Below are 72,089 nucleotides of genomic sequence, written 5' to 3' on the forward strand. Positions count from 1 at the left end.
AATAAATTTGCAAACATTTCTGCACCTGTTTTTGCTTCATCATTATGGGCTATTGTGATGTCATTATGGGGTATTGTGATGTCATTATGGGGTATTGTGTGTAGATTGCTGAGGATCTGTTTTATTTAATCCATTTTAGAATAAGGCTGAAACGTAACAAAATGTGGAAAAAGTCAAGGGGTCTGAATACTTTCTGAAGGCAGTGTATGTGTATTCATATTAATGTCATTTTCATTGATTTCCTCACAGAAGGGACATCATCACCATTTTTTGTTCTTCGAATTCCCTGATAAAGGAGTCCATTTTAGAATCCGCTGTAAAAGCCATTGCAGCGTGTTACAGGCTCTTGAAAGAAGTTCCAAATTCTATAAACTAAAGGAAAAGACTTGGAAACAGAAGATGAAGACAAGACAACAAGAGAAGACAATGCAAAGACAAGACCTTGTTATACAAACAACGAAAGGAAAGAAACCAATAGCAACACACTTCCCTTGTCATCTGATTGAGAATGGTCAAATACTCACCATATCAACCATTTCCAATGATAGTGGAGAGGCCACAGCTGAACCCACACAGATTTATACAGGAAATAAGCAATATGTCATTTTTTACATTGAATCTAAAGGTGGTAAGAAAACCAAAACCAAGCAACTGCTCAAAAACAAAAGCCTTGAACCTTTTAGCCCTCTTTGCATCTACGGCATCTGTGGAGAGACAGTGGAGACAGCACTAACAAGAGATGGACGCTTCCATGACAATGTGTTCACTAAAACTTGCATTCTCGTTGAATCAGACTCAGATCCACCGAGTTGTGTTGAGATGAATGTACTAGTTCACTGTCTGGATAAACAAACCTTCAAAATGATCCTGGAAGAGGAAAACACAACACAGGCTGCAACTGCCCCTGCACAAGCTGGTTCTAACCTTCAGAAAGAAGATGAGAGTAACTCCATACAACTCCCCATGTCTAACACAAGCACTGAAACATCAGCTGCAGGGGAACCCCACAAAAATAAGAAACATCTAGTCACAGTGCCAGATTCTGCTGAGATTTTGAAGATTCTTCGCCACCAGTTTGCTGATTTGGTGAAACAGATGAAGAAGAGGTACGAAAAGAATAAATATTCTGAGGTGCTAAGTCATTTAAGCGGGGAATTTGGAAAGAGCACCCAGGGGTTCTCTGAAGTCTACACAGTAAAGAAGTTGATGGAACTGAGTGACTCAGTCTGTATGATCATTGTTGAGGGAGTTAAGCAAGGCACTGGCTTCCTGCTGTTTGATCATTACATTCTGACAAATGCACATTTGTTTATTAAAGATGGCATCTTGTATGTTGATGGAAATTACTAGAATATCTTAGCCAAAGTAACTGCCACATTCAACAAAGAAAATCCCAATGGGTCAGATCTGAAGGTGATTGAGGTGAAATCAGAGATCATTGACTTTCAATGGGGATCTGACCCCTACAATCGACATGTGGACTTTGCTGTACTAGAGCTTCAGGACATTGATACCTCAATCGGTCTTCTCCGTAGATATAGCCCAGATCCAAAGAAAGGTGGAGTCTGTCTCATTGGACACCCAGGTGGAGGAGTGAAAAGAACAGACCCCACCACCATTATTGAGAGAGAAAGAAGAGGTGAGGCTTTCCAAAGAGAGTTTGGGAAAAATGACAGAATGGATATGCTGATCAATACATCCATAGAAGAGAATAAAGTGAAGTATGACATGCTCATGAATCCAGACAACACTGAAGTGACCTATGACACCTGCCTCTTCCATGGAGCTTCTGGCTCCCCAGTCTTTGATGAATCCTGCCAGGTGATAGCCATGCACACTGGAGGGTTTCCCTACGAAGATGAAGGAGTGAAGAGTGTGATTGAGTATGCCATCCCTCTCCTCACCATACTGGAGAACTTTCTGATCAAGATGAAGGACAGAAACAATGTTGAAATACTGACCAAGTTCACCAGAGAAGCCTTGACATGCCCCCATTTGCATGATTTAATTTACAATTTTATCAGACACCTGGTAAATGAATGGAAGCCCTCATTCAGTGCAGCCTTGACAGCAGTCTGGGAAGCAGTTGAGGAAAATGAGAACCATCTAAGATTTAAAGAACATCTTAGAACACGGATCATTTCAGAAAAGGAGGCAGTACTGGAAAAAATTCAGAAAGCAGAAAATGAAGCTTTGAAAGAGTTCATGTTGAAAAATGATCTTGTCAAGTTACCCCAGTGACTTAACTCTACCCACAGTGGCAGTCAGATGTCGGTGCCTGGTTGCAGGGTGGACACACAACACACACAACACACACAACACGTAACACACACAACACACACAACACACGCAACACACGCAACACACGCAACACACGCAACACACGTAACACACGCAACACACACAACACACGTAACACACGTAACACACGCAACACACGCAACACACGTAACACACATAACACACACAACACACGTAACACACGTAACACACGCAACACACGCAACACACGTAACACACGTAACACACGCAACACACGTAACACACGCAACACACGTAACACACGTAACACACACAACACACACGACACACACGACACACACGACACACGCAACACACGCAACACACGCAACACACGCAACACACGCAACACACACAACACACGACACACACAACACACAACACACACAACACACACAACACACACAACACACACAACACACGTCACACACACGACACACGTAACACACAACACACGTAACACACACAACACACACAACACACACAACACACACAACACACGTCACACACACAACACACACAACACACGTAACACACATAACACACACAACACACACAACACACACAACACACACAACACACAACACACAACACACATGACACACACGACACACGTAACACACAACACACGTAACACACACAACACACATAACACACACAACACACACAACACACGTCACACACAACACACGTAACACACGTAACACACACAACACACACAACACACGTAACACACGTAACACACACAACACACACAACACACGTCACACACACAACACACACAACACACGTAACACACAACACACACAACACACGTCACACACACAACACACACAACACACAACACACGTCACACACACAACACACACAACACACACAACACACGTCACACACACAACACACACAACACACGTAACACACGTAACACACGCAACACACGCAACACACGTAACACACGTAACACACACAACACACGCAACACACGTAACACACGCAACACACGTAACACACGTAACACACACAACACACACGACACACACGACACACACGACACACGCAACACACGCAACACACGCAACACACGCAACACACACAACACACGACACACACAACACACAACACACACAACACACACAACACACACAACACACACAACACACGTCACACACACGACACACGTAACACACAACACACGTAACACACACAACACACACAACACACGTAAAACACACAACACACACAACACACGTCACACACACAACACACACAACACACGTAACACACATAACACACACAACACACACAACACACACAACACACACAACACACAACACACAACACACATGACACACACGACACACGTAACACACAACACACGTAACACACACAACACACATAACACACGCAACACACACAACACACGTCACACACAACACACGTAACACACGTAACACACACAACACACACAACACACGTAACACACGTAACACACACAACACACACAACACACGTCACACACACAACACACACAACACACGTAACACACAACACACACAACACACGTCACACACACAACACACACAACACACAACACACGTCACACACACAACACACACAACACACGTCACACACACAACACACACAACACACGTAACACACACAACACACACAACACACGTCACACGTAACACACGTAACACACACAACACACACAACACACACAACACACACAACACACGTCACACACACAACACACACAACACACGTAACACACGTAACACACATAACAACCACAACACACACAACACACACAACACACACAACACACGTCACACACGTCACACACACAAAACACACATAACACACACAACACACACAACACACACAACACACACAACACACACAACACACAACACACAACACACATAACACACAACACACACAACACACACGACACACACAACACACGTAACACACACAACACACACAACACACACAACACACGTAACACACACAACACACACAATACACACAACACACGTCACACACACAACACACACAACACACGTAACACACACAACACACACAACACACGTCACACACACAACACACACAACACACACAACACACACAACACACGTCACACACACAACACACACAACACACGTCACACACACAACACACACAACACACGTAACACACACAACACACACAACACACACAACACACGTAACACACACAACACACACAACACACACAACACACGTCACACACACAACACACACAACACACGTAACACACACAACACACACAACACACGTCACACACACAACACACACAACACACACAACACACGTCACACACACAACACACACAACACACGTCACACACACAACACACGTCACACACTTAACACACACAACACACACAACACACACAACACACGTCACACACACAACACACACAACACACGTCACACACACAACACACACAACACACACAACACACACAACACACGTCACACACAACACACGTAACACACATAACACACACAACACACACAACACACACAACACACACAACACACGTAACACACACAACACACATAACACACACAACACACACAACACACGTCACACACACAACACACGCAACACACGTAACACACGTAACACACATAACACACACAACACACACAACACACACGACACACACGACACCCACGACACACGCAACACACGTAACACACACAACACACACAACACACGCAACACACGTAACACACACAACACACACAACACACACACGTCACACACACAACACACGCAACACACGCAACACACGCAACACACGCAACACACGTAACACACGCAACACACGTAACACACACGTCACACACAACACACGCAACACACGCAACACACGCAACACACGCAACACACGTAACACACACATAACACACACAACACACGTAACACATACAGCTGTTTGCTGTAAATGTCTGGTTCCTTATGATGTCCTTTGTATTTTCTGCATTTTTCTGAGACTTTGGGAAAAGGTTCAATAAATAGATAGAGGGAACTTTGTAGATGCAACTGTCAAAATATAATTCAAAAAATGTATTATTGTGTTCTACATTTTTGTTACTTTGAGTTTTGGTCACTTGTCTTTGGTTTCACTTGTCACACTTTTTTTAAAGATAATAGCTCAATACTTTTTCATTTTGACGATACTTTTGTACTCTTCTGAGAATGTCTTCATAATTTCTTTGTAGAAGGTGGTAATTGTCTTTATATTGGAATTCTGTATGATGTTGAAATTGTTATAACTCATGAAATGAAAACAACCATGCATAAAACTAGTGACAGACTAATCAATAAATGTGACAATTACAGCTTGCTTATTGCTTCTTATTGCAAGTGGACCAAACAATGGTGTGTCTGATCACATGACTGTGACCACACAATGGTGTGTCTGATCACATGACTGTGACCACACAATAGTGTGTCTGATCACATGACTGTGACCACACAATGGTGTGTCTGATCACATGACTGTGACCACACAATGGTGTGTCTGATCACATGACTGTGACCACACAATGGTGTGTCTGATCACATGACTGTGACCACACAATGGTGTGTTTGATCACATGACTGTGACCACACAATGGTGTGTCTGATCACATGACTGTGACCACACAATGGTGTGTCTGATCACATGACTGTGACCACACAATGGTGTCTGATCATTAAACGGGCAGAGACCATGGAACTTGAGGAGAAATAACATGAATCCATTTAGAGTCGACAGTAATATTGTCATCCTGCATTTGGTCTAATGTCCTGGCTGTAGAGCTTGTGATTTATATAGAAATATCTCCATGGTGATTTAGCCCTCAACTACAGCAGAAGAGGCAACCCTTTCTTTGGCACTAAACAGTGTAGGGTGAGACAGTGGTACATGTCTATTACATAATCAATACTTTCAGTGAAGTGATAAATAAGCAGAAAAGTACAATAAATAATGATACATACAGATATTATGTAACGTTTTAGACTAGAACAGAACAGGAAATGATTGGTAGGCAGTTCAACAACCATCAAGTCCTAATTCTTTCAATTTTTTAAAATGAATAACTAGGTTAAATTCAGTGAAATCTCTTTGATTTTAAGAACACCACCAAAAGAGGTGCTGCATGAATCTCCTCAATGACATCTGGATTTATCATTTTGACTTATGTCATACATTTTTGCTAACCATAAGGGCTGCACAGCCCTAAATTACTGGCTTCCATCTGAAATTGCACCCTATCCCCTTTATAGTGCACTTTTGACCAGGACCCAAGGTAGTGCACTATATAGGGTATAGGGGTGTCATTTGGTACGTAGCCACATGCAGTTCTCATGGCTGCTGGTTCCAGTCCCACGGTTGTCTGTGTAACAGGTGTCTGAACGCTGAAGAATATGATGTGTTTTGTCCTACTGCCTAGGTTTCTACTGTCTGTGTTTCTACTGTCTGTGTTTCTACTGTCTTCTGTCTGTGTTTCTACTGTCTGTGTTTCTACTGTCTGTGTTTCTACTGCCTGTGTTTCTACTGACTGGGTTTCTACTGTCTGTGTTTCTACTGTCTGTGTTTCTACTGTCTGTGTTTCTACTGTCTTCTGTCTGTGTTTCTACTGCCTGTGTTTCTACTGTCTGTGTTTCTACTGCCTGTGTTTCTACTGTCTGTGTTTCTACTGTCTGTGTTTCTACTGTCTGTGTTTCTACTGCCTGTGTTTCTACTGCCTGTGTTTCTACTGCCTGGGTTTCTACTGCCTGGGTTTCTACTGCCTGTGTTTCTACTGCCTGGGTTTCTACTGTCTGTGTTTCTACTGTCTGTGTTTCTACTGCCTGAGTTTCTACTGCCTGGGTTTCTACTGTCTGTGTTTCTACTGTCTGGGTTTCTACTGTCTGGGTTTCTACTGTCTGGGTTTCTACTGTCTGTGTTTCTATTGACAATACTTTCCTGACATTCTTAAGCCAAAACTGGATAATGTGAACGAGCAGTCCCATGAGCAGAAACTGGATTAATGCAGCTACATACCAGCTTGGACTGAGGACCTAGTGAGCAAACACTACTGTACCAGAGGTAGCAGGCTTCGGGGCTTTAGCAATATCTATACTGATAGATATAATCACGTTTGCCTTCAAGACCCTGACCCCTCAAGAGAGCATGGAAGACGTTCTGAACCGTGTGTTTGCAGATGAGGCGTCCTCTGTGAGCGATGTCATGGAGGAAGGCCTGAAGACGATGTCATAGAGGAAGGCCTGAAGACGATGTCATAGAGGAAGGCCTGAAGATGATGTCATGGAGGAAGGACTGAAGACGATGTCATGGAGGAAGGCCTGAAGACGATGTCATGGAGGAAGGCCTGAAGACGATGTCATAGAGGAAGGCCTGAACACGATGTCATGGAGGAAGGCCTGAAGACGATGTCATAGAGGAAGGCCTGAAGACGATGTCGTGGAGGAAGGCCTGAAGACGATGTCGTGGATGAAGGCCTGAAGACGATGTCATGGAGGAAGGCCTGAAGACGATGTCATGGAGGAAGGCCTGAAGACGATGTCGTGGAGGAAGGACTGAAGACGATGTCGTGGAGGAAGGCCTGAAGACGATGTCATGGAGGAAGGCCTGAAGACGATGTCATGGAGGAAGGCCTGAAGACAATGTCATAGAGGAAGGCCTGAAGACGATGTCATGGAGGAAGGCCTGAACACGATGTCATGGAGGAAGGCCTGAAGACGATGTCATGGAGGAAGGCCTGAACACGATGTCATGGAGGAAGGCCTGAAGACGATGTCATGGAGGAAGGCCTGAAGACGATGTCATGGAGGAAGGCCTGAAGACAATGTCATAGAGGAAGGCCTGAAGACGATGTCATGGAGGAAGGCCTGAAGACAATGTCATGGAGGAAGGCCTGAACACGATGTCATGGAGGAAGGCCTGAAGACAATGTCATAGAGGAAGGCCTGAAGACGATGTCGTGGAGGAAGGCCTGAACACGATGTCATGGAGGAAGGCCTGAACACGATGTCATGGAGGAAGGCCTGAAGACAATGTCATAGAGGAAGGCCTGAAGACGATGTCGTGGAGGAAGGCCTGAACACGATGTCATGGAGGAAGGCCTGAAGACGATGTCATAGAGGAAGGCCTGAAGATGATGTCATGTAGCTGTAGCTCAGTTGGTAGAGCATGGTGTTTGCAACACCAGGGTTGTGGGTTTGATTCCCACGGGGGGCCAGCACAGAAAAAAAATGTATGAAATTGTATGAAATGTATGCATTCACTACTGTAAGTCGCTCTGGATAAGAGCGTCTGCTAAGTGACTAAAATGTAAATGTAAATGTCATGGAGGAATGCCTGAAGACGATGTCATAGAGGAAGGCCTGAACACGATGTCATGGAGGAAGGCCTGAAGACGATGTCATAGAGGAAGGCCTGAAGATGATGTCATGGAGGAAGGCCTGAAGACGATGTCGTGGAGGAAGGCCTGAAGACGATGTCATGGAGGAAGGCCTGAAGACGATGTCATAGAGGAAGGCCTGAAGATGATGTCATAGAGGAAGGACTGAAGACGATGTCATAGAGGAAGGCCTGAAGATGATGTCATAGAGGAAGGACTGAAGAGGAAGGCCTGAAGACGATGTCATGGAGGAAGGCCTGAACACGATGTCATAGAGGAAGGCCTGAAGACGATGTCATGGAGGAAGGACTGAAGATGATGTCATGGAGGAATGCCTGAACACGATGTCATGGAGGAAGGCCTGAACACGATGTCATGGAGGAAGGCCTGAAGACGATGTCATAGAGGAAGGCCTGAAGATGATGTCATGGAGGAAGGCCTGAAGAGACGGAAGATGAACATGATGTGGAAAAGATGAAGAGATGCAAACGTTGTGTTTCCATTGACGCAACTGAAGAACTCCATGCTGGAAGATGGCCACATGAAGACTCGTCCTCTCAAGATCTGGATCAACCAGATCATGGACATGATCCCTTCCATGTCCAGATGCTGATCCAGCTGGCTCGACTGGAGGAGGGGGCTGATGGCTGCTCAGCGCATGCAGCCATCTCAACCTACCAGAACAACCTGAAAGAACTTCTCCTTAAAAGCTGACCGCAACCTGAAATCGGGCACTAGGATTACTTCAAAAAAAGATGTATATGTTTACATTACTTATTTTATAAAATCCCTGCAGTTTTTTAAGTCAAAAGACTGAAATCGACCTTTCTAGGACCATGTAAAGGTCCTTTGTCGGATAAACATGTATCTACCTCCCTCTGGTGGTCGGCTGCATCATTACATCAATGTGTATCACTTCACTCCGACGTCACATCAAATTGGGGCAGTCCTTAGAAAAACATTTATCCAACTCGACTGCTTCACAGCACAGACATGGCAAAGCAATTGCTGAATTTGTCTCGAGTAGTTGAATCTAAATATATAACTTTCATAGCTCTACAATAAAGAATGCGACCTACACACTTCCTTAAACCTAAAATAAATAAAGAAGTAATTATGTGTGGAAGTAAAGAAATGTTTTATGTTGGAGGCAGACACATTGCATATGCTACAGAACAACAAAATGGAGCCCTTTACCTAGTCCTTCTCCCCTTGTCTATAGGAGTAACACACACTGTCTAAATGGCCCAAATGTTGATTTAGACCCTTTACCTAGTCCTTCTCCCCTTGTCTATAGCAGGGACACACACTGTCTAAATGGCCCAAATGTTGATTTAGACCCTTTACATAGTCCTTCTCCCCTTGTCTATAGCAGGGACACACGCTGTCTAAATGGCCCAAATGTTGATTTAGACCCTTTACATAGTCCTTCTCCCCTTGTCTATAGCAGGGACACACGCTGTCTAAATGGCCCAAATGTTGATTTAGACCCTTTACATAGCCCTTCTCCCCTTGTCTATAGCAGGGACACACGCTGTCTAAACGGCCCAAATGTTGATTTAGACCCTTTACATAGTCCTTCTCCCCTTGTCTATAGCAGGGACACACGCTGTCTAAATGGACCAAATGTTGATTTAGACCCTTTACATAGCCCTTCTCCCCTTGTCTATAGCAGGGACACAATCTGTCTAAATGGCCCAAATGTTGATTTAGACCCTTTACATAGTCCTTCTCCCCTTGTCTATAGCAGGGACACACGCTGTCTAAATACCCCAAATGTTGATTTAGACCCTTTACATAGCCCTTCTCCCCTTGTCTATAGCAGGGACACACGCTGTCTAAATGGCCCAAATGTTGATTTAGACCTTTTACCTAGCCCTTCTCCCCTTGTCTATAGCAGGGACACACGCTGTCTAAATACCCCAAATGTTGATTTAGACCCTTTACCTAGTCCTTCTCCCCTTGTCTATAGCAGGGACACAATCTGTCTAAATGGCCCAAATGTTGATTTAGACCCTTTACCTAGTCCTTCTCCCCTTGTCTATAGCAGGGACACACGCTGTCTAAATGGCCCAAATGTTGATTTAGACCCTTTACCTAGTCCTTCTCCCCTTGTCTATAGCAGGGACACACGCTGTCTAAACGGCCCAAATGTTGATTTAGACCCTTTACATAGTCCTTCTCCCCTTGTCTATAGGAGTAACACAGGCTGTTTAAATGGCCCAAATGTTGATTTAGACCCTTTACCTAGTCCTTCTCCCCTTGTCTATAGCAGGGACACACGCTGTCTAAATGGCCCAAATGTTGATTTAGACCCTTTACCTAGTCCTTCTCCCCTTGTCTATAGCAGGGACACACGCTGTCTAAATGGCCCAAATGTTGATTTAGACCCTAGTCCTTCTCCCCTTGTCTATAGCAGGGACACATATTTGTATATGTTTTATTATACTTTTATTGTGTACTAGATCATATGGGTTGAAGTGTTTATTGTGTACTAGATCATATGGGTTGAAGTGTTTATTGTGGACTAGATCATATGGGTTGAAGTGTTTATTGTGGACTAGATCATATGGGTTGAAGTGTTTATTGTGTACTAGATCATATGGGTTGAAGTGTTTATTGTGTACTAGATCGTATGGGTTGAAGTGTTTATTGTGTACTAGATCATATGGGTTGAAGTGTTTATTGTGGACTAGATCATATGGGTTGAAGTGTTTATTGTGTACTAGATCATATGGGTTGAAGTGTTTATTGTGGACTAGATCATATGGGTTGAAGTGTTTATTGTGTACTAGATCATATGGGTTGAAGTGTTTATTGTGTACTAGATCATATGGGTTGAAGGGTTTATTGTGTACTAGATCATATGGGTTGAAGTGTTTATTGTGTACTAGATCATATGGGTTGAAGTGTTTGTGTACTAGATAATATGGGTTGAAGTGTTTATTGTGTACTAGATCATATGGGTTGAAGTGTTTATTGTGGACTAGATCATATGGGTTGAAGTGTTTATTGTGGACTAGATCATATGGGTTGAAGTGTTTATTGTGGACTAGATCGTATGGGTTGAAGTGTTTATTGTGTACTAGATCATATGGGTTGAAGTGTTTATTGTGTACTAGATTATATGGGTTGAAGTGTTTATTGTGGACTAGATCATATGGGTTGAAGTGTTTATTGTGGACTACATCATATGGGTTGAAGTGTTTATTGTGTACTAGATCATATGGGTTGAAGTGTTTATTGTGAAATAGATCATATGGGTTGAAGTGTTTATTGTGTACTAGATCATATGGGTTGAAGTGTTTATTGTGGACTAGATCATATGGGTTGAAGTGTTTATTGTGTACTAGATCATATGGGTTGAAGTGTTTATTGTGTACTAGATCATATGGGATGAAACATGTTTTTTTTCTCAGACATACAGTGTACGTGGAAAGTATTCAGACCCCTTGACTTTTTACACATTTTGTTATATTACAGCCCTATTCTAAAACAGATTAAATTGTTTTTTCCCTCATCAATCTACACACAATACCCCATAATGACAACGCAAAAACAGGTTTTTAGCAGTTAGATGTGTACACCTGGGGTGAGTTTCTAGTATAGTTAGTAGTTAGATTAGTACACCTGGGGTGAGTTACTAGTATAGTTAGTAGTTAGGAGTACACCTGGGGTGAGTTACTAGTATAGTTAGTAGGTAGTTAGAGGAGTAAACCTGTGGTGAGTTACTAGTATAGTTAGTAGTTAGATTAGTACACCTGGGGTGAGTTACTAGTATAGTTAGTAGTTAGGAGTACACCTGGGGTGAGTTACTAGTATAGTTAGTAGGTAGTTAGAGGAGTACACCTGGGGTGAGTTACTAGTATAGTTAGTAGTTAAAGGAGTACACCTAGGGTGAGTTACTAGTGTAGTTAGTAGTTAGAGGAGTACACCTGGGGTGAGTTACTAGTATAGTTAGTAGTTAGAGGAGTACACCTGGGGTGAGTTACTAGTATAGTTAGTTGTTAAAGGAGTACACCTAGGGTGAGTTACTAGTATAGTTAGTAGTTAGAGGAGTACACCTGGGGTGGGTCACTAGTATAGTTAGTAGTTAGAGGAGTACACCTGGGGTGAGTTACTAGTGTAGTTAGTAGTTAGAGGAGTACGCCTGGGGTGAGTTACTAGTATAGTTAGTAGTTAGAGGAGTACACCTGGGGTGAGTTATTAGTATAGTTAGTAGTTAGAAATGACCTGTGAAATGATTCAAATCCAATGTATTGGTCACATACACGTGTTTAGCAGATGTTATTGCGGGTGTAGTGAAATGCTTGTGCTTCTAACTCCGACAGTGCAGTAATATCTAACAAGTAATATCTAACAGTTTCACAACATTTACCCCAAAATACACGTAAATCTAGGTAAGGAATGGATTAAGAATATATACATATGTCAGAGCAGCATTGGACTAAGATACAGTGGCACAGTATAGAATACAGTATATACATATGAGATGGGTGATGCAATATTTACACAGAATTAAAGTGACTAAGATACCGTAGAATAGTATAGATTACAGTTTATACATATGAGATGAGTAATGCAAGATACTGAAACATTAAAGTGCCTATTGTTTCATTTCCTTAAAGTGGCCAGTGATTTCTAATCTATGTCTATAGGCAGCAGCCTCTGATGTGCTGGAGATGCTGTTTAACAGTCAGTGGTGTAGTATAGAATACAATACAGTATATACATAAGAAATGGGTGATGCAATATTTAAACACAATTAAAAGTGACTAAGATACCGTAGAATAGTGTAGAGTGCAGTTTATACATATGAGATGAGTAATGCTAGATACAGAAACATTATTAAAGTGGCTAATGATCCATTTCTAAAAGTGGCCAGTGATTTCTATGTCTGTCTATAGGCAGCCGCCTCTGATGTGCTAATGATGGGCTGTTTAGCAGTCTGATGGCCTTGAGATAGAAGCTGTTTTTCAGTCTCTCGGTCACAGCTTTGATGCACCTGTACTGACTTCGCCTTCTGGATGAATGCGGGGTGAACAGGCAGTGGCTCGGATGGTTGATGTCCTTGATGATCTTTTTGGCCTTCCTATGGCATCGGGTGCTGTAGGTGTCCTGGAGGGCGGGAAGTTTGTCCCCGGTAATGCGTTGGGCAGACCGCACCACCTTCTGGAGAGCTTTGCGGTTGTGGGCGGTGCAGTTGTTGTACCAGGCGGTGATACAGCCCGACAGGATGCTCTTAATTGTGTAGCTGTAAAATTTTGTGAGGGTTTTAGGTGCCGAGCCAAATGTCTTTAGCCTCCTGAGGTTGAAGAGGCGCTGTTGTGGCTTTTTCACCACACTGACTGTGTGGGTGGACCATTTCAGTTTGTCAGTGATGTGTACGCCGAGGAACTTGAATCTTTCAACCTTCACTGCGGTCCCATTTATGTGGATGGGGGGTGCACCCTCTGCTGTTTCCACGATCATCTCCTTAGTTTTGTTGACGTTGAGTGAGAAGTTATTTTCCTGACACCACACTCCGAGGGCCCTCACCTCCTCCTTGTAGGCTGTCTCATCGTTGTTGGTAATCAAGCCTACCACTGTAGTGTCGTCTGCAAACTTGATGATTGAGTTGGAGGCGTGCTTGGCCACACAGTCATGGGTGAACAGGGAGTACAGGAGGGGGCTGAGCACGCACCCTTGTGGGGCCCCAGTGTTGAGGATCAGCAAAGACGAGGTGTTGTTTCCTACCTTCACCACCTGGGGGCGACCTGTCAGGAAGTCCAGGACCCAGTTTCACAGGGCGGGATTCAGACCCAGGACATAGAGCTTGATGATGAGCTTGGAGAGTACTATGGTGTTGAATGCTGAGCTATAGTCAATGAACAGCATTCTTACATAGGTATTCCTCTTGTCCAGATGGGATACGGCAGTGTGCAGTGTGGCGGCGATTGCATCATCTGTGGATCTATTGGGGCAGTAAGCAAATTGAAGTGGGTCTAGGGTGACAGGTAAGGTGGAGGTGATATGATCCTTGACTAGTCTCTCAAAGCACTTCACGATGACAGAGGTGAGTGCTACGGGGCGATAGTAGTTTAGTTCAATTACCTTTGCTTTCTTAGGTACAGGGACAATGGTGGCCATTTTGAAGCATGTGGGGACAACAGACTGGGATAGGGAGAGATTGAATATATCTGTAAACACACCAGCCAGCTGGTCTGCGCATGCTCTGAGGATGTGGCTAGGGATACCATCTGGGCAGGCAGCCTTGCGAGGGTTAACACTCTTAAGTGTCTTACTCACTTCGGCCATGGAGAAGGAGAGCCCACAGTCCTTGATAGCGGACTGCGTCAGTGACACTGTATTATCCTCAAAGCAAACGCAGAAGGTGTTCAGCCTGTCCGGGAAGCAAGACGTCGGTGTCCTGGTCGCTAGTTTTCCCTTTATAATCCGTGATTGTCTGTAGACCCTGTGATGGGGTTCACCTTGGGGTCATGATAGGGGCTGCACCAAATGATTGATGATTTATAATAATTGATTATGCTTATTTTGTATTAATAGAAGGGGAAGGGCTATAAGACCCCTCCCCCACTTAATTTACAGGGTCCTGGACCACAGATTAGCAATATATATATTCATTATAAGGTTTAATACTGTTCCACAGTTCATTTCTAGTCTCTGCCTTTTATAGAAACGGTCTGAGAGATGTGTGAGTTATTGAAGTCAAAACAGGGTGTCTGTGAGAAAGCGCCTCAAGACCAAAAGAGATACATAGACACAGAACCCTGCAGGGGAGTAAAGAGATAAGAGACAAGTCAGACATACCACTGTAAAATTACTGCTGAGCCCTTAGAAAACACTGGAACTATTGTTCTCTCCTGCAATTTTGTATAACTGTATATGCATGGGCTTGGTCTCATGAGTAGAAGGTGTTGACGTAGGCAGTTACATCACTAGGGGTTCGACTGCAAGCGTATTAAAGCAACTTTGACCTTTTTTTATTTTGCAGAACTTACTCTGAAACATGCCTGCTGTGTTTCCGTTGTCAACTTCTGTCTGCAATTGCATTAATAAAGGTTTAATTGATTTACTTAAAGAAGATATTGTCCGATTGCTGATTTCACCAATAAGCCAATGATTGATAAGGAACAAGGAACCTACCCCAACACCTGCTACATACGTCTCGTGTCTGAGCCTTTCAACTGAGTCTCAACTTTGTCCCTATACCAACGTTTAGCGTGCTTGATTGCTCTGCGGAGGGAATAACTACACTGTTTGTAGTCTTCCATATTCCCAGTCTTATTGCCCTGGTTAAATGCGGTGGTTCGCGCTTTCAGTTTTGCGCAAATGCTCCCATCTATCCATGGTTTCTGCTTGGGGTAGGTTTTAATAGTCACATTGGGTACAACATCTCCTATGCACTTCCTGATAAACTCATTCACCATATCATTATTATGAAGTCCATTGGTTGATAAGAGGGTCATTCCATCAATAGTGCCTTTTGGGTAATTTGGTTTAAAACAACTATTTATGTCACCTAATTGTAACATTGTCATAAAGAGCACATTCAACTTCATAAAGAAACATGTTTTCCCATCTCAAGAGGTTAAAGGTAGACTCAGTGAAATGACGTAGCAACGAGCAGCTGACTAGGTATCCCCTTTCCCCTTCCCCAGCTCACCTGTTTTTACGCTATAACTATTAGATGTTTCATGTTTCTTTTGAAACATTTTTTATAAAGGAATAGTTTCACCATATTGAAATAAGAATTCAGTTCAATAGACACCCCACCGGTGGTTCACAAGAACAAGCCAGATCCAATGGTACTCAATGACCAGCTAAGCTTTGGTTAAATGAATCTAGAAAAATCAGTTGTGATAGTGTAGTAGCCTACTGCTATGGCAACCACATCTAAATCAGAGACTGTTGGTGATCACTGCATACAGTATATAGGGTACTGTATATTGCATATATAGCGTACTGAGCGTAACATACCCCACCCTCAACTTCTGGAAAGGTCCTGTCTAAACCAGAGACTGTTGGTGATCGCTGCATACAGTATATAGGGTACTGTATATTGCATATATAGCGTACTGAGCGTAACATACCCCACCCTCAACTTCTGGAAAGGCCCTGTCTACACTAAATGATTGTAAATTAATAAAGCAACTGTCTTTTTGGTCGGGCTATAGAAGGTAATGGAGAGAGATATAATTATAATAACAATTAGAAAATCACCCCTACACACACACACACTGTTCGCCCCCTAAACACACACACTGTTCGACCCCTACACACACACACACACACACACACACACACACACACACACACACACACACACACACACACACACACACACACACACACACACACACACACACACACACACACACACACACACACACACTTCGTCCCCTACACACTCACTCTTCGCCCCTTCTCACACTGATCTTCCTCATTAACAAAAACTGGTAATGAAATGGGAGAACACATTGGGAGGGATCTAAGACCATTCCTCCATAGAGAACATTTCTAGATTCTTGATATCCTTTGTCTGCACTTATGGACTGCCCCCTTTAATTCAAACCAACAGGATTTCAATGGGGTTCAAGTCCAGACACTGAAATGGCCATTGCAAAATGTTGACTTTGATGTGTGCTTGGCGTAATTTCCTTGCTGGAAGATCCACTTGCGGTCAAGGCAACCAGGTTTTTGGCAAAATGTACTGGTACCGGGTAAAGTTCATGATGCTGTTGACCTTGACAAGGGCCCCAGAGGAAGCAAAATAGACGCATAACATCAAAGATCCACCACCATATTTCACAGTAGGTATGGGGTTCTTTTCTTCATATGTATCTTTCTTTCTACACAAAGCCCACCACTGGTGTGGACAAAAAGCTATTTTCAAATCATCCAGCAAGTCTAAACCCCTGGAGATAAACTGAATTGGCACTTAGATTGGAACCTGTCTGTCCTGCTCTGTTTGAATGTGGCTCGATGGGGGAAAAAAACATAGTTCTTGGCATGTGATTGGTTCTGCTCTTGGGGGCGGCTACAATCGACCCGTTCGCCACGTTCCTGCACCCAACCCACAAAAAGTGTCAGAGCACAAGGGTAACAAAGGGTTGAAGGACGACCAAAACGTAGACCAATGTTCTCCAGAAGTCCCACTATGGGAAGAACTTAAGCGAGAACAATTTGAGAAAAGGGTAAAAGATAAGTCACAAGGACTAGACGGGGAATTACCGGACACCAGGTCCGCAGGAATTAACACCCATAGCATGGACGTTAAAGTTCAAATTTCTCCCGCTCTCATTCAAGACCCTATCCAGGGCCCGCTTGATCAAGAAACAAGCCCCCGGGCTCTGTCTATAGACTCTGATACAAAAGTTGCGAAGGAAAAGGTCAAACGCTTCGTTAAAGCCAAGCCCACTCAAAATCAGAAAAGTCAATCTGCTTCCATCTTGAACAGACATGGCACATCACGTCATTGCGAACGACCACTCCACTTTGTGGGGAATATGTCCACTAACCACGAATCTAAACGGCCATACCTGGAAACAGTCCTGGAGGACTGCTTAGCTTGTAATGCGCTAATTGATTCGGGTGCGACAATATCACTCATCTCTCAAACATTGTTTGATGATCTCAAAAGGGCTTTGAAACCAACTAAACGTTGGTTAAAAGTGGAACGATGCGACACTAAACTTCGAGGGGTCACTCAGACTACCTCGCCTCTCACATTGAGAGTCATGCTGAAACTACACTTCCAGGACGTATCGCTCGTTCACCCTGTGTATGTTACCAGCCTCGAAACTGTAACCCTGCTACTTGGAGCAGACTTGATGGATTGGTTACTCCCATTGATGGATTGGAAAACCAACCAGGTATGGTCACAGGCCACACCGTCTCCCCCTAACGCTAGCTGCAACGCAGTCCTTCACGAGGGGTATCTGTCGAAAGCACCCCTTGAGAAAAAGACGTTTAGAAACCTCTTGGTACAAAATCCGATCCACGGAGATAGTACGATATCTCGACACATTCCATCAGCCAACCTGATTGACCATTCTTTTCATGATTTCGAGCCAGCTGTCTCTGTGAATAAGCATCTTCCCTCCTCCTTGCAGTCATGTAATACGGTAGTTGAGATGAACTTTTCTTTCCCTTTGGACACTTCCGCAAGCACTGCGGCCGTCCCAGCAAGAAAAACATTGATGCGCAGAGTATACTCTGCTTCCGATGATACACCTTCCGCTTTGTTGGGGACTGTCACCCCTTACAATGACACTAATGGCGTCAGTCCAGCAACTGACCCGATGACTCCCACTTGTGAAACACTTTGCGATATCACAGACCGATATCCTCGTCTCAGTTCACAGGTAATGAAGAGGTTGCCACACGCGGACGCGGTGGTGACTGACATGCCTCGACAGCCACTGAGCGTTTTCAAGCACAAACACCAGGAGATTTGGTTGAAAGGTTACAGCCACTCTCATAAAAACGCGGCCGCTGACAACTCGTACATAGGGTCCGACCTTTTCATTTGCGCATCGGACACCAACACCACCCGCTGGTGGGGGGGTCCCGAGGCACAAAGGGGGGGAATAGTAGCCCAGACCCATGATGAGCCTCATCGAGGCCGGTGGGGGGGTCGAGACTACGGACAACACCGTACGAGGCCGCCAGAGCATAAATCAAATCTAGTTGTAAACTCTCCTATGAGAACAGTGAGGAGCAGACAGGCCCCTAGACGGGGATTATCTTAGAACACGTCTAAGATAGTACTGAGGTGTACCACACTGGTCGTAAAGGAAGTCCAGTGGACTTGTCCACCTCCAAAACAAATGGCAACAATAATCATTCTTTGCCATGCGTAGGTCCAACTACAATACAACTGGTAAAATGCTCCAATCATGTGTTCCGGTAGATAATATTTCAGAATAAATCGGTAGGATAACTGGTCCCCTTGAATACCAGTACCAATACCAGCTACACTCAGTAAGAGGATTAGTAACCTCACAAGTTAAATTGCTATTGACAACAGCGACATAGGAGTCACTCAGAGTGCAACACATGGAGGGGAATCTCCAGTGCACTCTTCCAATGGTTAACACACATGTCACTAATAAATAGGACCCTCCATTCAGGAGTAAAATTATTAGAAGTCATGAACCATGATTACACCACGTATGACTGGTCCAACACTTAAAGAGTACTTCCGTCGTGAGGTTAGCTCCTCCGTGGATAACATAGCTATGAAATAGACTTCATACCTATCGCCACTACAATAGTGGAAGACAGTGACTTGTAGAAAACTACTACAGACTCCCTTGACACCAATTCTGACTGACCTCCAGGCATTGACCTGAAAATTACCTGACTACGTCAGACTCATTCTGAACAAGTTGTAATCTGCCCGGATACTTGGTTTTCTTCCCTTGACATGCGCGCTTGTGTAAGCATAAACGCACATGCACAACGGAACATCCAATTAGGATTTATGCTAGGACCACTTAAGGGCCCAAGCAATATACCAGCCTTAGTAAAGTTGAACATTTACTTCTAGGCCTTTGACTCTACAGCACTCACCAGTTTTCTTCCCAGAAGTCCGTAGGTCATACCTGTAGACTGCCCAAAACTAGTGCATTACAGCTGTAGACGTATCATATAGTTATCAACTTAGGATAGCGCCTAAGCAACACACCAAGTAGGAAAACCCTAGATATGGCATTAGAGACAATGCCATGATAATCATTTTGCCAGAACATTGGACGTATATAGAATATAGTCCAATTAGATTATTTTTTTTGTGTGAACTATATTTTGTATATTTTTGTTTTGTTTATGCTTTCATTCCTTTTCGGTTCAGTTCCTTTGACACTTAGGAAGTGATAGAGCCATAAACAAAGTCCCCATACAACCATCACTTAGTGCCACAATGCCGCTCATTGGGGAATGAATGTAATTATATATATTTCATGAGTGTGTGTGCGTTGTTAACATCTGCCTAAGTTACTGCCCAGATCTTCCAGTCTGGACGACGGGTCCGGAACGGCGACCCCAAATCCGGACACCCACAGCCTATCCCTGTGGCGGCATGCCCGCTGTCAGAGAGCCTACCAAGGTAAACCACCAGAGGGGGGGACCGCAACGGCGATCACCAACCAGGACATCCCCTGGCCCTTCCTGGGGTACTTTACAGCTTCCAGGGAACCTACCAAGGTACACCACTAGAGGAGACCGCAACGGCGATCACCAACCGGACATCAACTGCCCATCCTTGTGGTGGACGGCTCCGCTTCCAGACAGCCTATAACAGTTCAACCACCAGAGAGGACTGCAACGATGATCTACCAATGGGACATCACGTGGTCATGATTTTATGTTGATTTGTAACTTGCAGGATAAACAAGATCCAAACCACCAGGGGGGGTATGTCATGACGTTGGCCTCTTTGGGTACAGGAAGGACAGTTGACCCCCTCCCCTTTGTACCATCACCCAACACCCATACAGGACCAGGCGTCATTTGACAAGCTGTTCTATGGGCACTATAAAACACTCCCTGATTTACATTTCTCCAGACCAGGCCTACACTCCGTGGGCACATAGGTTCTACCTTCCAATTCCTCTACTGAAAGTGAACCATACCACGTGGTTAACTTTTAGACTATTGATACCGACAGAATAAGAACAAGTCTTTGATATTAATTATTAGTCTGCAGCTAAGTAAATTATATCATCGAATGCGAAGACCAACGAAACCACCATTCTACGACGACATTAATGAATGTCGCTCTGAAAGATCCATTCTAACCGAGAGAGAGAGAGAGAACGCGGACAAAACTCCCCAACAGAACTACTCTCCAACAAGAATCAGAACGACACACTGAACATATATATATATATTGATTGCAATTGTTCCCGAATGAGTGAGCCTTCAATTGTCAATTGTTAATGAACTCTGTGTAAACTTCTCAGCTGACCATTTATGACCCATTGTTCAACAGGCCGACCAGACTGTTTAGCCCACAAGGGCACATTCCGATACCAATCCTTTGTTGACGATAATTACTGTTTGTATGTTTTTCTGTTAATTACTTAGTGTAGTAAATAAATGATTTTAAGACAATTGATGTATGGATGATTTTAGTAAAGACTGGGTTTGTGCAGATACAACAATTTACGACGTTTTGGAATGAGACTGGACGAGAGGAAAATACACCATTTAAACTTAGACGATAATCGACCTATACTATAATAGAATATAATATTATAGTACAGGAAAGTTATATTAGGAAAATTATAGCTTTGTAATCTGAATATTCTCCTTGGTGCCCCGACCTCCTAGTTAATTACAATTAAACGATTAATCAGTTTAATCGCGTGATAATAATTACAGGGAGCTAATTGATAAACATATCTTCAGTTTAATGGTACCCCCAAAGACACGACAATATATTACAATGAGAAGGGAAGGGTACAGGTCAGTCTTGTTAGTGTTTATGTCTTTATATATATATATATATTACAATGAGAAGGGAAGGGTACAGGTCAGTCTTGTTAGTGTTTATGTCTTTATATATATATATATATATTACAATGAGAAGGGAAGGATACAGGTCAGTCTTGTTAGTGTTTATGTCTTTATATATATATATATATATTACAATGAGAAGGGAAGGGTACAGGTCAGTCTTGTTAGTGTTTATATCTTTATATATATATATATATTACAATGAGAAGGGAAGGATACAGGTCAGTCTTGTTAGTGTTTATATCTTTATATATATATATTACAATGAGAAGGGAAGGATACAGGTCAGTCTTGTTAGTGTTTATGTCTATATATATATATATATATATATATATATATATATATATATATATATATATTACAATGAGAAGGGAAGGGTACAGGTCAGTCTTGTTAGTGTTTATGTCTTTATATATATATATATATTACAATGAGAAGGGAAGGATACAGGTCAGTCTTGTTAGTGTTCATGATTTTATATATATATATATATTACAATGAGAAGGGAAGGGTACAGGTCAGTCTTGTTAGTGTTTAAACCATTTTAAACCATGATAATATGAAACATGTACAGGGATTAAAGTGTGTTTGACTAAATGTTCCAAAACAAAATGTGGTCCCCATTTAAATGACTTTTGACCAATCATGACAAGTGAAAACTAATCTACTTGTGAAGAGAGAACCCATGTTATAATTCATATGTTGTTGTGTATCTTTTAGTTCAAACTGTAAACTTTGTTTAGTTGAGTCCATGGATTCATGTTGAATCCTGTTGGGGGGCTTTTAGTTGAGTCCATGAATTCATGTTGAATCCTGTTGGGTCGGGCTTTTAGTTGAGTCCATGAATTCATGTTGAATCCTGTTGGGGGGGCTTTTAGTTGAGTCCATGAATTCATGTTGAATCCTGTTGGGGGGGCTTTTAGTTGAGTCCATGAATTCATGTTGAATCCTGTTGGGGGGGCTTTTAGTTGAGTCCATGAATTCATGTTGAATCCTGTTGGGTCGGGCTTTTAGTTGAGTCCATGAATTCATGTTGAATCCTGTTGGGGGGGCTTTTAGTTGAGTCCATGAATTCATGTTGAATCCTGTTGGGGGGGCTTTTAGTTGAGTCCATGAATTTATGTTGTATCCTGCTGGGTGTTCCCCACTCTTGTTTTAACCCCTGTGCACATGGATATATTCTTAGCTAAGGAATGTTTTTCATCTGTGGTGCAGATCCAGGAACGATAGCATTAGCATGGTGGAAACAAAGAAAAAACCTATGGAAAATGCTAACAGAGAACTGTCTTAGTTATAACTGTCTTGAGGGCTAAAGCTGTTTCTAGAACCTGTTCAGGTGACTTCATGATTCATACTTAGGAATGTGATCTAGCATGATTACTCTATTTTAGTGCTGTGATGAGATGTATGGAAGCTATTTGAATTGAATAGACTGAAACCGGTTGGTTTAGGGTGGGGCATGACGGTGTGCAGGTGAACACAACAGCAGAACATGGTCTATTGTAGAACATCCACAGATAGACTAGTCTAAAGTGTTACCCATGAAGGCTGTAGCTGTTAACAACAAACATTGAGCCATTATCTTACGTCAGATAGCTTGACGATTTCATCTGCTCTGACATACTGTATTAACTTTATTTGATCAAAGATCAAGAGCGTTTGAATCCCAACAGAACACAGGACATCCTCAACAGAACACAGGACATCCTCAACGGAACACAGACCATCCCCAGCAGAACACAGACCATCCCCAACAGAACACAGACCATCCTCAACGGAACACAGACCATCCCCAACAGAACACAGACCATCCCCAACAGAACACAGACCATCCCCAACAGAACACAGACCATCCCCAACAGAACACAGACCATCCCCAACAGAACACAGACCATCCTCAACGGAACACAGACCATCAGTGAAGAGTACACGGCATAAAATAATGAAGGATCTCAATTGCGATTCCTTGGTTCCTTGCATCCTCTCTCCTCGCCTCCTTTTCAAAACCCATTGGATTAGTTTTAAATGTTAATATTTTTTATTTAACCTTTATTTAACTAGGCAAGTCAGTTAAGAACAAATTCTTATTTTACAATGACGGCCTACACCATCAAAACCCTCCCCTAACCCAGACGACGCTGGGCCAATTGTGCGCCGCCCTATGGGACTCCCAATCCCGGCCGGTTGTGATACAGCCTGGATTCGACCCAGGGACTGTAGTGAAGCCTCTAGCACTGAAATTCAGTGCCTTAGATTGATGCGCCACTCGGGAACCCGAGAAGGTGCGTCACTTGCCACCAACAGATGGTGGCGAGGAAGGATGACAAGAGCAATTAATTAATCAATTAAGGAAATGATATTTAAATGTAAAGGTCAACAGGAGTTCTCCCTATGAGCACAAGACGTTGAAAATATATTTCTGGGGTTGAAAAGACTTAAAAAGACATTGAAAGACGAGACATCTTTCAACCATATTTTGCTGGTATTTCTCTTCCTCAAACACCAAGACAATACCATCATCATAATCGATTCTGTTGAATGGCTTTCCTTTGAGACCGTCCATTGTGTAAACACCTGGTTTAACCAGTACCTTTCCACAGGGTGTGTCTATTAATATTCATCATTGTACAGGTATAAAACATACGTATGTACGTACGCAAGTATAAAAGCAATGATCACTGACACAACTTCATCTTTCAACACAGATCTCAGATCAACCAACGCAGTAACACAGGTAGGTTACTAAACATTTATATAATACAGGTCGGTCTTGTTAGTGTTTATGTCTTTATATATATATATATATATTACAATGAGAAGGGAAGGATACAGGTCAGTCTTGTTAGTGTTTATGTCTATATATATATGTATTACAATGAGAAGGGAAGGATACAGGTCAGTCTTGTTAGTGTTTATGTCATATATATATATATATTACAATGAGAAGGGAAGGGTACAGGTCGGTCTTGTTAGTGTTTATGTCTTTATATATATATATATATATATTACAATGAGAAGGGAAGGGTACAGGTCAGTCTTGTTAGTGTTTATATCTTTATATATATATATATTACAATGAGAAGGGAAGGATACAGGTCAGTCTTGTTAGTGTTTATGTCTTTATATATATATATATTACAATGAGAAGGGAAGGGTACAGGTCGGTCTTGTTAGTGTTTATATCTTTATATATATATATATATATTACAATGAGAAGGGAAGGGTACAGGTCGGTCTTGTTAGTGTTTATGTCTTTATATATATATATATATTACAATGAGAAGGGAAGGATACAGGTCAGTCTTGTTAGTGTTTATGTCTATATATATATATATATATATTACAATGAGAAGGGAAGGATACAGGTCAGTCTTGTTAGTGTTTATGTCTATATATATATATATATTACAATGAGAAGGGAAGGGTACAGGTCAGTCTTGTTAGTGTTTATATCTATATATATATATATATATATTACAATGAGAAGGGAAGGGTACAGGTCAGTCTTGTTAGTGTTTATGTCTATATATATATATATATATATATATATATATTACAATGAGAAGGGAAGGATACAGGTCAGTCTTGTTAGTGTTTATGTCTATATATATATATATTACAATGAGAAGGGAAGGGTACAGGTCAGTCTTGTTAGTGTTTATATCTTTATATATATATATATATTACAATGAGAAGGGAAGGGTACAGGTCAGTCTTGTTAGTGTTTATATCTATCTATATATATATATATATATATATATATATATATATTACAATGAGAAGGGAAGGGTACAGGTCAGTCTTGTTAGTGTTTATGTCTTTATATATATATATATTACAATGAGAAGGGAAGGATACAGGTCAGTCTTGTTAGTGTTTATATCTTTATATATATATATATATATATATATATTACAATGAGAAGGGAAGGGTACAGGTCAGTCTTGTTAGTGTTTATGTCTTTATATATATATATATATATTACAATGAGAAGGGAAGGGTACAGGTCAGTCTTGTTAGTGTTTATATCTATATATATATATATATTACAATGAGAAGGGAAGGATACAGGTCAGTCTTGTTAGTGTTTATGTCTTTATATATATATATATATATTACAATGAGAAGGGAAGGATACAGGTCAGTCTTGTTAGTGTTTATGTCTTTATATATATATATATATATATATATATATATATATTACAATGAGAAGGGAAGGATACAGGTCAGTCTTGTTAGTGTTTATATCTTTATATATATATATATATATATTACAATGAGAAGGGAAGGATACAGGTCAGTCTTGTTAGTGTTTATGTCTTTATATATATATATTACAATGAGAAGGGAAGGATACAGGTCAGTCTTGTTAGTGTTTATGTCTTTATATATATATATATATATATATATTACAATGAGAAGGGAAGGGTACAGGTCAGTCTTGTTAGTGTTTATGTCTTTATATATATATATATATATATATATATATATATATATATATATATATATATATATATATATTACAATGAGAAGGGAAGGATACAGGTCAGTCTTGTTAGTGTTTATGTCTTTATATATATATATATTACAATGAGAAGGGAAGGATACAGGTCAGTCTTGTTAGTGTTCATGATTTTATATATATATATATATTACAATGAGAAGGGAAGGGTACAGGTCAGTCTTGTTAGTGTTTAAACCATTTTAAACCATGATAATATGAAACATGTACAGGGATTAAAGTGTGTTTGACTAAATGTTCCAAAACAAAATGTGGTCCCCATTTATATGACTTTTGACCAATCATGACAAGTGAAAACTAATCTACTTGTGAAGAGAGAACCCATGTTATAATTGATATGTTGTTGTGTATCTTTTAGTTCAAACTGTAAACTTTGTTTAGTTGAGTCCATGGATTCATGTTGAATCCTGTTGGGTCGGGCTTTTAGTTGATTCCATGAATTCATGTTGAATCCTGTTGGGTCGGGCTTTTAGTTGAGTCCATGAATTCATGTTGAATCCTGTTGGGGGGGCTTTTAGTTGAGTCCATGAATTCATGTTGAATCCTGTTGGGGGGGCTTTTAGTTGAGTCCATGAATTCATGTTGAATCCTGTTGGGGGGGCTTTTAGTTGAGTCCATGAGTTCATGTTGAATCCTGTTGGGGGGCTGTTAGTTGAGTCCATGGATTCATGTTGAATCCTGTTGGGTAGGGCTTTTAGTTGATTCCATGAATTCATGTTGAATCCTGTTGGGTCGGGCTTTTAGTTGAGTCCATGAATTCATGTTGAATCCTGTTGGGGGGGCTTTTAGTTGAGTCCATGAATTCATGTTGAATCCTGTTGGGGGGGCTTTTAGTTGAGTCCATGAATTCATGTTGAATCCTGTTGGGGGGGCTTTTAGTTGAGTCCATGAATTCATGTTGAATCCTGTTGGGGGGGCTTTTAGTTGAGTCCATGAATTCATGTTGAATCCTGTTGGGGGGCTTTTAGTTGAGTCCATGAATTCATGTTGAATCCTGTTGGGGGGGGCTTTTAGTTGAGTCCATGAATTCATGTTGAATCCTGTTGGGGGGGCTTTTAGTTGAGTCCATGAATTCATGTTGAATCCTGTTGGGGGGGCTTTTAGTTGAGTCCATGAATTCATGTTGAATCCTGTTGGGGGGGCTTTTAGTTGAGTCCATGAATTCATGTTGAATCCTGTTGGGGGGGGCTTTTAGTTGAGTCCATGAATTCATGTTGAATCCTGCTGGGGGGGCTTTTAGTTGAGTCCATGAATTCATGTTGAATCCTGTTGGGGAGCTTTTAGTTGAGTCCATGAATTCATGTTGAATCCTGTTGGGGGGGCTTTTAGTTGAGTCCATTAATTCATGTTGAATCCTGTTGGGGAGGCTTTTAGTTGAGTCCATGAATTTATGTTGAATCTTGTTGGGTCGGGCTTTTAGTTGAGTCCATGAATTTATGTTGTATCCTGTTGGGGGTGCTTTTAGTTGAGTCCATGAATTCATGTTGAATCCTGTTGGGGGGGCTTTTAGTTGAGTCCATGAATTCATGTTGAATCCTGTTGGGTCGTGCTTTTAGTTTAGTCCATGAATTCATGTTGAATCCTGTTGGGGGGGCTTTTAGTTGAGTCCATGAATTCATGTTGAATCCTGTTGGGGGGGCTTTTAGTTGAGTCCATGAATTTATGTTGAATCCTGTTGGGTCGGGCTTTTAGTTGAGTCCATGAATTTATGTTGTATCCTGTTGGGGGGGCTTTTAGTTGAGTCCATGAATTCATGTTGAATCCTGTTGGGGGGGCTTTTAGTTGAGTCCATGAATTCATGTTGAATCCTGTTGGGTCGGGCTTTTAGTTGAGTCCATGAATTCATGTTGAATCCTGTTGGGGGGGGCTTTTAGTTGAGTTCATGAATTTATGTTTAATCCTGTTGGGTCGGGCTTTTAGTTGAGTCCATGAATTTATGTTGTATCCTGTTGGGGGGGCTTTTAGTTGAGTCCATGAATTCATGTTGAATCCTGTTGGGGGGGATTTTAGTTGAGTCCATGAATTCATGTTGAATCCTGTTGGGTCGGGCTTTTAGTTGAGTCCATGAATTCATGTTGAATCCTGTTGGGGGGGCTTTTAGTTGAGTCCATGAATTCATGTTGAATCCTGTTGGGGGGCTTTTAGTTGAGTCCATGAATTCATGTTGAATCCAGTTGGGGGGGCTTTTAGTTGAGTCCATGAATTCATGTTGAATCCTGTTGGGGGGCATTTAGTTGAGTCCATGAATTCATGTTGAATCCTGTTGGGGGGGCTTTTAGTTGAGTCCATGAATTCATGTTGAATCCTGTTGGGGGGGGCTTTTAGTTGAGTCCATGAATTCATGTTGAATCCTGTTGGGGGGCTTTTAGTTGAGTCCATGAATTCATGTTGAATCCTGTTGGGTCGGGCATTTAGTTGAGTCCATGAATTCATGTTGAATCCTGTTGGGGGGGCTTTTAGTTGAGTCCATGAATTTATGTTGAATCCTGTTGGGGAGGGCTTTTAGTTGAGTCCATGAATTCATGTTGAATCCTGTTGGGGGGCTTTTAGTTGAGTCCATGAATTCATGTTGAATCCTGTTGGGTCGGGCTTTTAGTTGAGTCCATGAATTTATGTTGACTCCTGTTGGGTCGGGCTTTTAGTTGAGTCCATGAATTTATGTTGAATCCTGTTGGGTCGGGCTTTTAGTTGAGTCCATGAATTCATGTTGAATCCTGTTGGGGGGGCTTTCGTTGAGTCCATGAATTCATGTTGAATCCAGTTGGGGGGGCTTTCGTTGAGTCCATGAATTTATGTTGTATCCTGCTGGGTGTTCCCCACTCTTGTTTTAACCCCTGTGCACATGGATATATTCTTAGCTAAGGAATGTTTTTCATCTGTGGTGCAGATCCAGGAACGATAGCATTAGCATGGTGGAAACAAAGAAAAAACCTATGGAAAATGCTAACAGAGAACTGTCTTAGTTATAACTGTCTTGAGGCCTAAAGCTGTTTTTTGAACCTGTTCAGGTGACTTCATGATTCATACTTAGGAATGTGATCTAGCATGATTACTCTATTTTAGTGCTGTGATGAGATGTATGGAAGCTATTTGAATTGAATAGACTGAAACCGGTTGGTTTAGGGTGGGGCATGACGGTGTGCAGGTGAACACAACAGCAGAACATGGTCTATTGTAGAACATCCACAGATAGACTAGTCTAAAGTGTTACCCATGAAGGCTGTAGCTGTTAACAACAAACATTGAGCCATTATCTTACGTCAGATAGCTTGACGATTTCATCTGCTCTGACATACTGTATTAACTTTATTTGATCAAAGATCAAGAGCGTTTGAATCCCAACAGAACACAGGACATCCTCAACAGAACACAGACCATCCCCAACAGAACACAGACCATCCCCAGCAGAACACAGACCATCCCCAACAGAACACAGACCATCTCCAACAGAACACAGACCATCCCCAACAGAACACAGACCATCCCCAACAGAACACAGACCATCCCCAACAGAACACAGACCATCCTCAACGGAACACAGACCATCCCCAACAGAACACAGACCATCCTCAACGGAACACAGACCATCAGTGAAGAGTACACGGCATAAAATAATGAAGGATCTCAGTTGCGTTTCCTTGGTTCCTTACATCCTCTCTCCTCGCCTCCTTTTCAAAACCCATTGGATTAGTTTTAAATGTTAATATTTTTTATTTAACCTTTATTTAACTAGGCAAGTCAGTTAAGAACAAATTCTTATTTTACAATGACGGCCTACACCATCAAAACCCTCCCCTAACCCAGACGACGCTGGGCCAATTGTGCGCCGCCCTATGGGACTCCCAATCCCGGCCGGTTGTGATACTGCCTGGATTCGACCCAGGGACTGTAGTGAAGCCTCTAGCACTGAAATGCAGTGCCTTAGATTGATGCGCCACTCGGGAACTTGAGAAGGTGCGTCACTTGCCACCAACAGATGGTGGCGAGGAAAGATGACAAGAGCAATTAATTAATCAATCAAGTAAATGATATTTAAATTTAAAGGTCAACAGGAGTCCTTCCTATGAGCACAAGACGTTGAAAATATATTTTTGGGGTTGAAAAGACTTAAAAAGACATTGAAAGATGAGACATCTTTCAACCATATTTTGCTGGTATTTCTCTTCCTCAAACACCAAGACAATACCATCATCATAATCGATTCTGTTGAATGGTTTTCCTTTGAGCCCGTCCATTGGGTAAACACCTGGTGTAACCAGTACCTTTCAACAGGGTGTGTCTATTAATATTCATCATTGCGCATGTGTAAAAACACGTATGTACGTACGCAAGTATAAAAGCGATGATCACTGACACAACTTCCTCTTTCAACACAGATCTCAGATCAACCAACGCAGTAACACAGGTAGGTTACTAAACATTTATATAATACAGGTCGGTCTTGTTAGTGTTTATGTCTTTATATATATATATATATTACAATGAGAAGGGAAGGGTACAGGTCAGTCTTGTTAGTGTTTATGTCTTTATATATATATATATTACAATGAGAAGGGAAGGATACAGGTCAGTCTTGTTAGTGTTTAAGTCTTTATATATGTATATATATATATATTATAATGAGAAGTGAAGGATACAGGTCAGTCTTGTTAGTGTTTATGTCTTTATATATATATATATATTACAATGAGAAGGGAAGGATACAGGTCAGTCTTGTTAGTGTTTATGTCTTTATATATATATATATATATTACAATGAGAAGGGAAGGGTACAGGTCAGTCTTGTTAGTGTTTATGTCTTTATATATATATATATTACAATGAGAAGGGAAGGGTACAGGTCAGTCTTGTTAGTGTTTATGTCTTTATATATATATATATATATATATATTACAATGAGAAGGGAAGGGTACAGGTCAGTCTTGTTAGTGTTTATGTCTATATATATATATATATATATTACAATGAGAAGGGAAGGATACAGGTCAGTCTTGTTAGTGTTTAAACCATTTTAAACCATGATAATATGAAACATGTACAGGGATTAAAGTGTGTTTGACTAAATGTTCCAAAACAAAATGTGGTCCCCATTTAAATGACTTTTGACCAATCATGACAACTGAAAACTAATCTACTTGTGAGGAGAGAACCCATGTTATAATTGATATGTTGTTGTGTATCTTTTAGTTCAAACTGTAAACTTTGTTTAGTTGAGTCCATGAATTCATGTTGAATCCTGTTGGGGGGGCTTTTAGTTGAGTCCATGAATTCATGTTGAATCCTGTTGGGTCGGGCTTTTAGTTGAGTCCATGAATTCATGTTGAATCCTGTTGGGTCGGGCTTTTAGTTGAGTCCATGAATTCATGTTGAATCCTGTTGGGGGGGCTTTTAGTTGAGTCCATGAATTCATGTTGAATCCTGTTGGGGGGGCTTTTAGTTGAGTCCATGAATTTATGTTGAATCCTGTTGGGGGGGCTTTTAGTTGAGTCCATGAATTCATGTTGAATCCTGTTGGGTCGGGCTTTTAGTTGAGTCCATGAATTCATGTTGAATCCTGTTGGGGGGGTTTTAGTTGAGTCCATGAATTCATGTTGAATCCTGTTGGGTCGGGCTTTTAGTTGAGTCCATGAATTCATGTTGAATCCTGTTGGGGGGGCTTTTCGTTGAGTCCATGAATTCATGTTGAATCCTGTTGGGGGGGCTTTTAGTTGAGTCCATGAATTCACGTTGAATCCTGTTGGGGGGGCTTTTAGTTGAGTCCATGAATTCATGTTGAATCCTGTTGGGGGGCTTTTAGTTGAGTCCATGAATTCACGTTGAATCCTGTTGGGGGGCTTTTAGTTGAGGCCATGAATTCATGTTGAATCCTTTTGGGGGGGCTTTTAGTTGAGTCCATGAATTCACGTTGAATCCTGTTGGGGGGCTTTTAGTTGAGTCCATGAATTCATGTTGAATCCTGTTGGGGGGGCTTTTAGTTGATTCCATGAGTTCATGTTGAATCCTGTTGGGGGGCTGTTAGTTGAGTCCATGAATTCATGTTGAATCCTGTTGGGGGGGCTTTTAGTTGAGTCCATGAATTTATGTTGAATCCTGTTGGGGGGGGCTTTTAGTTGAGTCCATGAATTTATGTTGAATCCTGTTGGGGGGGCTTTTAGTTGAGTCCATGAATTCATGTTGAATCCTGTTGGGGGGGCTTTTATTTGAGTCCATGAATTCATGTTGAATCCTGTTGGGGGGGCTTTTAGTTGAGTCCATGAATTCATGTTGAATCCAGTTGGGGGGGCTTTTAGTTGAGTCCATGAATTTATGTTGAATCCTGTTGGGTCGGGCTTTTAGTTGAGTCCATGAATTCATGTTGAATCCAGTTGGGTCGGGCTTTTAGTTGAGTCCATGAATTCATGTTGAATCCTGTTGGGGGGGCTTTTAGTTGAGTCCATGAATTTATGTTGTATCCTGCTGGGTGTTCCCCACTCTTGTTTTAACCCCTGTGCACATGGATATATTCTTAGCTAAGGAATGTTTTTCATCTGTGGTGCAGATCCAGGAACGATAGCATTAGCATGGTGGAAACAAAGAAAAAACCTATGGAAAATGCTAACAGAGAACTGTCTTAGTTATAACTGTCTTGAGGGCTAAAGCTGTTTCTAGAACCTGTTCAGGTGACTTCATGATTCATACTTAGGAATGTGATCTAGCATGATTACTCTATTTTAGTGCTGTGATGAGATGTATGGAAGCTATTTGAATTGAATAGACTGAAACCGGTTGGTTTAGGGTGGGGCATGACGGTGTGCAGGTGAACACAACAGCAGAACATGGTCTATTGTAGAACATCCACAGATAGGCTAGTCTAAAGAGTAACCCATGAAGGCTGTAGCTGTTAACAACAAACATTGAGCCATTATCTTACGTCAGATAGCTTGACGATTTCATCTGCTCTGACATACTGTATTAACTTTATTTGATCAAAGATCAAGAGCGTTTGAATCCCAACAGAACACAGGACATCCCCAGCAGAACACAGACCATCCTCAACGGAACACAGACCATCCCCAACAGAACACAGACCATCCTCAACGGAACACAGACCATCCCCAACAGAATACAGACCATCCTCAACGGAACACAGACCATCAGTGAAGAGTACACGGCATAAAATAATGAAGGATCTCAATTGCGTTTCCTTGGTTCCTTGCATCCTCTCTCCTCGCCTCCTTTTCAAAACCCATTGGATTAGTTTTAAATGTTAATATTTTTTATTTAACCTTTATTTAACTAGGCAAGTCAGTTAAGAACAAATTCTTATTTTACAATGACGGCCTACATCATCAAAACCCTCCCCTAACCCAGACAACGCTGGGCCAATTGTGCGCCGCCCTATGGGACTCCCAATCCCAGCCGGTTGTGATATTGCCTGGATTCGACCCAGGGACTGTAGTGAAGACTCTAGCACTGAAATGCAGTGCCTTAGATTGATGCGCCACTCGGGAACTTGAGAAGGTGCGTCACTTGCCACCAACAGATGGTGGCGAGGAACGATGACAAGAGCAATTCATTAATCAATCAAGTAAATTATATTTAAATGTAAAGGTCAACAGGAGTCCTTCCTATGAGCACAAGACGTTGAAAATATATTGTTGGTTGAAAAGGCTTAAAAGACATTGAAAAACAAGACATCTTTCAACCATATTTTGCTGGTATTTCTCTTCCTCAAACACCAAGACAATACCATCATCATAATCGATTCTGTTGAATGGCTTTCCTTTGAGCCCGTCCATTGGGTAAACACCTGGTTTAACCAGTACCTTTCCACAGGGTGTGTCTATTAATATTCATCATTGTACAGGTATAAAACATACGTATGTACTTACGCAAGTATAAAAGCGATGATCACTGACACAACTTCCTCTTTCAACACAGATCTCAGATCAACCAACGCAGTAACACAGGTAGGTTACTAAACATTTATATAATACTTTGAATAGAACATTATCAAACAGGCTCTACATTCTCACTGGCAGTAGGATTGTTATTGTAGGCTGTGAGGTTTCTATTATTCAAATCCAATGAGAAGGGAAGGGTACAGGTCAGTCTTGTTAGTGTTTATGTCTTTATATATATATATATATATTACAATGAGAAGGGAAGGATACAGGTCAGTCTTGTTAGTGTTTATGTCTTTATATATATATATATTACAATGAGAAGGGAAGGGTACAGGTCAGTCTTGTTAGTGTTTATGTCTTTATATATATATATATATATATATATTACAATGAGAAGGGAAGGGTACAGGTCAGTCTTGTTAGTGTTTATATCTTTATATATATATATATATTACAATGAGAAGGGAAGGGTACAGGTCAGTCTTGTTAGTGTTTATGTCTTTATATATATATATATTACAATGAGAAGGGAAGGATACAGGTCAGTCTTGTTAGTGTTTATGTCTTTATATATATATATATTACAATGAGAAGGGAAGGGTACAGGTCAGTCTTGTTAGTGTTTATGTCTTTATATATATATATATATATATATATATATTACAATGAGAAGGGAAGGGTACAGGTCAGTCTTGTTAGTGTTTATATCTTTATATATATATATATATTACAATGAGAAGGGAAGGGTACAGGTCAGTCTTGTTAGTGTTTATATCTTTATATATATATATATATATATTACAATGAGAACGGAAGGGTACAGGTCAGTCTTGTTAGTGTTTATGTCTTTATATATATATATATATATATATATATTACAATGAGAACGGAAGGGTACAGGTCAGTCTTGTTAGTGTTTATGTCTTTATATATATATATATATATATATATATATATATATATATATATATTACAATGAGAACGGAAGGGTACAGGTCAGTCTTGTTAGTGTTTATGTCTTTATATATATATATATATATATATATATATATTACAATGAGAAGGGAAGGGTACAGGTCAGTCTTGTTAGTGTTTATATCTTTATATATATATATATATATATTACAATGAGAACGGAAGGGTACAGGTCAGTCTTGTTAGTGTTTATGTCTTTATATATATATATATATATATATATATTACAATGAGAACGGAAGGGTACAGGTCAGTCTTGTTAGTGTTTATGTCTTTATATATATATATATATATATATATATATATATATATATATATTACAATGAGAACGGAAGGGTACAGGTCAGTCTTGTTAGTGTTTATGTCTTTATATATATATATATATATATATATATATATTACAATGAGAAGGGAAGGGTACAGGTCAGTCTTGTTAATGTTTATGTCTTTATATATATATATATATTACAATGAGAAGGGAAGGATACAGGTCAGTCTTGTTAGTGTTTATATCTTTATATATATATATATATATATATTACAATGAGAACGGAAGGGTACAGGTCAGTCTTGTTAGTGTTTATGTCTTTATATATATATATATATATATATATTACAATGAGAACGGAAGGGTACAGGTCAGTCTTGTTAGTGTTTATGTCTTTATATATATATATATATATATATATATATATATATATATATATATTACAATGAGAAGGGAAGGGTACAGGTCAGTCTTGTTAATGTTTATGTCTTTATATATATATATATTACAATGAGAAGGGAAGGGTACAGGTCAGTCTTGTTAGTGTTTATATCTTTATATATATATATATATATTACAATGAGAAGGGAAGGATACAGGTCAGTCTTGTTAGTGTTTATGTCTTTATATATATATATATATATATATTACAATGAGAAGGGAAGGGTACAGGTCAGTCTTGTTAGTGTTTATATCTATATATATATATATATATATATATATATATATATATATATATATATATATATATATATATATTACAATGAGAAGGGAAGGGTACAGGTCAGTCTTGTTAGTGTTTATATCTTTATATATATATATATATATATTACAATGAGAAGGGAAGGATACAGGTCAGTCTTGTTAGTGTTTATATCTTTATATATATATATATTACAATGAGAAGGGAAGGGTACAGGTCAGTCTTGTTAGTGTTTATGTCTTTATATATATATATATATATATATATATATATATATATATATATATATATATATATATATATATATTACAATGAGAAGGGAAGGGTACAGGTCAGTCTTGTTAGTGTTTATGTCTTTATATATATATATATATTACAATGAGAAGGGAAGGATACAGGTCAGTCTTGTTAGTGTTTATATCTTTATATATATATATATATTACAATGAGAAGGGAAGGGTACAGGTCAGTCTTGTTAGTGTTTATATCTTTATATATATATATATATATATATATATTACAATGAGAAGGGAAGGGTACAGGTCAGTCTTGTTAGTGTTTATATCTATATATATATATATTACAATGAGAAGGGAAGGATACAGGTCAGTCTTGTTAGTGTTTATATCTTTATATATATATATATATAATACAATGAGAAGGGAAGGATACAGGTCAGTCTTGTTAGTGTTTATGTCTTTATATATATATATATATTACAATGAGAAGGGAAGGATACAGGTCAGTCTTGTTAGTGTTTATATCTTTATATATATATATATATATATATATATATATATATATATATATATATATATATATATTACAATGAGAAGGGAAGGGTACAGGTCAGTCTTGTTAGTGTTTATGTCTTTATATATATATATATTACAATGAGAAGGGAAGGGTACAGGTCAGTCTTGTTAGTGTTTATGTCATATATATATATATATATATATATATATATATATATATATATATTACAATGAGAAGGGAAGGGTACAGGTCAGTCTTGTTAGTGTTTAAACCATTTTAAACCATGATAATATGAAACATGTACAGGGATTAAAGTGTGTTTGACTAAATGTTCTAAACAAAATGTGGTCCCCATTTAAATGACTTTTGACCAATCATGACAAGTGAAAACTAATCTACTTGTGAAGAGAGAACCCATGTTATAATTCATATGTTGTTGTGTATCTTTTAGTTCAAACTGTAAGCTTTGTTTAGTTGAGTCCATGAATTCATGTTGAATCCTGTTGGGGGGGCTTTTAGTTGAGTCCATGAATTTATGTTGAATCCTGTTGTGTCGGGCTTTTAGTTGAGTCCATGAATTCATGTTGAATCCTGTTGGGTCGGGCTTTTAGTTGAGTCCATGAATTTATGTTGAATCCTGTTGGGTCGGGCTTTTAGTTGAGTCCATGAATTCATGTTGAATCCTGTTGGGTCGGGCTTTTAGTTGAGTCCATGAATTCATGTTGAATCCTGTTGGGGGGGCTTTTAGTTGAGTCCATGAATTCATGTTGAATCCTGTTGGGTCGGGCTTTTAGTTGAGTCCATGAATTTATGTTGAATCCTGTTGGGGGGGCTTTTAGTTGAGTCCATGAATTCATGTTGAATCCTACTGGGTGTTCCCCACTCTTGTTTTAACCCCTGTGCACATGGATATATTCTTAGCTAAGGAATGTTTTTCGTCTGTGGTGCAGATCCAGGAACGATAGCATTAGCATGGTGGAAACAAAGAAAAAACCTATGGAAAATGCTAACAGAGAACTGTCTTAGTTATAACTGTCTTGAGGGCTAAAGCTGTTTCTAGAACCTGTTCAGGTGACTTCATGATTCATACTTAGGAATGTGATCTAGCATGATTACTCTATTTTAGTGCTGTGATGAGATGTATGGAAGCTATTTGAATTGAATAGACTGAAACCGGTTGGTTTAGGGTGGGGCATGACAGTGTGCAGGTGAACACAACTGTCCGCTGGTCTTTATACCCCCATCATCATCCCCTGAGATTTGTACACGTTTATGAATAGGGTTGTAGATCAAGAGTATTTCCATATTGTTCAGGGTTAGAAGTTCATTCAACTCTGAGACAATCCCGTCGACGGTTCTATAGAACCCTTTTTTAATATTTATACGTTTCGGGGGTTCCGATATCCTTTTGCAATAAAAATCCCGGTCCTTATCCTTGATATTATACCAGCTATGGGGGTATGTAATCTCGCTGAGACCTACTTCCCAGGCCTCTGATAACTCTATAGGCTTTGGAAAATTGGTTGTATAATTCGAACTTTGGTTCTTACTATATATATGTGCAGACGCATTACTGGGGAGGGTCAGGTAGAAGCCGCTGTGTTCCATGATGCACTCCTGTGTACACACAAATGACGTTGTATTTATCATGCATGAGGGTTTAAGTTAACCCCCGATGCCTCCACCACATTGTGCTCTAAAACCCAACTGGTGAACTTTTGGGGCCAGTTTTTCCAACGGATCAACACCCATTTTTTACCCTTTGCTCTCTTATGATCCAGAATCTCCTCCACGTGAAAGACTTGGTCTTTAACCATCTGTACCTTCTGTAGTTCCTTCTCATAAAACGATCCCTCTATAAGCTCCCCGTCATAATCTTTTAACTTGTAGACAGGGAGTATGCGAGGTAGACATTCGATAACTGTGAACAACTCATCGCTGTAACATTGCTCATATTTTTTGTTGAAAACACCCCTCAACTTGGATATACGTACCAAGTCCCCCACTATGAATTTAAAATCTATTTTTTTCTTACGGCGAAGGGGGAACAAACCATACAGATTTTTAAAGACTTGAAAAGAGTTTTCAGACGAGACCTCAGAGGGCTTCATCCGTTATACTCTTATGGTAGTTGTAGTTGTAACCCTTTACTAAATCTGGAACTATATCGATATATCTATGCGTGTTGTGAGCTGTAAAATATCTCCACATCCGCTCCTTCAGAGTTCTGTTAAAGTGTTCAACAACTGAAGCTTTCAAATCCGAGCCTGTAGAAAAATGTACTATATTGTGCTTCTTCGTGAATTTCTGAAAAGTATTATTAAAAAATGATTTTCCGCCGTCAGTCTGCACTTTCTTGGGGCCTACTCCTTCCTTCAAGATAGAGTCAAAGGCCCGGGTCACCTCTGCCCCGCTCTTATTTTTTAAGACCCTTACAAAGGCCATTTTAGAGAAAATATCTATAACCGTTAGCATGTAGCGATTTCCATCATTTTTATCTGCAAGGGCCTGCATGTCACATAGATCCGCCTGAAACTGGGACAAGGGATGAGTAGAAAAAACTATATTTCTTGGAAATTGTTTTCGCACAGGTTTATGCAGAGTATAAGCATCCTGCTCTGCTAGCCATTCATTCACTTGAGCAACGCCTAACCTTGTCACATCCTGACCAGTAAGGGGTTGTTTTGTTATATTAGTTGGTCAGGACGTGGCAGAGGGTGTGTTTGATTTATGTGTCTTGGGTTTTTGGGTAATGTTCTATGTTGCCTATTTCTATGTTTGAATGTCTATTTAGTCTATTTCTATGTTCAGGTTTTTGGTTTGGCCTTCAATTGGAGGCAGCTGTTCTTCGTTGCTTCTAATTGGAGGCCATATTTAAGTAGGAGGTTTTTGTCACTGTGTTTGTGGGTAGTTGTTCTGTGTATAGCTGTGTAGCCTTACAGGACTGTTTTCGTCGGTGTTTATTATTTTTTGTTACGTGTTCACGTTTTATTAAAATAAAAAAAGAAGATGAGCACTGCACCCGCTGCGTTTTGGTCCCATCATTACGACGATTGTGACAGAACTACCCACCACCAACGGACCAAGCAGCATGGAAAGGGAGCAGCACCAGGAGTGGAGTAAGCAGCGTGCTCGGGATGTGATGGCATCCTGGTCGCTGGAGGAATTGGAGGCAAGAATTGACTGGACTTGGGAACAGCTATTGGACTATTGCAACAACCTGCCGGGGAGCAGGGGGAGGTGAGGAGGCACCCCCAAAAAATTTCACAAGGGGAGTTGGAGTAAGTCAGGAAATAGGCCTGAACCAACTCCTCGTGCTTATTACGGGGAGCGACGGATCGAGAAAGCACCGAGCTATGCGGAAATGCGCAGATTTCCCAGACGCATTCACAGGCCGGTGCAATTGGTGAAAGCTCCTCAGTATGGCCAGGCGATGTTGAGCACTCAGCCAGGAAGGGTTGTGCAGACCATATGCTCCAGACCTCCAGTGCATCTCCAGGGTCCAGTTTACCCTGTTCCTGCTCCTCACACTAGCCTTGAGGTGCGTGTTACTAGTCTGGCGCCTCCTAAGCCAGCAACACGCATCAGGCCTCCAGTGCGTCAGCCCAGTCCAGTACGTCCTGTTCCTGCTCCTCGCACTAGCCCTGTGGTGCATGTTACTAGTGTGGTACCTCCAGTACCAGCCCCACGCAGCAGGCCTCCAGTGCGTCAGTCCAGTATGTCCTGTTCCTGCTCCTCGCACTAGCCTTGAGGTGCGTGTTACTAGTCTGGCGCCTCCTAAGCCAGTCCCACGCATCAGGTCTCCAGTGCGTCAGCCCAGTCCAGTACGTACTGTTCCTGTTCCCCGCACTCATCCTCCAGTGCGCCTCCATAACCCGGTACAGTCAGTGCGTGCTGTGAGCACTCTGCCATTAGTACGTCCTGTTCCGCGCACTAGGTCTCCAGCGACAACCTCCAGTCGTCCGGCGCAGCCAGAGTCGCCCGCCAGCAGTCCGGCGCAGCCAGAGTCGCCCGCCAGCAGTCCGGCGCAGCCAGAGTCGCCCGCCAGCAGTCCGGCGCAGCCAGAGTCGCCCGCCAGCAGTCCGGCGCAGCCAGAGTCGCCCGCCAGCAGTCCGGCGCAGCCAGAGTCGCCCGCCAGCAGTCCGGCGCAGCCAGAGTCGCCCGCCAGCAGTCCGGCGCAGCCAGAGTCGCCCGCCAGCAGTCCGGCGCAGACAGAGTTGCCCCTTGACCCAGAGTCTTCAGTGGGGGTATGTGACCTAGAGTCTTCAGCGGGGGTGAGCGGGTTAGATTGGGGACTAAGACCGGAACCAGAGCCACCTCTGTAGGGGGGAGTGTTTGGGAAGGGGGGGGGGGGGGTGTTGCACTAGAACCGTCGGTGGCCACCCTCCCTTCCCTCCCTTTAGGTTGGGATTGTTTTTGTTTACCTTTTTGTTAAGGTGCATTCGGTGTCTGCACCTTTGGGGGGGGGGGTACTGTCACGTCCTGACCAGTAAGGGGTTGTTTTGTTATATTAGTTGGTCAGGACATGGCAGAGGGTGTGTTTGATTTGTGTCTTGGGTTTTTGGGTAATGTTGTCTATTTCTATGTTCAGGTTTTTGGTTTGGCCTTCAATTGGAGGCAGCTGTTCTTCGTTGCTTCTAATTGGAGGCCATATTTAAGTAGGAGGTTTTTGTCACTGTGTTTGTGGGTAGTTGTTCTGTGTATAGCTGTGTAGCCTTACAGGACTGTTTTCATCGTTTATTATTTTTGTTACGTGTTCACGTTTTATTAAAATAAAAAAAGATGAGCACTGCACCCGCTGCGTTTTGGTCCCATCATTACGACGAGCGTGACAAACCTGCTACCTGTTTCTTCGGCTATAGCTCTCTGTAACCGCTCCTTACCCCCATAAGACCCTGGGTTAGAGGGGGTATAATAAATGTTTTTCAACATCTGCTCCGCCATCCTTCTTGCCTCTGAGGTACAATAACGTTAATGAGCCCCTTTCAAATAACGACAACATTTCATTTTTTTATTTCATGCAAACATCAAGTATTACGTATACAGACAATTCAGGATACTAGTCCCCGTTTTCTCAATGATCCAAGCATGCAACATCCTGTATATTTGGTTTAGATTTACAGGCTTGTGTCTCTGAATTTTTAAAACACACACCCGCTATATAAGTATATAAACAACACATATGATACATGTTACAATTAAACGGTGTTTCAAACAAATAAAGTAAAATCTTAGACAAGGTTGTTTCTAGTTCTTCAGAATCATCCACAAGACGGAATACCAGTTGTGTCCATTGTAGGCTCTCGCCCGTATGTCGTACATGATTCATGATTTGCTCAATTTTTAGCACACGCTCTACATTAGCCCAGGTATTATGGGTTTTGTAGAATGATACATTGTTCACTTTATTTTCAATAATTTGCTGCATAACATTTGTAAGTTCTCCCAAAAGAAAGTATTTATTCTCTAACATCGTATGCATATAGTTACCCATTGCTTTACATCTAAATAATATGTATTGTTACTCGTCTCTTGCGGTTTATTGAGCCAGAAAGTCATCACATCAGCCAAAACAGCTTCCCTGTATTTGTTGTCGTCCACCAGGGTGTGCCGGATTTCTTTGAGTTTCTCGTGGCTGTAGATCGCCTCCTTCAGTTCATGTAGGAAAGCCTCAGTTACCCCGTAAACTCTGGGAATAGACGGCACAAGACCCATAGACTCCAGGGCTCTGACCAGCGGAGGTATAAACCGGCTGGTCCACAGTGTTTTCATCAGCTCCTCAAAATGGTTGAAGAAGTAGTACCTTGGGGGTTCATATAAACACGGATGCTGGCTGGGGTGATTGATCTCACAACCGATGCATTTTTCTCTTATATACTCTCCAATCACCACGTCTAAAGGTGCGGCTACAGAGGCCTTGATGGTGTCCACAAAAGTAGTACTAACCACCCGATCAAACACATCCTCAGGCTGTGTACATGTCGGGGGTCTTGCCTGGGGGGAGTAGAATGGGGGGCTGCGAGACATAGAGTCCTTAGGGTCTGGCACCCAAGACGTATCGGAGTCCTGGTATGTTGTATGAATATCCATGGTATATGCTGAAATTAAGAACTGGAGGCTTTATGGGCACTCCTTTTATTGTTGAACCAGTCCTTTGGTATCAGGTCGTGGTTAACGCAGCCGCGTACTTAGTTTTCTTCAGGGGCTGACCCTTCGGGGGCCGACCCTTCTGAGGATGACCCTTCTTGGGGTTCATTTGAATCATAATCCTCAGGATTCGCATATATTATGCACTTCCTTAGCCGAACAAAGCTCTGCCGCTGTTGGCTCTGTACAAAAAGAACGTCCAACACCTCTAACATTTTCAATTCCATTAGATCCCAACTTTTAAAAGGAATAAGCATGCGCAACCTAAAATCCCCAGTCAGGCCACCATCACGAATGTTTTGGTTGCAGATTTCCTCGTTGCTGATATAGAACTCCACGCACCTACATGGAAGTCCTTTCTTTGTATTTTCACCCTGTGAAATACTCTTCCTGAGGAGTCAGGGGCACCTTCCCAACGGGTCTCGTAGCCCGTGAACACGCTATACCCCTTTGTGATAACCCTCAGTTCGGGACACAGCACCTTGCAAAACACCTGCCAGTCTTCAAGCCCGTAGTCCACTCCTAAAGTCTGGTCTGTATTTTCTTCTCCTTTGGCTACGGTATAGTTTCACTCTACAGGCCGGGTAATCAAACTGATAACCCCATTGCTGTCCATTAGACATCATCACTTGATCTTTCAGGGCAGTTGCGGGCGGTATTTGGGTTCTATACATATTTAGAAAACGCTTTTTTGGCGCATCGTATATTGTTGCTTTATACTCGGACCTTTCTCTATGTTTCAACCGAGGTCCTGCTCCCGTTGTTACGGTCATCACTGCTTTGCCACTGATCACAAAATCCATGTTTAATTTCTTTAGTGGTTTATCATGGCCGCACGTGTTGTTCTGGGTCTTATTTATAATCCGTCTGCCCCCTACAATACCCCCAGGACATTCCTGTTTCATAGACAACAGCCCTAAAGACAATAAAATAGGGGGTGTGGGTCCATCCTCTTTGAAATGTTCAAATACAACCCCCCCACCAGTTCAACGAGGTACCTACACATCAATCATTATGACAACTTCAAAGGAATAGATGCAATATATGCATAAATTAACACACTCTAACACGTGACAACAGGAACAGGATGCCCTTATATGGGCATAACCACGTGATAACTTCCCGCCAGGATGTCTTGACCGGATGCCCAAATATGGGCATGCACAAGTCATCCGGACATAGAGTCATAAATCAAACGTTTGACGCGTGCCGTCTACTGTATTCTCTCTTATCTCAATGCCTCAGGGCAGTGATTGACTTAAAATATGTTGAAAGACGAGACATCTTTCAACCATATTTTGCTGGTATTTCTCTTCCTCAAACACCAAGACAATATCATCATCATAATCTTGAACCAGCTCCATGGATTCTGTTGAATGGCTTTCCTTTGAGCCCGTCCATTGGGTAAACACCTGGTGTAGCCAGTACCTTTCAACAGGGTGTGTCTATTAATATTCATCATTGTACAGGTATAAAACATACTGTTGGGTTCGACATTTTGAACATTGAGATATTAAATAAATGATAGAGAAGAAGCATAGAATCAAAGGAGAAAGTTAAGGGTTCTCTGTAGAAAGCCAGAAGGCTTTGGAATGTGTTTGATGGAGGAGAGGAGAGCGACGTGTTGACACAGGGAAGACAGATATCTGTGGAGTAGGTGAAGGAGGGGTTGAGGTCAGAAGGTGAGGTGTGAGGGGTGAGGTCAGTTCCCCTTAAGGGAGTAATCAGGGTTTAGTATCTGGTTACCTTCTTCCTGTTGGGAATAAACTGTAAGGATTGGAGACAGGGACTGTCTTAAGTGGGATATAAATATCTGGATGGGATACATGTTGGGTAGTCTGATTACAGCTGTACAGAACCTTTGGGAAGAATTAAACTTGGTTAAAGCTTCTCTAGTGTCCGTGAGTCATTTACTCTGAAAAATAAGAACCTACATATGCAAGTAGTACAGGTATAAAAGCAATGATCACTGACACAACTTCCTCTTTCAACACAGATCTCAGATCAACCAACGCAGTAACAGAGGTAGGTTACTAAACATTTGCATAATACTTTGAATAGAACATTATCAAACAGGCTCTACATTCTCACTGGCAGTAGGATTGTTATCGTAGGCTGTGAGGTTTCTATTATACAAATCCAATGAGAAGTGTTAGTGTTCATGTCTTTATACAATTACAAGTTGTATTAAGTTGATGCATGTACAGGGAGGAAATGGTATTTCACAAAATGTTCTGAAACAAAGGGGAAGAGAATCCGTATCCAAAATGTGGTCCCCCTTCAAATCACATTTGATCTATCATGACAAGTGAAAACTAGTCTACTCTTATAGTGAGAACCCATGTTATAATTGATATGTGATTGTGTTTCTTTTTGATCACACTGTAAACTTTGTTTATTTGAGTCCATTAAATTATATTCAATTCATTGAAACACTCCTAATTTGTTGCTAGCCTGATCCACCATCCTGACCACCGTTTCGGTTCAGAAACAAGAGCACAAAGTCAAAGGAGTCCTCAGTATGAGCACAAGACGTTAAAAATACACATTTTAGGTTGAAAAGATGTCTCTTAACCGATCACTGGGCTTCCTCTTCTTTAAACACCAAGACAGTATCATCATCATAAACCACAACAGTAGAACATCAGTGTCTGTACATCAGGGGAACACAACAGTAGAACATCAGTGGTCTGTACATCAGGGGAACACAACAGTAGAACATCAGTGGTCTGTACATCAGGGGAACACAACAGTAGAACATCAGTGGTCTGTACATCAGGGGAACACAACAGTAGAACATCAGTGGTCTGTACATCAGGAGAACACAACAGTAGAACATCAGTGGTCTGTACATCAGGGGAACACAACAGTAGAACATCAGTGGTCTGTACATCAGGGGAACACAACAGTAGAACATCAGTGGTCTGTACATCAGGGGAACACAACAGCAGTACATTAGCGGTCTGTTGTTGAGCATCTGCAGACTATCCTAGAGAGTTACCAATGATAGCTGTAGTTACTAACAACAAAAGTTGAGCTTGAATTTAGTGAAGAAACACCAGAATCAGAATTAGAAGTTTGAAGAAAGCAAAGTCTCAAGTCTTTGGCATTGTGTTGATGCTAGTCCCACTAACAGCCATCACAGACCTCTGTTTATCAATCAATTCATTTCTTGAATGAATTGTTTCACTTGTGTGTGCCAGTCACTTCTTTTTGGAGAATAAATAAACATGTAAATGGGTGCCATAGCTGTAGGATACTACACAATCACAACTTACTTTGCTACTAGTTGGAGTGATTCAACTTAACTCATTGAATGCCATTGGAGCTGGCAATATGCTTGTTGTGAACCACCTGTGGAGTGTCTATTTCACAAGCCGAAGACCAGTACTGGTTTATCTTGTAGTTTTTTACTAGGCAAGTCAGTTAAGAACAAATTCTTATTTTCAATGACGGCCTAGGAACAGTGGGTTAACTGCCTTGTTCAGGGACAGAACAACAGATTTGTACCTTGTCAGCTCGGGGATTCGATCTAGCAACCTTTCGGTTACTAATACAATGCTTTAACCACTAGGCTACCTGCCGCCCCATCAATCCCATCAATCTACCTGTTATTGTCATCCATAAAAGATTAAATCATGTTTTTTGAATAATGATTTCACAGGTCCAATGGCAGCCACGGTGAAATCTGAGCCTCTTGATAGCAATGTAAGTTAATAAGTTAATGTCTTTCCCTTTTAATTATGTTCACGTTCGTTATCTTATGTAAGCTGCTCTGCAATTCAGTTTTCTTTATTGTAAACTGACAAAGGGCTCCATTGTGGTACATGTATTTGTGTAAAATGGGCAGTCATTGTAAATAAGAATTTGTTCTTAACTGACTTGCCTAGTTAAATAAAGGTAAAATAAAACAACAAAAAAACATCCTATTTACTTTTTTGTTCAAAAATCTAAGTTGTTGTTCAGGATGCCTAATACGAATTATAATTATTAGAGAATGTACTTGGAACAACACATTTTTATACCCTTATTTAACTAGGCAAGTCAGTTCAGAACATTCTTATTTACAATGACGGCCTACCGGGGAACAGTGGGTTAACTGCCTTGCACAGGGGCAGAACGACAGATTTTTACCTTGTCAGCTCGGGGAGTCGATCCAGCAACTTTCAGTTACTGGCCCAACGCTCTAACCACTAGACTACCTGCCACCCCAAACATGACCAAAAGTATGTGGACACCTGCTCGTCCAACATCTCATTCCAAAATCATGGGCATTAATATGGAGTTGGTCCCCCCTTTGCTGCTATAACAGCCTCCACTCTTCTGTTAAGGCTTTCCACTAGATGTTGGAACATTGCTGCAGGGGGACTTGCTTCCATTCAGCCACAAGAGCATTAGTGAGGTCGGGCGCTGATGTTGGGTGACTAGGCCTGGCTTGCAGTCTGTTCCAATTCATCCCAAAATGTGTTCGATTTGGTTGAGGTCAGGGCTCTGTGCAGGCCAGTCAAGTTCTTCCACACCGATCTTGACAAACCATTTCTGTATGGACTCCACTTTGTGCACAGGGGCATTGTCATGCTGAAACAGGAAAGGGCCTTCCCCAAACTGTTGCCACAAAGTTGGAAGCACAACATGTCTTTGTATGCTGTAGCGTTAAGATTTCCCTTCACTGGAACTAAGGGGCCTAACCCAAACTATTAAAAACAGCCCCAGACCATTATTGCTCCTCCACCAAACTTTACAGTTGGCACTATGCATTCAGGCAGGTAGAGTTCTCCTGGCATCTGCCAAACCCAGATTTGTCCTTCAGACTGCCAGATGGTGAAGCGTGATACATCACTCCCGAGAATGCGTTTCCACTGCTCCAGAGTCCAATGGCATCGATCTTTACGCAACTCCTGCCAACGCTTGGCATTGCTATCATTAGGATACACATACACTACTTAGGCTTTTGTGCAGCTGCTCTGCCATGGAAACCCATTTCCCGAAGCTCTTGAGGAACAGTTCTTGTGCTGATGTTGCTTACAGAGGTAGTTTGGAACTCTGTAGTGAGTGTTCCAACCCATCGATTTTTACGTGCTTCAGAACTCGCCGGTCCTGTTCTGTGAGCTTGTGTGGCCTACCACTTCGCAGCTGAGCCGTTGTTGCTCCTAGATGTTTCCACTTTACACCATAACAGCACTAACAGTTAACCAGGGCAAATTTTGACCAACTAACTTGTTGGAAAGGTGGCATCCTATGACGGTGCCACGTTGAAAGTCACTGAGCCATTCTACTATCAATCTTTGTCTATGGAGATTGCATGGCTGTGTGCGGAATTTTATACACCTGTCATTAACAGGTGTGGCTGAAATAGCCAAATCCACTAATTTGAAGGGTTGTCCACATACTGCTGTATATATAGTGTATGTTGAAGGGGTGTCCTCATACTGCTGTATATATAGTGTATGTTGAAGGGGTGTCCACATACTGCTGTATATATAGTGTATGTTGAAGGGGTGTCCACATACTGCTGTATATATAGTGTATGTTGAAGGGGTGTCCACATACTGCTGTATATATAGTGTATGTTGAAGGGGTATCCACATACTGCTGTATATATAGTGTATGTTGAAGGGGTATCCACATACTGCTGTATATATAGTGTATGTTGAAGGGGTGTCCAGATACTGCTGTATATATAGTGTATGTTGAAGGGGTGTCCACATACTGCTGTATATATAGTGTATGTTGAAGGTGTGTCCACATACTGCTGTATATATAGTGTATGTTGAAGGTGTGTCCACATACTGCTGTTTATATAGTGTATGTTGAAGGGGTGTCCAGATACTTTTGGTCATGTAGTGTATGTGTATCCATATTATCATGATATTCTGAAAGTCCATATTGTATTTTCTTTAGAACCTTCAATCTCCTGTTATTTTTCTCTTCCAGGGTGATTCACTGTCAGATCAAATGGCTACAAAGATGAAGATAACTGAGCCTAATGATAGCATGGTCAGTATAATGTTTATAACACATTCATTTGTTTTCTACCATGAAGTATTGGTTTGATCAATATTATGTTTTGTTTTCAGCTAATAATATAAGGAAAAGATAATAGATCATTTTTGACAGCTTTATACATGTATTTTTAAAATGAGAAATGTATCTTTTGTGGATAAAAGGTTCTGCTAAATGTAATATATTATAAAAGCTCATGCTATATTGCTATGAATGAGCTGGAAACATATACAGAGCTTTCAGAAAGTCTTCATATCCCTTGACTTATTCCACATTTTGTTGTGTTACAGGCCTAAATTCAAAATGGATTAAATTGTTGTTGTTTTTTTCTTGCCCATCTTAACACAATACCCCATAATGACAAAGTGAAAACATGTTTTTTTCTTGCCCATCTTAACACAATACCCCATAATGACAAAGTGAAAACATGTTTTTTTGTTATGTTTACAAATCTATTGAAAATATAATACAGAAATATCTTATTTACATACTGTAAGTATTCATACTCCTTTGCTATGACACTCCAAACTGAGCTCAAGTGCATCCAATTTCCTTTGATTATCCTTGAGATCACTACAACTTCATTGGAGTCCACATGTGGCCAATTAAATTGTTTGGACAAAATTTAGAAAGAAAAACAAGTCTATCTAAGGTCCCACAGTTCACAGTGTTCTTTGTTACCTCCCTGACCAAGGCCCTTCTCCACCGATTGCTCAGTTTGGCTGGGCAGCCAGCACTATGAAGAGTCTTGGTGGTTCCAAACTTCTTCAATTTAAGAATGATGGAGGCCACTGTGTTCTTGGGGACCTTCAATGCTGCAGAAATGTTTTGGTACCCTTCCTAATATCTGTGCTTCGACACAATTCTGGCTCAATTTACAGTCTCATACCAAAGGGTCTGAATACTTATGTAAATAAGGTATTTCAGTAATTTTTTTCTCAATAAATTTGCAAACATTTCTGCACCTGTTTTTGCTTCATCATTATGGGGTATTGTGTGTAGATTGCTGAGGATCTTTTTTATTTAATCAATTTTAGAATAAGGCTGAAACGTAACAAAATGTGGAAAAAGTCAAGGGGTCTGAATACTTTCTGAAGGCAGTGTATGTGTATTCATATTAATGTCATTTTCACTGATTTCCTCACAGAAGGGACATCTTCACTACTTTTCCTTCAAATTCCCTGTTAAAGAAGACCAGAATAAAATCACCTGTAAAAGCCCTTGCAGCGTGTTACAGGCTCTTGAAACAAGTTCCAAATTCTGTGAACTAAAGGAAATGACTGAGAAACAGAAGATGAAGACAAGACAACAAGAGAAGACAATGCAAAGACAAGACCTTGTTATACAAACAACGAAAGGAAAGAAACCAATAGCAACACACTTCCCTTGTCATCTGCTTGAGAATGGTCAAATACTCACCATATCAACCATTTCGAATGATAGTGGAGAGGCCACAACTGAACCCACACAGATTTATACAGGAAATAAGCAATACGTCATTTTTTACATTGAATCTAAAGGTGGTAAGAAAACCAAAACCAAGCAACTGCTCAAAAACAAAGAACTTGAACCTTTTAGCCCTCTTTGCATCTACGGCATCTGTGGAGAGACAGTGGAGACAGCACTAACAAGAGATGGACGCTTCCATGACAATGTGTTCACTAAAACTTGCATTCTCGTTGAATCAGACTCAGATCCAGCGAATTGTGTTGAGATGAATGTACTAGTTGACTGTCTGGATAAACAAACCTTCAAAATGATCCTGGAAGAGAAAAACCCAACACAGGCTGCAACTGCCCCTCCACAAGCTGGTTCTAACCTTCAGAAAGAAGATGAGACTAACTCCATACAACTCCCCATGTCTAACACAAGCACTGAAACATCAGCTGCAGGGGAACCCCCCAAAAAACAGCTAGTCACAGTGCCAGATTCTGCTGAGATTTTGAAGATTCTTCGCCACCAGTTTGCTGATTTGGTGAAACAGATGAAGAAGAGGTACAAAAAGAAGAAATATTCTGGGGTGCTAAGTCATTTAAGCGGGGAATTTGGAAAGAGCACCCAGGGGTTCTCTGAAGTCTACACAGTAAAGAAGCTGATGAGACTGAGTGACTCAGTCTGTATGATCGATGTCGAGGGGGTCGGGCAAGGCACTGGCTTCCTGCTGTTTGATCATTACATTCTGACAAATGCACATTTGTTTATTAACGATGGCATCTCGTATGTTGATGGAAATTACCAGAATATCTTAGCCAAAGTAACTGCCACATTCAACAAAGAAAATCCCAATGGGTCAGATCTGAAGGTGATAGAGGTGAAATCAGAGATCATTGACTTTCAATGGGGATCTGACCACTACAATCGACATGTGGACTTTGCTGTACTAGAGCTTCAGGACGTTGATACCTCCAACGGTCTTCTCCGTAGATATAGCCCAGATCCAAAGAAAGGTGGAGTCTGTCTCATTGGACACCCAGGTGGAGGAGTGAAAAGAACAGACCCCACCACCATTATTGAGAGAGAAAGAAGAGGTGAGGCTTTCCAAAGAGAGATTGGGAATAATGTCAGAATGGATATGCTGATCAATACATCCATAGAAGAGAATAAAGTGAAGTATGACATGCTCATGAATCCAGACAACACTGAAGTGACCTATGACACCTGCCTCTTCCATGGAGCTTCTGGCTCCCCAGTCTTTGATGAATCCTGCCAGGTGATAGCCATGCACACTGGAGGGTTTCCCTACGAAGATGAAGGAGTGAAGAGTGTGATTGAGTATGCCATCCCTCTCCTCACCATACTGGAGGACTTTCTGATCAAGATGAAGGACAGAAACAATGTTGAAATACTGACCAAGTTCACCAGAGAAGCCTTGACATGCCCCCATTTGCATGATTTCATTTACAATTTTATCAGACACCTGGTAAATGAATGGAAGCCCTCATTCAGTGCAGCCTTGACAGCAGTCTGGGATGCAGTTGAGGAAAATGAGAACCATCTAAGAATTAAAGAACATCTTAGAACATGGATCATTTCAGAAAAGGAGGTACTGGAAAAGATTGAAATAGCAGGAAATGAAGCTTTGAAAGAGTTCATGTTGAAAAACGATCTTGTCAAGTTACCCCAGTGACTTAACTCTACCCACAGTGGCAGTCAGATGTCGGTGCCTGGTTGCAAGGTGGACACACAACACGTAACACACACAACACACGTAACACACGCAACACACGTAACACGCAACACACGCAACACACGCAACACACACAACACACACAACACACACAACACACGTAACACACACAACACACGCAACACACGTAACACACGCAACACACGCAACACACGCAACACACGCAACACACACAACACACACAACACACACAACACACACGTAACACACGTAACACACGTAACACACACATAACACACGTAACACACGTAACACACACACGTAACACATACAGCTGTTTGCTGTAATTGTCTGGTACCTTATGATGTCCTTTGTATTTTCTGTATTTTTCTGAGACTTTGGGAAAAGGTTCAATAAATAGATAGAGGGAACTTTGTAGATGCAACTGTCAAAATATAATTAAAAAAATGTATTATTGTGTTCTACATTTTTGTTACTTTGAGTTTTGGTCACTTGTCTTTGGTTTCACTTGTCACACTTTTTTTTAAAGATAATAGCTCAATACTTTTTCATTTTGACGATACTTTTGTACTCTTCTGAGAATGTCTTCATAATTTCTTTGTAGAAGGTGGTAATTGTCTTTATATTGGAATTCTGTATGATGTTGAAATTGTTATAACTCATGAAATGAAAACAACCATGCATAAAACTAATGACAGACTAATCAATAAATGTGTTGGCAATTACAGCTTGCTTATTGCTTCTTATTGCAAGTGGACCAAACAATGGTGTGTCTGATCACATGACTGTGACCACACAATGGTGTGTCTGATCACATGACTGTGACCACACAATAGTGTGTCTGATCACATGACTGTGACCACACAATGGTGTGTCTGATCACATGACTGTGACCACACAATGGTGTGTCTGATCACATGACTTTGACCACACAATGGTGTGTTTGATCACATGACTGTGACCACACAATGGTGTGTTTGATCACATGACTGTGACCACACAATGGTGTGTCTGATCACATGACTGTGACCACACAATGGTGTGTCTGATCACATGACTGTGATCACACAATGGTGTGTTTGATCACATGACTGTGACCACACAATGGTGTGTCTGATCACATGACTGTGACCACACTATGGTGTCTGATCACATGACTGTGACCACACAGTGGTGTGTTTGATCACATGACTTTGACCACACAATGGTGTGTTTGATCACATGACTGTGACCACACAATGGTGTGTCTGATCACATGACTGTGACCACACAATGGTGTGTCTGATCACATGACTGTGACCACACAATGGTGTCTGATCATTAAACGGGCAGAGACCATGGAACTTGAGGAGAAATAACATGAATCCATTTAGAGTCGACAGTAATATTGTCATCCTGCATTTGGTCTAATGTCCTGGCTGTAGAGCTTGTGATTTATATAGAAATATCTCCATGGTGATTTAGCCCTCAACTACAGCAGAAGAGGCAACCCTTTCTTTGGCACTAAACAGTGTAGGGTGAGACAGTGGTACATGTCTATTACATAATCAATACTTTCAGTGAAGTGATAAATAAGCAGAAAAGTACAATAAATAATGATACATACAGATATTATGTAACGTTTTAGACTAGAACAGAACAGGAAATGATTGGTAGGCAGTTCAACAACCATCAAGTCCTAATTCTTTCCCTTTTTTAAATGAATAACTAGGTTAAATTCAGTGAAATCTCTTTGATTTTAAGAACACCACCAAAAGAGGTGCTGCATGAATCTCAATGACATCTGGATTTATCATTTTGACTTATGTCATACATTTTTGCTAACCATAAGGGCTGCACAGCCCTAAATTACTGGCTTCCATCTGAAATTGCACCCTATCCCCTTTATAGTGCACTTTTGACCAGGACCCAAGGTAGTGCACTATATAGGGTATAGGGGTGTCATTTGGTACGTAGCCACATGCAGTTCTCATGGCTGCTGGTTCCAGTCCCACGGTTGTCTGTGTAACAGGTGTCTGAACGCTGAAGAATATGATGTGTTTTGTCCTACTGCCTAGGTTTCTACTGTCTGTGTTTCTACTGTCTGTGTTTCTACTGTCTTCTGTCTGTGTTTCTACTGTCTGTGTTTCTACTGTCTGTGTTTCTACTGCATGTGTTTCTACTGACTGGGTTTCTACTGTCTGGGTTTCTACTGTCTGTGTTTCTACTGTCTGTGTTTCTACTGTCTGTGTTTCTACTGTCTTCTGTCTGTGTTTCTACTGCCTGTGTTTCTACTGTCTGTGTTTCTACTGCCTGTGTTTCTACTGTCTGTGTTTCTACTGTCTGTGTTTCTACTGCCTGTGTTTCTACTGCCTGGGTTTCTACTGCCTGTGTTTCTACTGCCTGTGTTTCTACTGTCTGGGTTTCTACTGTCTGTGTTTCTACTGCCTGAGTTTCTACTGCCTGGGTTTCTACTGTCTGTGTTTCTACTGTCTGGGTTTCTACTGTCTGGGTTTCTACTGTCTGGGTTTCTACTGTCTGTGTTTCTATTGACAATACTTTCCTGACATTCTTAAGCCAAAACTGGATAATGTGAACGAGCAGTCCCATGAGCAGAAACTGGATTAATGCAGCTACATACCAGCTTGGACTGAGGACCTAGAGAGCAAACACTACTGTACCAGAGGTAGCAGGCTTCGGGGCTTTAGCAATATCTATACTGATAGATATAATCACGTTTGCCTTCAAGACCCTGACCTCTCAAGAGAGCATGGAAGACGTTCTGAACCGTGTGTTTGCAGATGAGGCGTCCTCTGTGAGCGATGTCATGGAGGAAGGCCTGAAGACGATGTCATAGAGGAAGGCCTGAAGACGATGTCATAGAGGAAGGCCTGAAGACGATGTCGTGGAGGAAGGCCTGAAGACGATGTCATGGAGGAAGGCCTGAAGACGATGTCATAGAGGAAGGCCTGAAGACGATGTCATAGAGGAAGGCCTGAAGATGATGTCATAGAGGAAGGCCTGAAGACGATGTCATGGAGGAAGGCCTGAAGACGATGTCATAGAGAAAGGCCTGAACACGATGTCATGGAGGAAGGCCTGAAGACGATGTCGTGGAGGAAGGACTGAAGACGATGTCGTGGAGGAAGGCCTGAACACGATGTCGTGGAGGAAGGCCTGAAGACGATGTCATGGAGGAAGGACTGAAGACGATGTCGTGGAGGAAGGCCTGAACACGATGTCATGGAGGAAGGCCTGAAAACGATGTCATGGAGGAAGGCCTGAAGACGATGTCGTGGAGGAAGGCCTGAACACGATGTCGTGGAGGAAGGCCTGAACACGATGTCATGGAGGAAGGCCTGAACACGATGTCATGTAGCTGTAGCTCAGTTGGTAGAGCATGGTGTTTGCAACACCAGGGTTGTGGGTTCGATTCCCACGGGGGGCCAGCACAGAAAAAAAATGTATGAAATTGTATGAAATGTATGCATTCACTACTGTAAGTCGCTCTGGATAAGAGCGTCTGCTAAATGACTAAAATGTAAATGTAAATGTCATGGAGGAATGCCTGAAGACGATGTCATAGAGGAAGGCCTGAACACGATGTCATGGAGGAAGGCCTGAAGACGATGTCATAGAGGAAGGCCTGAAGATGATGTCATGGAGGAAGGACTGAAGACGATGTCATGGAGGAATGCCTGAACACGATGTCATGGAGGAAGGCCTGAACACGATGTCATGGAGGAAGGCCTGAAGATGATGTCATGGAGGAAGGCCTGAAGACGATGTCATAGAGGAAGGCCTGAAGATGATGTCATGGAGGAAGGCCTGAAGACGATGTCATGGAGGAATGCCTGAACACGATGTCATGGAGGAAGGCCTGAACACGATGTCATGGAGGAAGGCCTGAAGACGATGTCATAGAGGAAGGCCTGAAGATGATGTCATGGAGGAAGGCCTGAAGAGACGGAAGATGAACATGATGTGGAAAAGATGAAGAGATGCAAACGTTGTGTTTCCATTGACGCAACTGAAGAACTCCATGCTGGAAGATGGCCACATGAAGACTCGTCCTCTCTGGATCAACCAGATCATGGACATGACCCCTTCCATGTCCAGATGCTGATCCAGCTGGCTCGACTGGAGGTGGGGGCTGATGGCTGCTCAGCGCATGCAGCCATCTCAACCTACCAGAACAACCTGAAAGAACTTCTCCTTAAAAGCTGACCGCAACCTGAAATCGGGCACTAGGATTACTTCAAAAAAAGATGTATATGTTTACATTACTTATTTTATAAAATCCCTGCAGTTTTTTAAGTCAAAAGACTGAAATCGACCTTTCTAGGACCATGTAAAGGTCCTTTGTCGGATAAACATGTATCTACCTCCCTCTGGTGGTCGGCTGCATCATTACATCAATGTGTATCACTTCACTCCGACGTCACATCAAATTGGGGCAGTCCTTAGAAAAACATTTATCCAACTCGACTGCTTCACAGCACAGACATGGCAAAGCAATTGCTGAATTTGTCTCGAGCAGTTGAATCTAAATATATAACTTTCATAGCTCTACAATAAAGAATGCGACCTACACACTTCCTTAAACCTAAAATAAATAAAGAAGTAATTATGTGTGGAAGTAAAGAAATGTTTTATGTTGGAGGCAGACACATTGCATATGCTACAGAACAACAAAATGGAGCCCTTTACATAGTCCTTCTCCCCTTGTCTATAGGAGTAACACACGCTGTCTAAATGGCCCAAATGTTGATTTAGACCCTTTACCTAGTCCTTCTCCCCTTGTCTATAGCAGGGACACACACTGTCTAAATGGCCCAAATGTTGATTTAGACCCTTTACATAGCCCTTCTCCCCTTGTCTATAGCAGGGACACACGCTGTCTAAATGGCCCAAATGTTGATTGAGACCCTTTACATAGTCCTTCTCCCCTTGTCTATAGCAGGGACACACGCTGTCTAAATGGCCCAAATGTTGATTTAGACCCTTTACATAGTCCTTCTCCCCTTGTCTATAGCAGGGACACAATCTGTCTAAATGGCCCAAATGTTGATTTAGACCCTTTACATAGTCCTTCTCCCCTTGTCTATAGCAGGGACACACGCTGTCTAAATGGCCCAAATGTTGATTTAGACCCTTTACATAGTCCTTCTCCCCTTGTCTATAGCAGGGACACACGCTGTCTAAATACCCCAAATGTTGATTTAGACCCTTTACATAGCCCTTCTCCCCTTGTCTATAGGAGTAACACACGCTGTCTAAATGGCCCAAATGTTGATTTAGACATTGACAAATGTAACAGATTTTGATGATCACTAATGTCATGATATGTTTGGTAAAGTCGTAAAGAAGGTGAAATATTTTGGGTACATTTTCCTAAAACATAACTATATATGGACATAATATAAAGTATGAAAATACTTATTTTATATCATATTTGTATATGTTTTATTATACTTTTATTGTGTACTAGATCATATGGGTTGAAGTGTTTATTGTGTACTAGATCATATGGGTTGAAGTGTTTATTGTGGACTAGATCATATGGGTTGAAGTGTTTATTGTGGACTAGATCATATGGGTTGAAGTGTTTATTGTGTACTAGATCATATGGGTTGAAGTGTTTATTGTGTACTAGATCGTATGGGTTGAAGTGTTTATTGTGTACTAGATCATATGGGTTGAAGTGTTTATTGTGGACTAGATCATATGGGTTGAAGTGTTTATTGTGTACTAGATCATATGGGTTGAAGTGTTTATTGTGGACTAGATCATATGGGTTGAAGTGTTTATTGTGTACTAGATCATATGGGTTGAAGTGTTTATTGTGTACTAGATCATATGGGTTGAAGGGTTTATTGTGTACTAGATCATATGGGTTGAAGTGTTTATTGTGTACTAGATCATATGGGTTGAAGTGTTTGTGTACTAGATAATATGGGTTGAAGTGTTTATTGTGTACTAGATCATATGGGTTGAAGTGTTTATTGTGGACTAGATCATATGGGTTGAAGTGTTTATTGTGGACTAGATCATATGGGTTGAAGTGTTTATTGTGGACTAGATCGTATGGGTTGAAGTGTTTATTGTGTACTAGATCATATGGGTTGAAGTGTTTATTTTGTACTAGATTATATGGGTTGAAGTGTTTATTGTGGACTAGATCATATGGGTTGAAGTGTTTATTGTGGACTACATCATATGGGTTGAAGTGTTTATTGTGTACTAGATCATATGGGTTGAAGGGTTTATTGTGTACTAGATCATATGGGTTGAAGGGTTTATTGTGTACTAGATCATATGGGTTGAAGTGTTTATTGTGTACTAGATCATATGGGTTGAAGTGTTTGTGTACTAGATAATATGGGTTGAAGTGTTTATTGTGTACTAGATCATATGGGTTGAAGTGTTTATTGTGGACTAGATCATATGGGTTGAAGTGTTTATTGTGGACTAGATCATATGGGTTGAAGTGTTTATTGTGTACTAGATCATATGGGTTGAAGTGTTTATTGTGTACTAGATCATATGGGTTGAAGTGTTTATTGTGTACTAGATCATATGGGTTGAAGTGTTTATTGTGGACTAGATCATATGGGTTGAAGTGTTTATTGTGGACTAGATCATATGGGTTGAAGTGTTTATTGTGTACTAGATCATATGGGTTGAAGTGTTTATTGTGTACTAGATCATATGGGTTGAAGTGTTTGTGTACTAGATAATATGGGTTGAAGTGTTTATTGTGTACTAGATCATATGGGTTGAAGTGTTTATTGTGGACTAGATCATATGGGTTGAAGTGTTTATTGTGGACTAGATCATATGGGTTGAAGTGTTTATTGTGTACTAGATCATATGTGTTGAAGTGTTTATTGTGTACTAGATCATATGGGTTGAAGTGTTTATTGTGGACTAGATCATATGGGTTGAAGTGTTTATTGTGTACTAGATCATATGGGTTGAAGTGTTTATTGTGGACTAGATCATATGGGTTGAAGTGTTTATTGTGGACTAGATCGTATGGGTTGAAGTGTTTATTGTGTACTAGATCATATGGGTTGAAGTGTTTATTGTGTACTAGATTATATGGGTTGAAGTGTTTATTGTGGACTAGATCATATGGGTTGAAGTGTTTATTGTGGACTACATCATATGGGTTGAAGTGTTTATTGTGTACTAGATCATATGGGTTGAAGTGTTTATTGTGAACTAGATCATATGGTTTGAAGTGTTTATTGTGTACTAGATCATATGGGTTGAAGTGTTTATTGTGGACTAGATCATATGGGATGAAACATGTTTTTTTTCTCAGACATACAGTGTACGTGGAAAGTATTCAGACCCCTTAACTTTTTACACATTTTGTTACATTACAGCCCTATTCTAAAACAGATTAAATTGTTTTTTCCCTCATCAATCTACACACAATACCCCATAATGACAACGCAAAAACAGGTTTTTAGCAGTTAGATGTGTACACCTGGGGTGAGTTTCTAGTATAGTTAGTAGTTAGATTAGTACACCTGGGGTGAGTTACTAGTATAGTTAGTAGTTAGGAGTACACCTGGGGTGAGTTACTAGTATAGTTAGTAGGTAGTTAGAGGAGTAAACCTGGGGTGAGTTACTAGTATAGTTAGTAGTTAGATTAGTACACCTGGGGTGAGTTACTAGTATAGTTAGTAGTTAGGAGTACACCTGGGGTGAGTTACTAGTATAGTTAGTAGGTAGTTAGAGGAGTACACCTGGGGTGAGTTACTAGTATAGTTAGTAGTTAAAGGAGTACACCTAGGGTGAGTTACTAGTGTAGTTAGTAGTTAGAGGAGTACACCTGGGGTGAGTTACTAGTATAGTTAGTAGTTAGAGGAGTACACCTGGGGTGAGTTACTAGTATAGTTAGTTGTTAAAGGAGTACACCTAGGGTGAGTTACTAGTATAGTTAGTAGTTAGAGGAGTACACCTGGGGTGGGTTACTAGTATAGTTAGTAGTTAGAGGAGTACACCTGGGGTGAGTTACTAGTGTAGTTAGTAGTTAGAGGAGTACGCCTGGGGTGAGTTACTAGTATAGTTAGTAGTTAGAGGAGTACACCTGGGGTGAGTTATTAGTATAGTTAGTAGTTAGAAATGACCTGTGAAATGATTCAAATCCAATGTATTGGTCACATACACGTGTTTAGCAGATGTTATTGCGGGTGTAGTGAAATGCTTGTGCTTCTAACTCCGACAGTGCAGTAATATCTAACAAGTAATATCTAACAGTTTCACAACATTTACCCCAAAATACACGTAAATCTAAGTAAGGAATGGATTAAGAATATATACATATGTCAGAGCAGCATTGGACTAAGATACAGTGGCACAGTATAGAATACAGTATATACATATGAGATGGGTGATGCAATATTTACACAGAATTAAAGTGACTAAGATACTGTAGAATAGTATAGAATACAGTATATACATATGAGATGGGTGATGCAATATTTACACAGAATTAAAGTGACTAAGATACCGTAGAATAGTATAGATTACAGTTTATACATATGAGATGGGTGATGCAATATTTACACATAATTAAAGTGACTAAGATACCGTAGAATAGTATAGATTACAGTTTATACATATGAGATGAGTAATGCAAGATACAGAAACATTAAAGTGCCTATTGTTTCATTTCCTTAAAGTGGCCAGTGATTTCTAATCTATGTCTATAGGCAGCAGCCTCTGATGTGCTGGAGATGCTGTTTAACAGTCAGTGGTGTAGTATAGAATACAATACAGTATATACATAAGAAATGGGTGATGCAATATTTAAACACAATTAAAAGTGACTAAGATACCGTAGAATAGTGTAGAGTGCAGTTTATACATATGAGATGAGTAATGCTAGATACAGAAACATTATTAAAGTGGCTAATGATCCATTTCTAAAAGTGGCCAGTGTTTTCTATGTCTGTCTATAGGCAGCCGCCTCTGATGTGCTAATGATGGGCTGTTTAGCAGTCTGATGGCCTTGAGATAGAAGCTGTTTTTCAGTCTCTCGGTCACAGCTTTGATGCACCTGTACTGACTTCGCCTTCTGGATGAATGCGGGGTGAACAGGCAGTGGCTCGGATGGTTGATGTCCTTGATGATCTTTTTGGCCTTCCTATGGCATCGGGTGCTGTAGGTGTCCTGGAGGGCGGGAAGTTTGTCCCCGGTAATGCGTTGGGCAGACCGCACCACCTTCTGGAGAGCTTTGCGGTTGTGGGCGGTGCAGTTGTTGTACCAGGCGGTGATACAGCCCGACAGGATGCTCTTAATTGTGTAGCTGTAAAATTTTGTGAGGGTTTTAGGTGCCGAGCCAAATGTCTTTAGCCTCCTGAGGTTGAAGAGGCGCTGTTGTGCCTTTTTCACCACACTGACTGTGTGGGTGGACCATTTCAGTTTGTCAGTGATGTGTACGCCGAGGAACTTGAAGCTTTCAACCTTCACTGCGGTCCCATTTATGTGGATGAGGGGTGCACCCTCTGCTGTTTCCACGATCATCTCCTTAGTTTTGTTGACGTTGAGTGAGAAGTTATTTTCCTGACACCACACTCCGAGGGCCCTCACCTCCTCCTTGTAGGCTGTCTCATCGTTGTTGGTAATCAAGCCTACCACTGTAGTGTTGTCTGCAAACTTGATGATTGAGTTGGAGGCGTGCTTGGCCACACAGTCATGGGTGAACAGGGAGTACAGGAGGGGGCTGAGCACGCACCCTTGTGGGGCCCCAGTGTTGAGGATCAGCAAAGACGAGGTGTTGTTTCCTACCTTCACCACCTGGGGGCGACCTGTCAGGAAGTCCAGGACCCAGTTTCACAGGGCGGGATTCAGACCCAGGACATAGAGCTTGATGATGAGCTTGGAGAGTACTATGGTGTTGAATGCTGAGCTATAGTCAATGAACAGCATTCTTACATAGGTATTCCTCTTGTCCAGATGGGATACGGCAGTGTGCAGTGTGGCGGCGATTGCATCATCTGTGGATCTATTGGGGCAGTAAGCAAATTGAAGTGGGTCTAGGGTGACAGGTAAGGTGGAGGTGATATGATCCTTGACTAGTCTCTCAAAGCACTTCACGATGACAGAGGTGAGTGCTACGGGGCGATAGTAGTTTAGTTCAATTACCTTTGCTTTCTTAGGTACAGGGACAATGGTGGCCATTTTGAAGCATGTGGGGACAACAGACTGGGATAGGGAGAGATTGAATATATCTGTAAACACACCAGCCAGCTGGTCTGCGCATGCTCTGAGGATGTGGCTAGGGATACCATCTGGGCAGGCAGCCTTGCGAGGGTTAACACTCTTAAGTGTCTTACTCACTTCGGCCATGGAGAAGGAGAGTCCACAGTCCTTGATAGCGGACTGCGTCAGTGACACTGTATTATCCTCAAAGCAAACGCAGAAGGTGTTCAGCCTGTCCGGGAAGCAAGACGTCGGTGTCCTGGTCGCTAGTTTTCCCTTTATAATCCGTGATTGTCTGTGGACCCTGTGATGGGGTTCACCTTGGGGTCATGATAGGGGCTGCACCAAATGATTGATGATTTATAATAATTGATTATGCTTATTTTGTATTAATAGAAGGGGAAGGGCTATAAGACCCCTCCCCCACTTAATTTACAGGGTCCTGGACCACAGATTAGCAATATATATATTCATTATAAGGTTTAATACTGTTCCACAGTTCATTTCTAGTCTCTGCCTTTTATAGAAACGGTCTGAGAGATGTGTGAGTTATTGAAGTCAAAACAGGGTGTCTGTGAGAAAGCGCCTCAAGACCAAAAGAGATACATAGACACAGAACCCTGCAGGGGAGTAAAGAGATAAGAGACAAGTCAGACATACCACTGTAAAATTACTGCTGAGCCCTTAGAAAACACTGGAACTATTGTTCTCTCCTGCAATTTTGTATAACTGTATATGCATGGGCTTGGTCTCATGAGTAGAAGGTGTTGACGTAGGCAGTTACATCACTAGGGGTTCGACTGCAAGCGTATTAAAGCAACTTTGACCTTTTTTTATTTTGCAGAACTTACTCTGAAACATGCCTGCTGTGTTTCCGTTGTCAACTTCTGTCTGCAATTGCATTAATAAAGGTTTAATTGATTTACTTAAAGAAGATATTGTCCGATTGCTGATTTCACCAATAAGCCAATGATTGATAAGGAACAAGGAACCTACCCCAACACCTGCTATATACGTCTCGTGTCTGAGCCTTTCAACTGAGTCTCAACTTTGTCCCTATACCAGCGTTTAGCGTGCTTGATTGCTCTGCGGAGGGAATAACTACACTGTTTGTAGTCTTCCATATTCCCAGTCTTATTGCCCTGGTTAAATGCGGTGGTTCGCGCTTTCAGTTTTGCGCAAATGCTCCCATCTATCCATGGTTTCTGCTTGGGGTAGGTTTTAATAGTCACATTGGGTACAACATCTCCTATGCACTTCCTGATAAACTCATTCACCATATCATTATTATGAAGTCCATTGGTTGATAAGAGGGTCATTCCATCAATAGTGCCTTTTGGGTAATTTGGTTTAAAACAACTATTTATGTCACCTAATTGTAACATTGTCATAAAGAGCACATTCAACTTCATAAAGAAACATGTTTTCCCATCTCAAGAGGTTAAAGGTAGACTCAGTGAAATGACGTAGCAACGAGCAGCTGACTAGGTATCCCCTTTCCCCTTCCCCAGCTCACCGGCTTTTACACTATAACTATTAGATGTTTCATGTTTCTTTTGAAACATTTTTTATAAAGGAATAGTTTCACCATATTAAAATGAGAGTTCAGTTCACGTACCTAACAGGGTTTGATCTTGAAACGAGGGACAAATGTTACTTCATCACTAATGACGTTATCCTCTTAGGGCTAGGGGGCAGTATTTACACCGCCGGATAAAAAACGTACCGATTTAATCTGGTTACTACTCCTACCCAGTAACTAGGATATGCATATACTTATTAGATATGGATAGAAAACCCCCTAAAGTTTCTAAAACTGTTTGAATGGTGTCTGTGAGTATAACAGAACTCATATGGCAGGCAAAAACCTGAGAGATTCCTTTACAGGAAGTGGCCTGTCTGACCATTTATTGGCTTTCTTTGACATCTCTTTCCAAAACAAAGGATCTCTGCGGTAACGTGACACTTCCCACGGCTCCAATAGGCTCTCAGAGCCCGGGAAAAAGCTGAATGTCGTCATTCCAGCCCCAGGCTGAAACACATTATCGCCTTTGTCAAGTGGCCGATCAGGGGACAGTGGGCTTAGGCGCGTGCACTGGTCGCCCCCATCTTTCTTTTTTTCCTCTATTTACCGAAACGCAGATTCCCGGTCGGAATATTATCGCTTTTTTACGAGATAAATTGCATAGAAATTGATTTTAAACAGCGGTTGACATGCTTCGAAGTACGGTAATGGAATATTTAGAAATTTTTTGTCACGAAATGCGCCATGCTCGTAACCCTGATTTACCATTTCGGATAGTGTCTAGAACGCACGAACAAAACGCCTGTAACGGCTGTCTTCTGTAGAAATGGACCAAGGCGCAGCAGGTATGTGAATACTCATCTTTAATTAAAATAAAGGAGTAAAGCATCCACTTAACAATTCACACAAAGTGACAACAGCTACAGTTCTGCAGGCTAGAAACGCAGTGCAAAAAACAACCACCCACAACCCCAAAGAAAAACACACACACCTATATAGGACTTCCAATCAAAGGCAACTATACACACCTGCCTTCAATTGGAAGTCCCAATCATCCACCCAACATTTAACCAACACAAACATGCCACGTCCTGACCCCAAAACTAAAACACTAGCTCCATCTGCTGGTCAGGACGTGACAACGCCTCTGTTTGGATATAACGATGGATTATTTGGGACCAAACCAACATTTGTTATTGAAGTAGAAGTCCTGGGAGTGCATTCTGACGAAGAACAGCAAAGGTAATAACATTTTTGTTATAGTAAATCTGATTTTGGTGAAGGCTAAACTTGCTGGGTGTCTAAATAGCTAGCCCGTGATGGCTGGGCCATCTACTTAGAATATTGCAAAATGTGCTTTCACCAAAAAGCTATTTTAAAATCGGACATATCGAGTGCATAGAGGAGTTCTGTATCTATAATTCTTAAAATAATTGTTATGCTTTTGGTGAACGTTTATCGTGAGTAATTTAGTAAATTGTTAGTAAATTCCCTGGAAGTTTGCTAGTTCTGAACGTCACATGCTAATGTAAAAAGCTGTTTTTTGATATAAATATGAACTTGATTGAACAAAACATGCATGTATTGTATAACATAATGTCCTAGGTGTGTCATCTGATGAAGATCATCAAAGGTTAGTGCTGCATTTAGCTGTGGTTTGGGTTTATGTGACATTATATGCTAGCTTGAAAAATGGGTGTCTGATTATTTCTGTCTGGGTACTCTGCTGACATAATCTAATGTTTTGCTTTCGTTGTAAAGCCTTTTTGAAATCGGACAGTGTGGTTAGATTAACGAGAGTCTTGTCTTTAAATAGCTGTAAAATAGTCATATGTTTGAGAAATTGAAGTAATAGCATTTCTAAGGTATTTGAAAATCGCGCCACAGGATTCAACTGGCTGTTACGTAGGTGGGACGATTTGGTGCCACCTAGCTCAGAGAGGTTATATAATAAAACATCTTAAAAAATGACTGTCAAAGCAACAAAGTAACTAGGCTTTACAATGATGGTCAAAACGTGGCGTAATGTTGTGGGTTAAAATCATCCTAGAAATAGAAAGAACAGAAGGATGCAAAATTGGTGCACATTTCTACTTAAAATATAAAAAGGGCAAAAGGCACTCTACTTGTGAGAACGACCGAGAACAGGTAGACGGAAGAAGAACAGGGAAGAAGACGGCCCAGAGAGGGCTTTCAATAAAGACCCAAACACAAGATAAACCAGTACCTTCTCTCTTTGGCTTGTAAAATAGTCACCCTACCGGTGGTTCACAAGAACAAGCCAGATCCAATGGTACTCAATGACCAGCTAAGCTTTGGTTAAATGAATCTAGAAAAATCAGTTGTGATAGTGTAGTAGCCTACTGCTATGGCAACCACATCTAAATCAGAGACTGTTGGTGATCACTGCATACAGTATATAGGGTACTGTATATTGCATATATAGCGTACTGAGCGTAACATACCTGCCCCACCCTCAACTTCTGGAGAGGCCCTGTCTAAATCAGAGACTGTTGGTGATCACTACATATATAGGGTACTGTATATTGCATATATAGCGTACTGAGCGTAACATACCTGCCCCACCCTCAACTTCTGGAAAGGTCCTGTCTAAACCAGACGGTAGTAATATAATAAAGCAACTGTCTTTTTGGTCAGGCTATAGAAGGTAATGGAGAGAGATATAATTATAATAACAATTAGAAAATTACCTTGTTTTACATTTTACAATTTAGTTGAGTAGACAGTCATATGTGAAAATGCCAAATGATTAGTGAAATGTGAGCCAAACAGTCTCTTATGATGACATGATTGATAAGCTTGTGTTATTACCTCCCTACTAGTACGTACAACAGGTGTGTTCAAAAGACAGTGGTCAATTATTGAAAGGTTTTGGATTGATAAACTTGTGTTATTACCACCACACTATTGTGTAACAACACAGGGTGTGTTCATAAATTCAATCTGGAGTGCCAGAGTGCGCGCTGGGCGTTCGTAAATTCAGAGCTTTGTCAGATTATCCGGTCATAAATTCAGAGCGTTTTGCTCTCAGAGGGTTCAGAGATCTCACTGGATGCTCTGGCCGTGGAGTAGGGTTGATCCGAGCGTTCTGGCTTCACAACGGCAATCAAGCTAACAGGCTAACGTTGGCTAGCTTGCAAGCTACTTCCAGACACAAATGAGAGAACACCTCACACTGATAATTTTACTCGCCCTAGCAGAGCTGGTTAGGCTGTTTTCATGTTGTCCAGAGCGGTGGTGACTAACTGTGCTGCTGGTGTAACCAACTTCACATACCCCCCCCCAGAAGAAAGGCACATGGACAACCACACTTCAGGTTGACTTGGTTTTTATCTGCAGTAAAAGATATCAAAGTGACGACAGGCATCGACAGGACGGTCACAGCCACATGTTCACTGCTCTCAGAATATCTCTCTCTGACTCAATCCACAAAGTGATTGTATAGTATACATGAGTTGTGTTTAAAAAATAAAATAAAAATACAGAAAAGCATACCTGCAGTAAAAGATATCAAACAGTGATGACAGGCATTGACAGGACGGTAACAGCCACACGTTCACTGGTTAGGTAGGACACAAGATATATTTTAGATAGGAGCAACAGTAATGATACATGGCCTCAATGTGAAGTGACATTAATCCATAAATACAGAGGACAAGTACAACCGTTTTTACATAAACTTTTTTTTAAGGTAGTAAGAAAATAAACATTAACTTAATATTTCAATAAATCACCTGCTAGCAGTAGCTAGCGAGACATTGTAGCGCAGTGACCGACGGTGTTAGTTAGCTCGTCATTAACATGGCAAGCTAAGCCAGCAAAAACTTGGTTAACTTACCGAAACAGGTCTTACATACATTAACGGCTAAATAAATATATACAAAGTCACATTCGCTATTGACTTTAGGATACATGAACCCGTTTTCCAAAGACACTATTGTGTTATACAGTTTAAAAAACAGTTGTTTATATACAGAGGAAGGAGACACGAACCTGTTCTCAGAAAATCTCTCTCAGACTGAGGAGCAGGCAGACTAACTTCCCAAATAGGGGAGAAGTACTCAAAACCCACTAGTTGTACATTCAAAGAAAATAAAACAAAAATAAAAAAATAAAGTATATAGGGTACTGTATATTGCATATATAGCGTACTGAGCGTAACATACCCCACCCCCAACTTCTGGAAAGGTCCTGTCTAAACCAGAGACTGTTGGTGATCGCTGCATACAGTATATAGGGTACTGTATATTGCATATATAGCGTACTGAGCGTAACATACCCCACCCTCAACTTCTGGAAAGGCCCTGTCTACACTAAATGATTGTAAATTAATAAAGCAACTGTCTTTTTGGTCGGGCTATAGAAGGTAATGGAGAGAGATATAATTATAATAACAATTAGAAAATCACCCCTACACACACACACACTGTTCGCCCCCTAAACACACACACACACACACACACACACACACACACACACACACACACACACACACACACACACACACACACACACACACACACACACACACACACACTCTTCGTCCCCTACACACTCACTCTTCGCCCCTTCTCACACTGATCTTCCTCATTAACAAAAACTGGTAATGAAATGGGAGAACACATTGGGAGGGATCTAAGACCATTCCTCCATAGAGAACATTTCTAGATTCTTGATATCCTTTGTCTGCACTTATGGACTGCCCCCTTTAATTCAAACCAACAGGATTTCAATGGGGTTCAAGTCCAGACACTGAAATGGCCATTGCAAAATGTTGACTTTGATGTGTGCTTGGCGTAATTTCCTTGCTGGAAGATCCACTTGCGGTCAAGGCAACCAGGTTTTTGGCAAAATGTACTGGTACCGGGTAAAGTTCATGATGCCGTTGACCTTGACAAGGGCCCCAGAGGAAGCAAAATAGACGCATAACATCAAAGATCCACCACCATATTTCACAGTAGGTATGGGGTTCTTTTCTTCATATGTATCTTTCTTTCTACACAAAGCCCACCACTGGTGTCGACAAAAAGCTATTTTCAAATCATCCAGCAAGTCTAAACCCCTGGAGATAAACTGAATTGGCACTTGGATTGGAACCTGTCTGTCCTGCTCTGTTTGAATGTGGCTCGATGGGGGGAAAAAACATAGTTCTTGGCATGTGATTGGTTCTGCTCTTGGGGGCGGCACGCAGCCTAGGAGACAGCACTTGTGTGTGTGCGTGTGTGTCACGTCCTGACCAGTAGAGGGTGTAGTTGGGTCAGGACGTGGCAGAAGAGAAGTGTGTAGGTTGGTTTGTTTCCTTTATTTTGGCCGTGTGGCTTCCAATCAGGCACAGCTGTAGAGGGTTATTGCTGATTGGGAGTCACACATAAGTAGCCTACTTTTCCTTTGGGGTTTGTGGGTAATTGTTCTTGTTACTGTGTTAAACGTGACAGGACTGTTTTGGTTGTTTGTTTATTGTTTTGTATTGTATAGTGTCCGTTTGATCATTAAATATATAATGAACACTAACTCCGCTGCATTTTGGTCCACTCTCTCTAAAGACAGCCGTTACTGTGTGTGTGTGTGTGTGTGTGTGTGTGTGTGTGCGCGCGCGCGCGTGCGTGCGCGTGTGTGTGTGTGCTTACCCTGTCAGTAAACACACCGGGGCCGCATTTGCGGACATAAGCAGGCATTTAGAGGTTTCCAGTAAAACCCTGCAAAGTCCAACCCTGTTCAAACATTCTATTTACATGAATTTACTTTTGATTACATTTAGAAAAGCAACATAAAGAGACAGCAACAGCCATTCTTCCACAGTCACATTCTCCTAACAACATCAAGAAGAGCCCACAGTAGCCTAATTTAGAGGTGACTTCTTAAAAACTCTATTCAGAAACTTAGAAACAATGGGAAACTCAGCAACAAGCTCAGAGAACACTGCATCTACAGCAGTCACACATATTTTCAACACCACTCCCTGGGATTTGGGAATTGACCATACTTTCCAGACATTCTTTACCCCGAACGCCCTGGATAATCTGAACAAGCAGTACAATGGACGAAAACTGGAAGTGGTCAGCGACATACCAATCTGGACTAAGAGCCTAGTGACATACTTAGGGGGACTCACCCGTATACCAAAAGCATCAGGCTTCGGGGCTTTAATCATATCTATAGTGATAGACATAGTCACGGCTTCCATCAAGGACCTGATCCCAGAAGAGAACAGCACAGACATTCTGCGCCGTGTATTTGCAGAAGAGAAGGCGTCCACGGTGTACAATGAAATGGAGGAAGCCCTCAAGAGATGTACGATGAACATAAATAATGAGGCTAAGATGAAGAGCGGCATCGTGTATGTGGAGCGCAGACTTAGTGTTGCGCTGACAACTCTGAAGAACTCCATGCTACATGACCACATGAAGACTCGTTCACTCAAGATCTGGGTCAACGGAGCAGCCTTCCATGTCCAGTTGCTGATTCACCTGGCTCGACTGGAGGAGGGGGCTGACAGCCACCAAGCGCTAGCAGCCGTCTTAATCTACCAGAAAAACCTGGAGCAGCTGCTCCTTAAGTACAAGGAATCTAAATCTAAGACTATCGTTGGAAAATATACCATGGGAAATCACCGTGTTTGCTGCCCTGTCTCGTACGATATTGTGGATGAAGACATTGGTCAATCTCTTTTGAGTGGATCATTTTATGCTCCCAAATATCCTCCAAACCTTTGGCCTCATCCACGAGAAATAGTAAAGGCATTGCATGATGACATTTTAAAATATCATCAAATTATACAGGTGCGAGAGCATTTCAGGGAAGTCAGGGAAAATCTGGTCGAACTAATCAGTCAGAGAGAATACTTCATACTGTTTTAGAGACTCCAGATCTATATATATATATATATTTCAAAATTAAGTTTCTTACATTATTCAGCAAAAAGTGTGAAGGCAGACTTGGAGAAGATTTTTATCATGGCTAAATTAAAGCCACAGGCTATTGTTAGAGGTGTTCTTTAAAGGAGACGGTCTACTGCGGTTGGTGATTAACCACTGAATTATTTTAAACAAAATTCTTGACTATTGAATATTTGCTTGACCTTACATGCTATAATTCCTTAGAGTCCAAGATGTTGGGGGGGGGGGGGTGTACTAAGCTGACATGGACTTGTTTTAAGATGGTCATACTATGGATCATTTAGTTATTTGATTTTGAATTTTAGGACCCCCTTTAGGGGATCTATATAAATTGGATCTATATTGATATATATATATATATAATCAATATAGATCCAATTTATATAGATCCGATGTACTTCCAATTTTCGGGATGACTCGTGGTCTGACAAACACCGCTCTAGTTCTGCCACCTTTCACCACAGATGCGGAAGTGAGACACTGGCAGATGAGGAAGTGAGACACTGGCAGATGAGGAAGTGAGACACTGGCAGATGAGGAAGTGATACACTGGCAGATGAGGAAGTGAGACACTGGCAGATGAGGAAGTGAGACACTGGCAGATGCGGTGGATTGAGATCTCTATGTTAAACTGATGATTTTTGATGTGGATTGTTTTTGTTATGTAAATTTAGATTGACACACCGGTGCATCAACTCTAGGGGCTTAAATAATATACTCATATGCATTCATCTTGATTTGACTATAGATACTGATACTGGTTTACCTC

At 41.2% G+C, this 72,089-nt stretch overlaps 1 protein-coding gene across 1 annotated transcript; it reads left to right on the plus strand.

Annotated features, from left to right (window-relative positions):
- Positions 1 to 34,445: 34,445 nt before the first annotated feature.
- Positions 34,446 to 53,355, plus strand: LOC145861439 (serine protease FAM111A-like). The gene is made up of 5 exons (XM_082964280.1): positions 34,446 to 34,741; positions 45,524 to 45,552; positions 47,192 to 47,235; positions 49,462 to 49,524; positions 50,678 to 53,355. The coding sequence occupies exons 3-5, from the start codon at positions 47,197 to 47,199 to the stop codon at positions 52,655 to 52,657; spliced, it is 2,082 nt and encodes a 693-aa protein (XP_082820406.1). The 5' UTR covers positions 34,446 to 34,741; positions 45,524 to 45,552; positions 47,192 to 47,196; the 3' UTR covers positions 52,658 to 53,355.
- The last annotated feature ends 18,734 nt before the right edge of the window (positions 53,356 to 72,089 follow it).

Source organism: Salmo salar, chromosome 17 (assembly GCF_965601325.2).
Source record: "Salmo salar chromosome 17, fSalSal1, whole genome shotgun sequence".
NCBI lineage: Eukaryota > Metazoa > Chordata > Actinopteri > Salmoniformes > Salmonidae > Salmo > Salmo salar.

Excerpts from the sequence above, each read along its gene's own strand:
- LOC145861439 (XM_082964280.1), top strand. The coding sequence starts at position 47,197 with ATGGCAGCCACGGTGAAATCTGAGCCTCTTGATAGCAAT. Across the intron at positions 47,236-49,461 it reads CTGAGCCTCTTGATAGCAAT|GGTGATTCACTGTCAGATCA; the intron begins GTAAGTTAATAA and ends TTTCTCTTCCAG. Across the intron at positions 49,525-50,677 it reads CTGAGCCTAATGATAGCATG|AAGGGACATCTTCACTACTT; the intron begins GTCAGTATAATG and ends ATTTCCTCACAG.